The sequence below is a fragment of the Esox lucius genome, chromosome 7 (genome assembly GCF_011004845.1).
Source record: "Esox lucius isolate fEsoLuc1 chromosome 7, fEsoLuc1.pri, whole genome shotgun sequence".
Taxonomy (NCBI): Eukaryota; Metazoa; Chordata; class Actinopteri; order Esociformes; family Esocidae; genus Esox; species Esox lucius.
Window position 1 is genome coordinate 3386649 of NC_047575.1, and position 72089 is coordinate 3458737.

Here is a 72089-nt window from a genome sequence, read left to right on the forward strand (position 1 = left end):
AAGCCACCTCAGCTGACCCCTCTCGATGTGGAGGAGCAGCAGCTCTACTCTGAGCTCCTCCCGGGTGACCGAGCTTCTCACCCTATCTCTAAGGGATCGCCCAGCCACCCTGCGGAGAAAGCTCATTTCGGCCGCCTGTATCCAGGATCTTGTCCTTTCGGTCATGACCCAAAGCTCAAGACCATAGATGAGAGTAGGAACGTAGATTGACTGGTAAATCGAGAGCTTCGCCTTGCGGCTCAGCTCTTTCTTCACCTCTTTCTTCCCAGTTATCGTTGAAAAATACAAATAAGAGAAACGGTATTATTTAACCAAACTCAATTCAGCATTTAAAATACAACATCTAATTTATCTGGTGAGAGTAGACTCACTTTAACTGTATTATCCTCTCAGCTCAGCATGCAACAGATGGTTACCATGCTGTGGGCCTGTTACATTGCCGTGAGAGCCCCCTTGAGGCCTTACGGATTTAAACATTATCATCAACGCAATAAATATGTTTGATTGAAAATGTTATAGTGAACATGACAAAGCATAACAAAACAGGCTATTTCTTGAATACCTATTAAAACATGTTCAAGCATGACAGAACAAAACAGGCTATTTCGAATGCCTATTAAAACATTATATATTCCATCCAAGTGCTTTTCAAACTACATGTAATATTCAATTAACCCTTGTGCGCCCCTCAAATGTACTACCCTTTGGACACCTTCATGGACAAAAATGTACACGTGCAATAAAGTGACATAAAATATTTATACATTAATATATTTTCAGCTTTTTTTCCCATAAATCTCTTTCATAAAACAACTTGAAACCTGCTCAAAACAACTAAACATTCAATAATTTTCAGGATTTTAACCCTTTAAATGCCAGCTTTATTGTTTGAATTACCTCATTATTTAACGACAAGAAATCAGGAAACATATTTATATATTTGAAATGTTGACTGTATTCCATCACAGTCAAAATGTGTGTGTTTGTGTTTGCGCACGCCTGTGTGTGTGTGTGAGTGTGTGGTGGAATACAGTCAAAATTTCTAATATATAAATATTTTCAGCGGTGCTTGAAACCCAGATGTTTTCAAAGCCTTTACTTGCACATGTTTCACTTGCGGTGTCCCAACGATGTCGTCATAATGGGGCAGGTCGAGACAAGAATGTCTTCTCTGGCATGGGTGGTCCAGGAAATTGTTCCAATCCAACAGAGTCATACTGCTTCATTCCGTCAATAATCTACCGTATTATGTGTGCCCTATTTTGGGCCCAAATAAAACACTTTTCGAAAGGTGTTCCATAAACTGGCATTAAAGACCATTTAATCTGTCACACCAGCCTTAAACTCTTGGCCTTTGGGTTATTCATAAAATGCAACCTCCAGTATCTTAGGGTTCAGAATCAGCTTTATTCGCCAGGTATTTGTACACATACGAGGAATTTGACTCTAGATAATACAGGCTCATGATGTGTTTACTCATAAAAAATTTAAACAAAGGACAATCAACAAGAGTCATCTCCACAGTTTTGAGCGAGTTAAGCTCCAGGTTGTTCTGACCACACCAGAGGATTAGCTGTTCAACCTCCTGTCTGTAGGCAGACTTGTCACCGTCCCGGATGAGGCTGATGACCGTAGTGTCGTCTCCGAACTTCAGTAGTTTGACAGATGGGTCTTTTGAGGTGCAGTCATTGGTGTAGAGGAAGAAGAGTAGGGGGTGAGCACACACCCCTGGGGAGCGCCAGTACTGATTGTTCGGGTGCTGGATGTGGTGTTCCCCAGCCTCACCAGTTTTTGATCCACTGACAGGTGGAGGCTGGCACAGTGAGCTGGATGAGTTTGGTATGGAGGATGTCTGGGATGATGGTGTTGAACGCCGAGCTGAAGTCCACGAACAGGATCCTTGCATACGTATGTCCCTGGAGAGTCAAAATGTTGCAGGATGTAGTGCAGGCCCATGTTGACAGCATCATCCACAGACCTGTTAGCCCGGTAGACAAACTGCAGGTGGTCTAGCAAGGGGTGTGTGATGTCCTTCAGGTGGGCCAACACTAATCTTTCAAAGCATTTCATGACCACAGATGTGAGGGCGACAGGTCTGTAGTCATTCAATCCAGTGATGGAGGGTTTTTTGGGGACCCGGATAATTGTGGAGTATTTGAAGCAGGAGGGAACTTCACACAGCTCCAGAAATATGTTGAAGATCTGTGTAAAGATGGGGGCCAGTTGTTCGGCACAAACTTTCCTTTTTTTAAACATCAAACCATTGCAGCTGATATTACGCCTATTTATTACCTGGGAATTTAACTTTCCGGAACCCAAATACCCATTTGTTAAGTATCAAAAATCTCGCACCTGTTATAACACTTTTCTGTGGTGTTTATCAATCATTGTAAAACATCAAACACGCACACAACAATTCAATCATAAATTACAAAGTCACCGGATATGCATACGTCATTCTGGAACTCCCGCCCTAACACACATCATACAGGAAGTCCATACGTCAAGTCCCACCTACTGACTTGTCAAATCAATCTGTAAGCCCTGCCAGAATATACCATACATTAACTACTAATGGTGATCAAGAAGATTGTGATCTAGTAGAAACTTGGCAATATGGACACCTAAAATAAAGTAATACTGTGTAATGAATACATTTATTTTAAGTATAATTGACTTTAGTAAATTTACAGTAGCTTTGCAAATCTAGTCAATTTAATATGTTTATGAAGCTAGCATTTAATTGGATATCAGTGTATTGTTAGGCAACACCATGATGGTGTCCTTCAAAAGCATATTTACTCAGCTAATAGCAAAAGTGTTAGCCGGTAGTACAGAATATCATCCTAAAAATATGTCAGGAGAGTTTCTCTGGTGCCTGTTGACCTATGTTCAAAGGTTCAGGGAGATCCAGTATGTAACACAGTAACTTAAAGTTGAGCACTCAATAAGCCTGAGAAAACCGTGGACAGACAGAACCGTGGTCTGAATCACTTCAAAGGTTTTATGCACTGAAGAGAAGAGGTACCATTGTTGTTATTACTTGCCTGGTCCTATGGATTTGTTTGTGTTGCGTAAACAAAGCTAGGACCGGGCTACAGTAAAAACCTGTTCTCCAGTCAGCCCTGAATCAGCCACATTGTTCCCGGACTTATCGCATTATATTCACTGACTCAGCAAACTGCAGACCTCCTCTGAGCTGAGATTTGCCAACCTAAGGGTTCTTCTGATCAGCCATCTAATTAAAGATTCACCATACAGGTCCAGCCTCACTCAGCACTATGTGAGTCTGGTACGAAACCCTTCTTGTTCCACAGAGATGATCCTTTAAACTGTCTCCAGAGAGAGCAGTTTGTCTGATTCAGTTATTCGATGAGTGATCAACCACAAAACAAGAATCTGTTGCTAATCAGACAGGATCCAGAGTGAGAGAGAGAGGGAACAGAGAACGTGACATCTGCTGCCTCCTCTCCTTTTAACTAGTTCCAGTTTTAGAGTCGTTAATTGTTTTTGTGGTTGTTGAAGAAATAAATGAAGATGAGCCTTTTTTTTCCTCTGCCAAAAAATTGGGGGGGAAAGAATAGAGAAGAGAAAGGAAAAAAAACATGAATTTATAGAGTCAGTTGGTTTCAACAGGAAATACGGTGACGGTTCTGATGAAGTCGGATTTTCCTACTTCTCCTGAGTCTTCCTTCTCTTCCCATTCCATCCTGTCACCCAATCCACCCAATAGATCACAAATCTAATACCAAAGGCCTATTTTCAACAAGCTTCTTGTACTAGAAGTGCTGATCTAAGACCAGTTCTGATTTGAAAATATAATGAATATACACATATATATTGAAAACATAATGAGTATACATGTAATATACTTCTGGTTATGGAAATGATGAAGGCACAGGGTGGATGAGTTAATTCATTCTAAGACCCCATTCAGTTACTCTGATTAATTTCTTCTTTTTCTCCATGGTCAATTTAACTTTGGCTTCTGTATATAAACCTAGAACTACTACCAGAATGACCCTTTTCACAGGTACAGTAAATGTTTTGAGTTAGAAGAGTGTGGGCATGAGATGAGTATTGTACGTAAACCAAATATATTTGTGAAATGTAATACATTTCCAAACAAACATTTCGAAATTGCAACAAAAAGAAAGTAATTATTTGGTGAAGAAAAGTTGATTGCTACAGCTGGTTTGAAAGAATCTCCAGCTAGCCTATGTTTAATTACACATAGCAAATGTAGACTGTTCAGTAGAGCAAAGCACTGGAGTTATCAGTTAGCTGATAACAAATCAGAAGCATTCTTGTGAAGGCCCATCTCCATCAGACCTCTTTATCCAGGGGACTTTTGGAATAGGCCTAGGAGTGGCTATGGCAACATTGATACCATGAGATATACTGTATAGGATAGTCTTACCAGGGAATGCTTTTCTGTAAAGTTTTTCCTCTCTCTATTCTAACACCCCATTTCTAAGAAGTTGTTCACAAATCATGTGGATTTCTTCAAGATATCGCCCTGAGACAAGCTTTTTTTTCTTCTTCAAACTGTTCAAAGTTATCTATCTTCTTTGACAAGGACTGGGCAATGCTCTAAATGTCTAAGTTGTCTTGATAAAGTTGACAGTAATTTGGCTGTTTCAGAGCAATCTTTTAAAATGACCAACATTTCACATTTGGTTAGACATTATTTTGTGTGTCCATCTGTAGATTATATATATACATATACATTAACTGTGGAAAGTGACAGCATTTTTTAATTAGCATTTTTAAATGAACCAGTATCATATAACCCAAGGTTGATGCCAAAAAAACAAGAACAAAACACCTCCATTAGGTTTATAAATGTTTATTTTTTCTGTCCTTTTGATTAGCTTTTATGTAGGTCATTTGAATCAAACGTTTCTTTGCACTGACTTAATACCTTTTGCTTGATGTAATAGCCTTCCTGCTGCCTGCAACAATACATTTCTCCTGGCTATGCCAGCTTGGCACTAAGTTTTGTCTTTCTCTCTTTCTCAATTGTTTTCTTTTGTTTCTTTCTTTCTCTCTCCATTTCTCTCACTCTGTTTCTCTCTCTCCCAGTAAGAGAGAGTCTGCCTATATAGACCAGAGCAATAATGAAGTCAAACTGCCATACATGGCTTTGCTTTTGGAGGCTCCAGATGTAACATTTTCCTGCTAGCAATTTGGTTTCTTTCCCACTCCTTCTCCTTTCGAGCACTCCACAGATTTCCCTCTGTTTTGATGATAATCCAGACATTTGGCGGGTCTCACATTTCTTAAACAATGCCTGGAAAATGATGCTATAAACATATGATTAACAGACACGAGTGCAATAGAGAAAGAAACCTTTTGTATGTTGTACACATGTTTTTTTCATGTATTGAAGGCTGAAAAAGACTCCCTGAACCAAAGATCTTTTAAAGAGTTCAGGAAGAGGAAGGAACATAGGTATCTCTGAGATTAGTTTGTAAATGTTTTTATTTGGAATAAATATCTTGAAGTCAAAGACTATTCAAAAAATGCCAATGTAGACAAAAAAACAAACCACAAAAAAAGATGAAAAAAGTATTTTAAAAGTACTTATTTTACGCACAGCCGAATGGTTGCACAGTATACATAGTATACAAGACAGCCCATGCAGGGACATGACATTGCACCCTTTTGCTGTACAAAGTGCAAAAGATTACTGACAAATAAAATATTCCAAGTAATACAGGAACCATCTTTTAGATGGACAATGTGGTCCCTCTGAAGAACCAAAACAAGAAGCATATAATAGATTACAGGGGGATCCTTTAACTGTGTACAAAGAACAGCTCATCTCTTGCATCGGGCACAATGCCGGCCTTGGACAGGATGAACAAGAGAGCTCCACCAGAACACACTGTAACAGCCTCAGAAAGATCTACACAACTTGATTGTTTCGTTTATTAAATAAATTGGCTATGGCAACTGTGCCAGAGAGGTGGACATGATTTAGCAGCTGCAAAACTGGCGGAACGGTTTGAATGGGTTAAGGTTAGAGTTGGAGAATGTATTGGAGAGGTGGAATGGGTGGAGGAAACAGAGAATTAGTCTGGTAGCCAGCTGAGTCAGCACCAGTTTCTGCTTACCTGAGCTACACAACGTGGTAATGGGCAGTCAGCTAAGTGTGGGCGCAGCCTAACTTAGAGGATGATGGCATCGCTGAGAACTCTCTCTCTTGCTAACATCCTGGAGTGGTGGTGACTGTGTACAGACAACTACAGAGAAGTGGGGAGCAGGTTTCCTCTATCCTGTCCCAGTTCCCTTCCGGAGAATGACTACACCACATTTGGGGACTAAAGCCCCCACAAGGACGATTTCTGTAACCATTTCCATTACTGAAAGTTTCACTGTCTGAAGTCTTTATAAAGTAAATTTCTCCTCCCTTGTAAAGTTTGCAAGAGGAGCACTACCCCTTTTTGTCATTGCAAAAAAAGCAGGTTTTCATGTTGGGGAGCAGCAGAAGGCAATAGAAAACCAATTATTTTCATGGATCACAGAACAGGTATCCCATCATTACATTCTATGCTCACCAAGAATATTCCTAATGAGAACATGTTGACTCTAGAACAATTCTGAAATGATCGACATACTGACAGAAACAGACAGAAATTTTGTCAGGGCAATATGTTTTACCAATGCTACCGTGATCTAATGGTAATACGCTGTACAATAATATGTGCTACAATACCCGGTATACTGTATCTAGTACAAACACTGGTCTGTTTCTTATTCTCCCCACTTGGCGTAACAGGGATACAATAAGCCTTCTGGCATCATTATGAAGTATTCTCATGCAGTACAAGGGCAATATGATCTTAGTCCAGAAAGCTAATGGTATTTTCATACTGTCTGTATTCTTTACATTCCCTACAAACTGGCTTCAGTACAAGTGGGTGAGATAGATGAGTGGACAGTTGGCTGGCCAGTTAGTTATTGTTAGTTAATATTCCGCAGAACCGGAATTTTAGAACACCAGCGGGGCCACAAGATGGTGCATTGATTCCAGACACATCAGGTCAACTGGATGGATTGCTGGCATATTGACATTCTAGCATACATTCTAGAATACACTGGGATCCAAACAAACATAAATAGAAACAACACCAACTGTGTTCTGTAATACAGGACCCTCCTAAGGTGTTGTAACTAAATAATGACCTAAAGACAACAGCACATCTTCCTCCTAGTCTTTCTGTCTTACCAACAACATTGTGTCCTTCTTTTGTTGCTGGTTTTGTCTTGCAATATTTTACAAATGCACCAGTCCATTGAGGCATATTACTTAAGACAAGGAGGAGACCATGGCAGGGTTTGGTGGATGGTTAACAAGGCTTTAGCTGACAGAAGTCCAGCTCCTGTGGCTTGCGTTTCCCTGCATTGCAGTGGTCCCGTGGCAGAAGCAGCCCTGTCTGGGTGGTGCAACGTAGCGGCCGCTTCTTGAAGCCCTTCCCGCAGGTCCTGGAGCAGGGCGACCAATCCCCAATCTCCCACACCGGACAGGGATCCCCGCAAGCCCTGGTGGCCGAGGGCCTCACGGTGGGGTCACAGTCTAACCCTAGCTCCCCGTCCTGCCCCAGGCACTGCACCAGCCTCAACTGAACCCCACTACCGCACGTCACCGAGCATTCGTCCCAGCCGGTTGTGGACCACTTCCCAGGGACAGGCCTCTCCTTACTGTACGAGGACTTCTTCAGGAGGTCTCCTCCCTTCTGGTCCCCGCCAACATCCTCCGCTAGAACACTATTATGGGACCTCACCCGGTCCTCCTTCTTCTTGTCCTTGCTCTCGCGGGCCAGGTAAAAGGAGTAGCGGATGCGAGGAGGGGTCATCTGACCGACAGAGAGCACTTCGACGGTAAGGGCCTCGCGGAGCGGCTTAACAGCCGACAGGGTCTCAGCCAGCCCGGCCGTACCGCTGTACCTAAGCAAGCTGCCCTTCACGATGATGTCCCTCTCCACGGCAGACACAACATAGTTGCCGTTGAGCAAGTACTGGCCTTGGCTGTTTTTCACAGCCAGGTAATTGTCGTCGCCCACCATGCCCTTGTAGCCGCGCTGACGTATATCAACGTTCGATGCCCCAACCGGCAGCATCACCACAAAGTTGTAACCATGTCTGGGGGAAAAGTTGAATACATTCATAAATCCACAATTTTATTTACAATTTCTACTGTTCAGTTACCAAGATATGTGGTTGTTTTACCGGCCTTACTTAAGACAAATGCATTCAATTTAAGTAATTGTGAATAAGAGATGCCAAATGTCAAATTACTTATTAATATGCATTCCAAGACGGTTCAACACCAACCATTGATGGTATATACTGGTACTCACATGGGCTTGGCGAAAAGTCCTGACACCTTTTTGCAGCTCTTGTTGTCGCCCCCACAGATGCCACACTTGTCAAACTTTTTGTTGGAGCCCAGCTTGCTGTCACATCCAGCCTTGATACACTTGCCCTGGACACACACTGCGGAAGAATCTGGAGAGCACGGCGTCCCATCCACCACCTGAGTTAGAGAGTGATATGTTTCATTACTCAAACTGTTCAATGATATGTAAATAATATGTATTTCTTTACATATCCAGCACAAAATACCTAATTTGGAACTGTAAATCATAATATCAAATATCAACACTGTAATTGTTGTTACACTGTAATTTCCTGGTATAATTGTTCAAGACATGCTTTGAGTGAGTTTATCAGTATGCTCCACACTCTGTGTCAACGGGATCATGGCAATTGTGAAATTTGTGACAACCAACATGGTGTCTGTCTGTACGATCTTAAGGGGCTGTAAATAGCGTGGTTAGTGCATCTGACAAGTTACCGAAAAGTTGCTAGATCTAATCCCACAGCTATACAAAATGTCTGTTATTATCATTGCTAATGTAAGTGACCCTAGATAAGCGCACCTGCTAAAATATAAACACAACTTTCTTTCCCCCCGTAATATGACATGGTCAAAAACAGGGACCCAATTTTAGTCCTCCAAAAGCAAGGGGCCAACTCCTAGGCTGAAAAAAAGCCTACCTGGAAGTGCCAAAAACTGCAATTCATCTAGGCCACTTGAGGCTGGCTGCAAAAGGGAGCAATCGCAATAGATCTCTATAGCAAAATGCCCAAATTTACAGCAGAAATAAACATGTTTGTATTGCTTATTTCCACCTTTTTGACAACTGTGGGGGGGTGGATTTTTTTATAATATAATTTAAACGGATGAGTTAAGGCTTATAATTAGAGGGCGTGACCTAATGAGTGACAGGTGTAGTGTTGGTGCTGTCACTTGCGTCACTCCTAGCGGTGTGTCCTTTCTGCTATCCCCTCAGCTAACTCATCACTGAACTTGGGATTTCTGCTGTGTTTGTGCTTTTTTGAGATTATTTCATAGAATTATTGAATAATATGTCTTGCTGTGCACTTAAGTGTGTTAACAGACCATACAAGAATTCTGTGCTCCAGTTTTTTCGGTGAGTGAAAATCAAATATTTTATTTATGTTAGCAGGTTTCGAAGTCTGCGCTCATCATACGTGGCTTGTTACCTTAGCTCGTTAACTAGCTAATTAGCCTTCTAATGAATTAGCCCTGGGTTAGCCTTCCAGCAACGCCAAGCTGTGTTAATGATGCTAACTTAATGGGAGAATATGGTAGCCACAGTTATTAAAACGGCATGCACAGAATAATAGAGTGTAATAGAGATGTATTAGAATTTTTTATGCATGGTTCAGCAACCAGGCACCTCAGCTCCAACCACACCCCACCTCTTTGCCGATTTTTGGTTATCCGGGACATAGGCAGAGTGACATGCTGCCACGATGGCGTCTGCAATCTCTGCCAAAAATTTGCTTTAAAACATTACATTTTGTAACAGAACAATATTATTTTACTCTGTTTATTAATGGCTTCGCTAAAATCAGGTCGACAATATTAGCACTGTCTAATACTGTATAGTAGGCTAGGCTAGCGTACAACGCTAGCCTAGCCTACTACTGTATATGAATGAATGAACTATCTAAAAAATATATATTAAACTTTGTAAAACTGAAACAAGGATTGTGGTGTAGCCTATAATTGTGTGAAATGTATGATGCAAATCGGCTAGCAATTTCGCCAAACAAATATCAAGAAATATTGCAGCACTTTGTCTTTCGAATACACTTGAGAAATCCGCGATGGGACTGAGTGCGAAATAGCTTCAGTGACATCTTATAGTACAGACCGCTGTCAGTCAAAAGGATATTCAGTTTGACAGATCGTCAGATCCTCCAATCATCACGCGGAAGCCTGGAGTCCGGGCCAGCCCACTCCTCATTCACCCCAGAGATGCTGAGATAATAATGGCACATAATCGCAGCATTTATCCAATCACTGTCTACTTTCGGAGCACTGAAAAAAACTGTTCTAAGCAGCCCCATTGAAGTCAATGGACGCTTGGCTTCAACAGGGAAATGCACTGTGACGCTGCGGGATTGTCTGAGAAGAAAAACGAGTCAGCCGACCTGTATCTGATTCTGAACTAATTCGTTTTAGAGATGAACGTGTTTTAATGCATTTTTTGTCAATAAAATGTTTACGCAATAGTACATATTTGACCATTATTTTTTTGGACATTATAGAGGAAGCCGAGCTTCCCTTGCAGTCTTAAAGAAATCCCCACTGAATCAGACCCATACTATACTTCTGCGTACGTGAACAAACATACAGTCTCCGCCCAATGAACGCCTACAATTACCCATATGAGGTATCTAAATTAGCCCTTGACTATGTAATTTCAGTCGACATGAAGCAAGGTCAAACTGGTCAGAAAAAAACATACAAGAAAATTCATTTCCCATAATGTGAACTTGAAATAATATTATCTGGTATAGAATCTAAAAACACATCCTTTTTCGAAATGTATCAAGTAGCCCGACAAGAAGTTGTAAATAAAATAAAGTGGTCAAAGATCAGTCAAGGTGGATGCGAGAAAGCGATTTGGCTGGCCTCTGGGGAGATCTGATGTCCAAGATGGGGACAGACATGTCACTGTGGGAGGGTTGCAGTAAGTGATAATTTGCTGTTAGGCTAATCATAACATTTCAACTTCACATTCAAGAAACATATCAATAAAGAGATGATATCAAAGTGAATTGGTCAACCCTAGTTCAAGTCATGTGGGCCTAGCATTTAGCCATTATTTTCACTACCAGAGTGGGGTTGCGGGGCTCTGCAGTTTGAAAGCGTTCCGTATGGTTTCCAGTTAGGACTGTACCGGATTGTGGCGGTAAAGCAGAGGCTATCTTGCAAATGCAAAATCTGTTAAAAGAAATAGTATCCTAAAGAATATAGCCAAAAAAGTATATAGCATTTAAAAAGTTTTATAGAAGATCATTGACATTTGGAAAGACCAAATAGCAATGGCCCGGTTTCCCGATAGCATAGCACTTACGATGGTTTAACGATACACGTAGCCTTAAGTGGGACTTTGTTACGACAGACTTATTCCTTTTTTCCAAAACCACTACATAAGTCGCTCTTTATAAAGTGCATCGTAAGTGCCACATTATGGCCGTTTGGAATGGAATTATGCCATTAATACGTTTTGAAATATAGCCTATTGCATTTCGATAGAGCTTGCTTACTTATCAGAAGCATATAATATCACTGGCGATGTATTCAACTACTAATTAGGCAATAAGAAGAAAATGTAAAACTCGAAGAAGTAGAGAAATACAGTGGATATAAAAAGTCTACACACCCATGTGAAAATGCCAGGTTTTTGTGATGTAAAAGAATGAGACAAAGATAAATCATGTCTGAACCTTTTCCACATTTAATGTGACCTATAATGTGAACAATTCAATTTAAAAACCAACTGAAATCTTCAAAGAGGAAAAATTAAAAATAAAAACCTGTGGCTGTGTTCAGAATTAACCAATCACATTCAAACTCATGTTAAATAGAAGTCAATACACACCTGCCATCATTTAAAGTGACTCTGATTAATCACAAATAAAGTTCAGCTGTTCTAGTAAGATTTCCCTGACATTTTCTTAGTTGCGTCTCAGAGCAAAAGCCATGGTCCACAGAGAGCTTCCAAAGCATCAGAGGGATCTCATTGTTGAAAGATATCAGTCAGGAGAAGGGTACAAAATAATTTCCAAAGCATTAGATATACCATGGAACACAGTGAAGACAGTCATCATCAAGTGGAGAAATAAAGACATTACCAAGAACTGGACGTCCCTCCAAAATTGATGAAAAGACAATGAGAAGAAAACTGGTCAGGGAGGCTTTCAAGAGGCCTACAGCAACATTAAAGGAACTGCAGGAATTTCTGGCAAGTACTGGTTGTGTGCTACATGTGACAGCAATCTCCCGTATTCTTCATATGAATGGGCTATGGGGTAGGGTGGCAAGACGGAAGCCTTTTCTTACAAAGAAAACATCCAAGCCCAGCTGAAGTTTGAAAATACAAACATCAAGTCTCCCAAAAGCACTTGGGAAAATGTGTTATGGTCTGATGAAACCAACATTTAACTTTTTGGCCATAGTTCCAAAAGGCATGTTTGGCGCAAAAACAACACTGCACATCTCCCAAAGAACACCATACCCACAGTAAGGCATGGTGGTGGCAGCATCATGCTTTGGGGCTGTTTTTCTTCAGCTGGAACCAGAACCAGGGAATTATGAACAGTTCCAAATACCAGGCAATTTTGGCACAAAACCTTCAGGCGTCCGTTAGAAAGCTGAAGATGAAGTTCACCTTTCAGCACGGCAACGACCCAAAGCACACATCCAAATCCACAAAAGCATGGCTTCACCAGAAGAAAATTAACGTTTTGGAATGGCCCAGCCAGGGCCCAGACCTGAATCCAATTGAACATCTGTGGGGTGATCTGAAGAGGGCTGTGGACAAGAGATGTCCTCGCAATCTGACAGATATGGATCGCTTTTGCAAAGAAGAGTGGGCAAATATTGCCACGTCAAGATGTGTCATGCCAATAGACTCCTACCCCAAAAGACTGAGTGCTGTAATAAAATCAAAAGGTGCTTCAACAAAGTATTAGTTTAAGGGTGTGCACACTTTTGTGAGTTTTTTATTTTTATTTTTCCCCCTCAAAGATTTTAGTTTGTTTTTCAATTGAAAAGTTCTAGGTCACAGTAAAAGTTCTGACATGATTTATCTTTGTCTCATTCTTTTACATCACAAGAACCTGGAATTTTAACAGGGGTGTGTAGACTTTTTATATCCACTGTATTTATCAAATAATATAAGCAGTACGAATCGGGGTTTCAGACTCGTTAATGGTTAATTCTGAACACTTTTTCTTAATTAGCCTATTTCTTGTTTTACGTAGGTTTTTCTTTAACCTCAGTTGACACATTGCATTCAGTTACATTTACATCCAGTCACACACTTATTATCTAATTTGTTTAAATAAATGTGTCTAAATCAAACTGTTTTAATAAGTTTTATTAATTCTATTGCCTTGATATTAACTGTTTGCCATCACTCCTCTCATGTTGAGGGAGGCGCTATTTCACAGAAACTGTGGAAGTGCCTGTTAAGATCGGTTAAGATGGACTAACGAGTGGTCTGGAGCACTCGTTAATTAACGAGCAATGTTACGTGCCCCTTAAGTAAAGATTCTTTCCAGAAATGTAATGATAAAATTATGTGCATCTTACGATCATCTTAGTGCTGGGAAAACCGGGCCTATATCTTTTATTTTGAGTAGGCCTATTGGATGTTTTATTAGATTTGTGGTGAATATGTTTACCTATTTTATGTTTCTATTCAATTTAATTCTATGAGAATTTTAAATAAAAGTCATTTCTGAAATGTATTGCTAATTTTGTCAAATTACAAATTGTAAGCCAATGTGTGATAACACTGTAGCTCATTCAAAAACACAAAGAACCTCTAGGTCATAAAAGTTAGCATCTTTAAATAAATCGGCATATTGTAATTCAGGGTAAAATATGCAATGTTTAATGTGTTACTTTACGCACATGCACATGGAGCTATTGTTCGTCATGTTTTCAAACTGATATGCCCACTGAAAGGTCTACGTTTTACAACCTATTAGTCCTAACAGTTTTTGGATCAGCTGCAGGCCACAGAGTTTTGTCACTTGCTACATCTACATCTACGTCACTTGCTATGCCTACAATGTTGCAGGAAAAAGATTGTAACTGACATTCCTCTTCTCAGAGCCGCTGGCAAATGTGTGGCGAGCTGGCATTTGCCCAAGTACTTTTCAAAGTGGTGTAGCGCTGCTCCACTTGGCCCCGGAATCTGAGCGTCAGCCATGCCTCTCAACAAATTATTGCTTTGTAATGCAGGTAATCGTTAGAATCGAGTCATTGCAGATGGTTACTAGTTACTTTTTCCCTGTCGCCTGCCACCTTGTCGGGTGAAAACAAGGAGTCAGATTAAATTTTATTAGTAAAAAAACAAGGTATATCAAACTCTTAACTTGTCCCCATCACAATAGAATGATCACATCTATAACTGACAAAACTGTTATTGTTTCATATAGGTAGCTTTACATTACAATATAAACTAGGTAGCAAAGTAGTATTATTTTTAGCTCACTGATTACATGTTTGCCACAGAAAAAAGACGAGTACAGATGAAAGGATCTGCTGCTGCTAGCCAAGGCAAGGGACATTAATTCAGTCAGTTTGTTAAATTGAGACTGGTGACGTGGGGTTGTTATGCTGACATTTGTAAAACCTTTCAAAACCTAGATATCTAAAAATTCCAGTCGTCTTTATAATAATACATGTATTATTTATTATTATAAATAATAAATAAACATTAGTTATAAGTATATAAAAAATATAAATAATCTTCTCCAACCATAACAGATGGATGACGACTAATGCGCTAGGATAAATAGCTAATTCATTCTATAAACACCTCTTTGAAGTGAACTGTTGTTCAATTTATTAATTGGATATACAACATTTTATACTTATCTATAATTGTGCCTCGTCCATCTGGATATGTGTCTAATGAGTTACTCAAATGTATGTGAATTTTTACAGATATCTTTCATCAACTAAGCATATAAGTAGGCCCCTGTTCTTCAGGTGGTGTCAATAGTGTGTGAAAGTAGTGTTTGTGGACTCTGAAACCGTGTTGGGACTAGGTCTTCTGCTCAGTGTTGCTTTAAACCCTTCTATCTAAACGAGATAGGCCTCAGCCTTTATTCAAAAACATCATTGTTCCTTTTCACCTGTCTTTTTTTTACTAGGGGCTCTATGGATTTCTCTTCCATTGGGTTTTCAGACACAAAGCGAAAGGCTTTTAGAAAAGGCTTTTACCTCCATCCCCCTTTTGCTTCTTTCTTGTCACCCAGATGTGGCGCTGCTGTCAGTTTTATCTGCATAAACGTGCCTGAGCGACTGCTTGTGTTTGTGTGTGGGAGTGCGTCTGTGCATGCACGTGTGTGATTGTGAAGGCCCGGCAGGGTGCTGTCTGTGGCTTGCAGAATGTCATATTGTCTCATAACACTTGACTGTCTGCCATTGCTCTTTTTGTGTCTTTGCTACTCTGTTTCATGTTGTACTGTAACATCTGACATCCCAGTCAAAACAGTATGCTTCAGCGATGCCAGACAAAAACACACTGTAGGTGGTCTGGACATAGTGGCTAATGCTGCTGACCCAGGCTCACATGTATCACATCTTCAAATGTGCCTGCTAACCTTGATTGCAACAACAGAATAGAGTACAATAAAGTAGGAAAAACTAGAATGGATCCGAAGAGTAGAATAAACAAGAATAGGAAACATAGATTCAGTTGACCAGGAAAGTTGACTGAGAACAAATTCTCATGTACAGAAACTGTAGAGCAATCAACCAAATATTTGCAGGAAGGATTAAGGTGTGATGAGGAGTATCGCGCCTCAAACCAGCGCAGTAATGTGTATTATGTTCACTAACATAATTGGACCTTTTGCTTCGAGTGCAAAATATGAGGTAGGGGGTATTTTTCTTCTTAATTCTCTATGTAGTTGTGCAGGATGATGCAGTGTTGTTCGGTGTGTTTGACGAATAAACTTTGGAACTTGAAACTTGAACTTTAAAAGTAACCCCACCCACACAAACTGTGAGAAAGTGAAGTAGGTGTGAGGATAGATAAACAATTCTAGTTCTCTGGTTAATTCTTATGTTCTCCAATATGTTTTCTACAGGGTTAGGGTTAATGTATGCTGGATGGACAGACTAAATGAAAGGGAACGAGAACAAAAAAGCTAGGTTCATATGGGTGTTTTGTGAGAGCCGGTCCTTTGTTTCATTGTGTTGGCGAAGGTCACATGTACTTTTGTCACTATGGGAGGAGTCAAATAGCTAAGCAAATTAGAAAGTATTGGGGATTTTCTGTAACTTGAACTCCTGGCTGGATGTTTGTGTGTACCATATCTGCATTTTTACATTAGATTGGACTATCTGTTGGTTTTAATTGATGACTATGCACATAAAACTATTTGAGGAACTGTATTGCTGAACAGAAATTAATGGAATTACTTTGAAATACAGAGACAATGCATCTTTCATAATATTGACAACCTATATGCAGTACCTCAGCGTAGCCTAATAGTCTGAAGGAAAACATCATATCCATTATCAAACTATTGTATGTCTCCCTGCTTTTCGATACTATAGACAAAATGTAATGAATTATATTTCCGGAATCAACTATTTATAACAAGTCTCTCAAAATTGCACAACTGCCTATCCGGGACACATTCATTTATAGATGCACACGGGTGACAGACCCAGTGAAAGTACAAACATACATATTGATGTAAATTATGATTTATTCAGGTAAATCATTAGTAATAATACCTGGTGAGCAATTTGGATTAGCTGCTTTTTCACCTCAGGCATTCAATCTAAATATAACAGAGGAATTGAGTAAACCAGAATCTGAAAAAATTATATAGTAGAACAAACTAGAATGAAATAAAGTAAAATAGTAGTACAATGATAATCTAAATTAAAATGCATTACAGTAGGATGGCAGATGCTAACTAACCTTGGGTGCAAGGACGTAGAAGTATCCTGTGCCGTTAGCCCTGCAGATGAGCTTGCACTTGTCCTTGGGAGAGACCCCAGAGTACTTAGGAACCCAGACCACGGAAGGCGTGAGTCGGTTAGTGTTAAGGCTGAACCCGTTGTAGGCCTCACACTGCTCCTCCCGGTAGCTTTTGCCTGTGACAGAAAGAGAGGTCAAGGGTTAACGTTTAATACCAAGCACACAGGGAACTAAATATTCAATAACTGACTTCAGACTGAAATTGGTGCCAGTACTGATCATGTATGTATGGGAGCTAATATGGAAAAGCAGAAATGAGTTTTAGCAGTTGAATGTTTTGAGTTTTGCCCAAGTCAAGCAATGACCGTTCAGTCATTTAAAACTTGCTTTCAGTATTAAACAAGCAAGTTTACAGTAATGTTCAATAATATGCACTGTCCTTGTAAAACAACATATTTCTTATCTATATTTTTTTGTTTTATTTGACAGAGACTGTGGAAAAGATAGAGGAAAGAGTTTTTTGCTGAAAAATCAGTATGCCATATTTTAACCTATGCTGCGGCCATAAATGTGCACCAAAGGCAGCAGCTTAGATCGCTACACTACTCTGGATAACATTAAGAATTGTGATTTCACATGTGATTACATAAAAGTAACCATACAAAATATTTTGCAGAGGAGATTACCTTCTATAGCGACAAGGTACAGCAATGTTGCAATGGCAAGGCATAACTGAAGGGAGCACACTGAACTTATTTTGTCCTGAAGAGAATGAAGATGGTTGAGTAAAAGTAGGCCTTGGGCAGACTCTCACCTGTGTCAGGGCAGGGGTTCAGGTTACAGGAGCGGTATTTGACCCGGACACCTTGGCAGTATTTCCCCCCGTTGGAGGGCACTGGATTTTTACATTCCCTCTTGGCCAGTTGAACACCGCCACCACACGTGCGGGAACAAGAACCAAACGTACCCCATCTACCCCATCGACCGTCCACCTAAGGCAAGAAACACAGTTGGGTCGTAACAGGTTAATACATGGTTACAAGCATTGAATTACATTGTTTCATCACATGGAGAAGTATTTCAACACGAACTATTTTGGTGGCCTTTGCTCCAAAAGGTTTAAAAGAAGCTAAGCAAGCATGGCGACATGTGGCTTGAGTCAAAAGACCAGCACTGGAGCATTCACATCTGCCCTGAAATATCTCAAACCATCAGGAGAGTTCCTAGCTTAAAGTGTGTTTGACGAGTGTGCACATGTGTGTTTGCTTGCACATCTCGCAGCCTTGCCTTAGTCTTATCTACATCCGTCTTCTCCATGCAGACACCTCTCATACACATCTGTCCCTCCCCGCAGGCGGTGCCATCCGCCCAGGGGAAGTGGCGCGTCTGACACACCAGCTGGCCCCGGGTCTTCCCTGTGCACCACAGCCGGGCGCAGGGTGGCTGCATGAAGGGGCAAGGCTTGGAGCCGTCTCCGAACGCCAGCTCACACTGCCGATCCAGGCTGTAGGAGGCTCCAGGGAGGATGTCAGGCAGGGCCAGAGGCTTCAGCGGCTGGTCGAGCAGACACTCGCCTGGGGGGAGAACACAGAGACAGATACCAGACATCTAGTTAGGCATCTAGGGTTTCCTTACCAGATATCTTCTGCGTGCTGCGTGCTGTTTGACTGTAACTTTCACAATCACCTGCACCATCTATCTCAACAGCAGTGTGGTGCACACCTTGAGGTTCTATCTTTTGGCGTCCTTGCTCCTTTCTTTATTTTTGAGAGTAAAACACTGCACAGGGTGATTGATGTGTGTGTGGGTCCATGTGTATGTGTGACAGACTAAACAAGTCCATGGCCTCTCGGCCAGTCACCCGGTCATGAGCCCCATGTTGACAAGGCCGTTTGAAGATGGCCCCTTCAGAAACTGCTGACGGTTCATTACATTGAGCTGCTATAGACCGATCCTGACTGAATACACACACCCGTGCACACACTCTTCTGGCCCAGCCCAATTGAACCCATCAGTGGCTCTGACTTGCAGAAAGGATTTACAATCACACACACACATGTGCATCGAAGTAGACACCATGTTTTCACAACATTCAAATTGGTTTTATCTAATATCTGTTTTTTCCCAAATCTGTAACTCTAAACCTAACACTTACCTAAACCTCACCTAAACTTTACACTGAAACCTTAAATCTAACCCATAAGCTTGCAAAGGACCTTTTAGCAATATAGTAGGAACTGACTTCTCACCATGCTTAATGTTTTCATGTAAGGACAATTTGGTGAATTTTGGTCCTGAGAAGGGAAACAAATGAACACAATCACAAACACACACACATAAGTGCAGAGTGGAGTTATAAGAAGAAGCACAGAGGGTCTAGCTATTTCCAGGAACAGTCTAATAATAGTTAGTGTTGGATAGGCTTGTCCTGCAGAATCTGCCTTCACAAAATTACTGAAATGGGAGCAATAGACTGTCTGTTTTTTAGCACACTGCGAGACACCTCCTACTTCTCAAGACACTCCTTATTTCTTCCCCAACTTCACTGCCTTTCTGAGAAAAGGGCTTATGTATATATTCTGAATACATTCCCATGTAACTTTTCACTTACTTGACTGCCTTCCAGCTGATAGTCAGAAGAAGGAGCCAAACTTCTGAAAACACTCCTAACTTTTCAAAACACTCCATGAAAAACTCTTCACTTCTCACCTAAATGAGAGGATTTGAGGAGAAACCACTTCAAAATATTAACATATCTATGTCCAACAAAGAGACAAAAGACAGACTGCAATTCAACAACAAAGACAACATTAGAAATGTTTCTTTGTGGTTTGCAGGGTGTTGGTGTGATGGTGAACCAGTGTTGTCTGTGTCCACTTATCCTTGTCTTGAGAAAAATGTCCCAAAAAGGGCATACAATCAAAATGAAATGAACAGAGCGTTTATCTTCTGTTCTATTTTAACCTGTGTGGGAAAGATTTGTTGGGGACTATACCTAGCTGCCCAAAACGTCGCGTTGGTTCTCTGTACAATGTCCCCTCTAATTTGGGAAAGATGGACAGGATAGCAGCCCACTGATCTGGTTCCAGACCTTGTGGTTTAACCAGCTTGGCGCTCCACTTCCAAGCAACTGGATTTCAGCGGACAGACTTTTCTTCCTGTCTCTATTGTACTCACATCTTATGAGTGCCTGCAATATTATGTGTAGTTTGGCTGGTCTGTTCACATGCCCCAATTTGGAGCTATCTGATGGATCATCATTTGCCACTGAGACTGTTATGGCCGCAACAAGATCTATTCCTGGCTGAGAGGTGATTACATTCCAGCAATAAAGCTAGAAGGAAATCAACTATGAACAATGATGGGAGCAGGGTGTAAATGTTTTGACCACTAGTTGCACGCCACCTCTCCAATGGCTCTCTAAACTTTCTCAATGTTTTACTTAGTTTCATAATAAAGTGTAATTTGTCTGACTGTGTTTGGAAGCTATTTAATTGAGGTAGATTTGTAATCTAAATGATGATAACATGGAAAAATATACACACACACACATATACATACATAAACACACACACACACACACATATATATACAAACCCGTTTCCAAAAAAGTTGGGACACTGTACAATTGTGAATAAAAACAGAATGCAATGATGTGGAAGTTTCAAATTTCTATATTTTATTCAGAAAACAACATAGATGACATATCAAATGTTTAAACTGAGAAAATGTATCACTTTAAGGGAAAAATAAGCTGATTTTAACTTTCATGGCATCAACACATCTCAAAAAAGTTGGGACAAGGCCATGTTTACCACTGTGTGGCATCCCCTCTTCTTTTTATAACAGACTGCAAACGTCTGGGGACTGAGGAGACAAGTTGCTCAAGTTTTTGAATAGGAATGTTGTCCCATTCTTGTCTAATACAGGCTATCTAGTTGCTCAACTGTCTTAGGTCTTCTTTGTCGCACCTTCCTCTTTATGATGCGCCAAATGTTTTCTATGGGTGAAATATCTGGACTGCAGGCTGGCCATTTCAGTACCCGGATCCTTCTTCTATGCAGCCATGACATTGTATTTGATGCAGTATGTCAGCATTGATGTTGCCTTGCCAGATGTAGGCTGCCCATGCCACATGCACTCATGCAACCCCATACCATCAGAGATGCAGGCTTCTGAACTGAGCTTGTCCTTGGGTTGTCCTTGTCCTCTTTAGTCCGGATGACATGGCGTCCCAGTTTTCCAAAATGAACTTCACATTTTTATTTGTCTGACCACAGAACACTTTTCCACTTTGCCACAGTCCATTTTAAATTATCCTTGGCCCAGACAAAATGCCTGCGCTCCTGGATCCGGTTTAGATACGGCTTCTTTTTGACCTATAGAGTTTTAGCTGGCAACGGCGAATGGCACGGTGGATTGTGTTCATCGACAATGTTTTTTGGAAGTATTTCTGAGCCCATGTTGTGATTTCCATTACAGTATCATTCCTGTATGTGATGCAATGCCGTCTGAGGGCCCAAAGATCACGGACATCCAGTATGGTTTTTCGGCCTTGACCCTTACGCACAGAGATTGTTCCAGATTCTCTGAATCTTTGGATGATATTATGTACTGTAGATCATGATAACTTCAAACTCTTTGAAATTTTTCTCTGAGAAACTCCTTTTTGATATTGCTCCACAATTTTTTGCCGCAGCATTGGGGGAATTGGTGATCCTCTGCCAATTTTGACTTCTGAGAGACACTGCCACTCTGAGAGGCTCTTTTTAAACCCAATCATGTTGCCAATTGACATGATAAGTTGCAAATTGGTCCTCCAGCTGTTCCTTATCTGTAAATCTAACTCTTATTGCTACCTGTCCCAACTTTTTTGGAATGTGTAGCTCTCATGAAATCCAAAATGAGCCAATATTTGGCATGACTTTACAAAATGTCTCACTTTCAACATTCGATATGTTATCTATATTCTATTGTGAATTAAATATAAGTTTGAGATTTGTAAATTATTCCATTCCTTTTTTACTCACAATTTGTACAGTGTCCCAACTTCTTTGGAATCGGGTTTGTATATAACAGTATCTCACAAAAGTGAGTACACCCCTCACATTTTTGTCAATATTTGATTATCTTTTCAAGTGACAACACTGAAGAAATGACACTTTGCTACAATGTAAAATATTGAGTGTACAGCTTGTATAATAGTGTACATTTGCTGTCCCCTCAAAATAACACAACACACAGCCATTAATGTGTAAACCGCTGGCAACAAAAGTGAGTACACCCCTAAGTGAGGGATGTACTCACATACGTCTGCATTGCAAAGTATGTTTTCCCTCTCGTTGACACCCGAGGAAACCATTAGAAACTCTGGAATACAAGATGCCCTATTGACACAGAACAAAACCCCCACTGTGTGACTGTTTTGTGACAGGAACAAGAACAGACCAAACTCTGTGATTATGTGTCCACAAGCACTCTACAATGATCATGTGCTCTCCCAATGTGATCTGTGTTCCCGTTGCCAACACAACGCAAGATGTTTGCATGTCGTCAAACCAATTTGGTGACTTTTGTACAAGGTACAAGCCAAGTTCAGCTTAGTCTCACTCACACCTCCTTATCAAAGATGTTCCATCCCTGTATACTTCACTACAAGGGCTCAGGGACAAATGGGGTCAGGATACCTCACCACGTCTGCTGCCGGGGCAGTATGCCAATGTGGTAGCGTTTACTCCGCCTGTTGCCTTGTGTTTTGTATGAAGGGTTTATCCATTTTATCTATTGACAGCGTTTAAAGGAAACCTCTATTCACCAATTCCAAAACGCACTCCAGGGTCAGGTGTGCTGTACTTATGCCTGCGTGTCAGTGGTAAGAAGTCAGAGCTTGTAATGACTCACCATGCCCGCTGTCCAGGAAGTCAGTGATTATGGCTGCGCTGCACTGAGACCAGGGGCTGGTCCTGTTGATCTGGATCAGGGTGGGTGACATCATATGGTTGTCCTTGAGTTTTCCAAAAGTCTCTTCACACGCTTTCACATTGTCATGTGGCATGTTGAACACGTGGCCTATACCGGGAAGAGAGAGGACGTGAGAAGTTAATCGTCTACTGGATTTCTCCTTTTTTGGTGATAATAAAACTACTCTACAAAGAAAGGTTTCTTGTAGGATCTTCCAGTTGAAACCAAGGGAAAATCTGTAAATGTTTTGTGACAAACATTTTCAAACACTAGGGTTAGCTAACCCTAACCCCTTTTTGGTTCCTCTGAGAAACTTTTGAGGATGTTTAGGGGTAGGTTTTTGAGGGGGTAGTTTCTCCAAATAAAAATGTTGAGGAACAACAGATACTGGTCATTTACAAAAGGTTCAGATCAACAGTATCATCTTTATATGACAGTTTTCACAGTTTAACCTTTTTTTAAAAGCTGTTTGGATTAACGGTCATCTATAATATTAGATCTGCTTCTGTGACAAAAACTTAAATCTAGGTCACTTTTGAGTAACTATTACTGGAACTCAACACGGCACCTTGCAAATTTTCAGTGGACTGCAGAGTGAATGGGTTGCAAGAATTACATTTTCATTCAGTCAACTGAACATTCATTTCCACTCCTCGAGGATTGAGGTGTCTGACACAACTCACCAAGCTCATGAGCAGTGGTGAAGGCGGAGGGTAGGCCGTCATCCTCTATCACAGAGCAGCTTCTCTTTGGGTCGCACATGGTCCCTACATCAGCCATGCCCAGGGTGTCACAGGTGGAGGCACCGCAAAGGTCCTGGATAGGAGATAACACATAAAATGCACTGGTGAGACAAACCAATCTCTCCCATTACATACGCCAATGCTGATTTCAATCCTGTTCTTTGACATTTTTGGGACGTTCCCATGAACAGCGATCATACATCAACAAATCAATGTCTTACACATTTGCTTTGGCTGACCACGAAGTGTCAAATTCTCCCAGGGACATTGGTTTCTGGAAACCTCACCGGCAACACGGTCAATCTTCTACTACATGAGGTAATGTTGTAAATACCTCAGATGGTTGAATATTCTGCCAAGTAGCAAGGTTTCCAGCTGAACTACATTTCTGCCTCATACGGTTTTGAACACAATGAATGTTAGTGGCCGTTTTGGAGCCTGTATGAGTCAACTGCATCCCATAATCATAGTCCTCACTGACAACTGGGCAGTAGATGAACTGCACCATGGTGCAACGCCCTTCTGCCTAGTAATGTCTTAAAATGGAGCGATAGTACAGTACACAAAGACAGCGATTCAAGGTCAAGCCTTTTGAGCTAAGATAGAATCCACTTTATATTGCTTCAGAACATATATACAAACTAAAGTGGACATTTTCTACAAAAACACAGTGAAAACCCTGTATCCCCAACCTACTCTTAGCTTTGATCTGTTCTTTAAAAGTATATGTAAGCTGAAGCCTTAAAGTACTGTGACAAATTATTTGCAGTTCACACTGCAGTTGTTACACAATGAAAATGCAATCCAGATGTGTGTGCCTGTTTGTGTGCATGTGTACCGTCTGACTGTTAATCTGTGTCCCTGTTTGCCTATGTGTGTGTGTGTGTGTGCGTGCGCCCGTGGATGTCTGTGTGTGCAAATGTGTGTATGCGACACGGCCCGGCATGCTTATTAACTTAGAGAGGGACAGTCCAGAGAAAGAAAATTACACTGAGTTGCTATTTTTTTTTTATCTGCCAATGACCTACTTCTCACATCCGCCCTATCTGTCCATGGTGTGGACTCATTCACCCAGCTGTTTAAGAATGACAACATCCACAAACACACGCACACACTCACGACCATGACACTCACCCACCCACCGGTTTAATAACAATAACCAATAGCAATGATCCAACAGCCAAACCTGCCACTGTAAAAAAAAAAGATGTAGATTCAATGCAGAAATGTAAGGCTCAACAAAATGTCTGCTGAGAAAACCCTCAGTCGTAAAACAGGACAAGGCACGGAGCAGAGCAGGATACCCTCCCCTCCGTAAGTCATGCTGTCGGTGAAAGCTCACTGGGGCCTGGGGCTTCCATCAAAAACAAGCCGACGTTGCACAACGTTTCAACAGAACAGAGCAGGCTTGAAAAAAACAATCAGTCTGCTGGTGGCCACGGGGCCAGGGGGCGTATGCATGTTCAAGAGCAACGTGTTGTTGCACAACATTTCAAGAGAACAGTGCAGGCTAAAAAATCAATCAGTCTGCTGGTGGCCATCAGCAGGCGCCGGGGGCATGTTCAAGAGCAACATGTTGTTGCACAATGTCAGAAATGCAATAGTGAGGAAAGAATTAGGGTCTACAGCACCAGCTTGTGACGGCAAATGCATATGGGGTCTGATTCACCCGTATCACAGGCAGGGTTTTATTATATCTGGAAGGACTTAGCTAGCTATGATTTACCCTCCGTAACCCTGGTGTGCATCTATCATGGGTGTATATAGCAAACTCAGGGTAGGGTTACTCTCCAATCCATCTATCATGGGTGTATATAGCAAACTCAGGGTAGGTTTACTCTCCAATCCATCTATCATGGGTGTATATAGAAAACTCAGTGTAGGGTTACTTCCCAATCCATTTATCATGGGTGTATATAGAAAACTCAGGGTAGGGTTACTCTCCAATCCATCTTTCATGGGTGTATATAGCAAACTCAGTGTAGGGTTACTCTCCAATCCATCTTTCATGGGTGTATATAGCAAACTCAGTGTAGGGTTACTCTCCAATCCATCTTTCATGGGTGTATAAAGCAAACTCAGTGTAGGGTTACTCTCCAATCCATCTTTCATGGGTGTATATAACAAACTCAGTACAGGGTTACTCTCCAATCCATCTATCATGGGTGTATATAGCAAACTCAGTGTAGGGTTACTCTCCAATCCATCTTTCATGGGTGTATATAACAAACTCAGTACAGGGTTACTCTCCAATCCATCTATCATGGGTGTATATAGAAAACTCAGTGTAGGGTTACTCTCCAATCCATCTATCATGGGTGTATATAGAAAACTCAGGGTAGGTTTACTCTCCAATCCATCTATCATGGGTGTATATAGCAAACTCAGGGTAGGTTTACTCTCCAATCCATCTATCATGGGTGTATATAGAAAACTCAGTGTAGGGTTACTTCCCAATCCATTTATCATGGGTGTATATAGAAAACTCAGTGTAGGGTTACTCTCCAATCCATCTTTCATGGGTGTATATAGCAAACTCAGTGTAGGGTTACTCTCCAATCCATCTTTCATGGGTGTATAAAGCAAACTCAGTGTAGGGTTACTCTCCAATCCATCTTTCATGGGTGTATATAGCAAACTCAGTGTAGGGTTACTCTCCAATCCATCTTTCATGGGTGTATATAGCAAACTCAGTACAGGGTTACTCTCCAATCCATCTATCATGGGTGTATATAGAAAACTCAGTGTAGGGTTACTCTCCAATCCATCTATCATGGGTGTATATAGAAAACTCAGGGTAGGTTTACTCTCCAATCCATCTATCATGGGTGTATATAGCAAAGTCAGTGTAGGGTTACACTCCAATCCAGCGTGTTCTCCCTCTCTGTGGGGAAATATTAAACTGGTAGGTTTATGGTAAGAATCCATACTAATCTTTTTGGAAAACTTTGGTTCCTTTCTATTTTTGATACACTGCACATTCTGTGGGTGATCCAGTGCGGTCTCGTCTAGCAAAAAAGCAGTAAGGAAGGAGCCGTGGGGAGAGCTGAGGGTAATTCCGAGACTTGAGAGGTTTATATAAAACACATAAGTGTGGTACATAAAAAAGTGTAGGTAAACATTCGCACCCAGGAGTAAATCTGTGCCTCGCTTGAACCATTGTGCTGTTGATTACCAACAATTTCAAGGCCCTACGAACACGCTTGTTTTATGTAATGCCTAACCTGCGGGGGGTTTGGAATATTTAAACATATTTACAATGAGAATGACTGCACCACAGGCATGGAATCCTGCATGGACTATATGCTGTTATAGGCCGAGGTCTGGCCAAACCTTGTTATCGTCACCATGTCAAAGACTCCTCTCTCGTCTCCTCAAGCAGTACTGACCCAATTGGCAACCGGTGGCCCCAAACAGCAGACATTGATTAGGCTTTTATAACATACACACTTTTCCATGTGTGCTCTCTCCGTTGCTTGCGCTTCCTCTCCACCTCTATTTCTATCTTACGCTCTTTCTCTCCACTTGTCTTGCTTTCTCCCACACTCTCTCTCGCTCTCTCTAACTCTCCATTTTCTCTGTTTCCCCCTTCTCTCTTCGTGCCTCACTCTCTCTCTCCCTTTTGCTCACCCCTCTCTATCTCTTTCTGAGTCACAGACTACATACCTGTATCTGCCACAGCTCAGTGTTTATGTCTTTAATTAGACTATGTAACATTATAGACTACATACCTGTATCTGCCACAGCTCAGTGTTTATATCTTTAATTAGACTATGTAACATTATAGATAGAATCAAATAGGAAATGTAAAGGCAAGGTTGAGAGTGTGAAGTGTGGCAGGTTGTGGAAGTTAGAATTAATGCCAGTGAAAGACAGTAAAGAAATTAACTCAAACAAGGATCTGCTGGGTGCAAGTTGTAAAGGCCCATCGGCAGTACTGGGTCTCATAATAACTGTCTCAAAGTTAAAGGTGAGATCTGTTAATCCCTCACAGCCACTTCAATTTTCAGCAACATTAAGATGAATTTCTCTTCAGCAATTGATTGTTCCAAGTCATTATTTTTTTCTTCTAATGATTTCCAAATACAGCATGTTTCAAATTATAAACCCAAGCCCATGTATTGGATGTTTTTGTCAAAGAACTTCGTATTATCTCAGAGGTTGTAACGTAATAGTTAGTATGGTGACCCACATCACTGCAAAATCAATGGCTGAGGAGAGTAATCCAGGAAACAAGTTTAATTACATATTCATCCCACCCACTTGTCAAATTAAGTTCTATCAATATTCTCCCTTACTAGTATCATAATTGACACATCAATATGCTTCTGATCTCCTAGCAATATATACAGCTGCCAACTATAAGCTAGGCAAAATATTGTCTGGGGAAATATGATTCTTGCACATTCTGTCATAGTCACCGTGTTGACGCACATATATTTGCTATCTTATTCATGTGTAAATACTTAGTTATAACTTGGCATAAGACTGTATTAAGTTGTTTAAGGATGCCAGGGTCATGAGTTGCTGCTCAACAATCATTTTGGGGGGGATTTTGAGAGGAATGAGTACAAGCAATGATGGCCAACTGTGAAACTCATCACTACCAGTGTTCCTAAGCCTGTTTTATTAGGTGTAAATCTGAGGGACTCGATACAGTTGAGTTATTCAGAAAGCATGGATATTTCAACTGGACACCAATACAGTCAATGAAAAAGCAACCAGATGTGTAATTGTGAACATATTCCATCAATCCTCAATCCATTTTTTGAATGTTTTTTCACAATATTTGTGAACAAACCCGGAGGATGTGATGAGTGCCAGGCTGACAGGTAAAAAGAACAAGCTTGATGCATACAACTGGGAATGACTGAAAATACAAACAGAGCCAAGCTGGAAAAAAAAAGTATGCTGAGCCAAGAAGCCAGATGAGAAATGTGTGGCAGACAGAGAGGTACGCTGACTACTGTCCCTCGCGGCTGCAGCTGTGAGACTCTCCCCTCTTTTAGTGCTGATGAGGTTTCAGACTGGGGGGCGAGCAGGTGGGCCAGGGCCAGCGACTGGGCAGGGGAGGTTGCTTGTGCTATCTTCACAGTGTTTCCCTGTTCCTCTCCTTCAAGGTCATCCTGTTTTCCCCTTCTCCCCATAGGTGCTCATTTAATGGGGAGAAGCCCAGCCTTCTTCAGGGGGAGGACTGGAGATGTGGGGAAAGGCGGGAGCACTTAAAGCTGGAGTCAGGGGATCACCCCCCCACACGCCCCCCAGTAATGAGATGCTTCTGATTTGTGTATTCCATAGGGTACAGACAGATAAACCGACCTGAATTGGTTCATCAATCAAATTTCCTATTGGATGATTATAATCCATACATTCATTCGCAGAGTAAAGTGTTTTGGTCTTGTTTAGATTGGCCATGACTTCATATGCAATATGAGATGATCTGAATTGTGACATTGTTTTAATGATGCCTGCCAACTAAGGGTGGACCACTACAGCACTGGCATTTGGTTTGGCCTGGAGTATTCTATCACCAGCAACAACTGGAGGTGTATACATCTATCTCTCCTCCCTAAATGCTTGTCCATCAAGACAGTAACCCCATGGATAACCTGCTTTAATGAGAAATACATGGAATTAAGAAGTATCAGTGTCTGTCTGTCCACCGGTCTGCCTTTAATATTTCTATTCATGAATATTGTTTTGCAGGCAGATTTGCGCCCAATGTAAAAAGGATGTGATCAGTTCATGTGAGAAAAGCTTACATTTCCAATGAGCTGTAGGCTATGAGATGACATTTGACCACAGTGAGTGCTAGTTCCTAATGCTCCATATGCCCTAACCCCTATCAAAACATTAACACTTACATAAGCTTAACCCTTACACTTTACCTAACCCTGGCATTAACCCTTATCTTAAACTTTATCAATTGTAACATGAGCTCTGCCCTAATCATTGAGTCAGTCAATAGCATCATGTCTGCCTTTCGGCTAATCTGCATTCAGAACAAGATGCATGAGGTAAAAGGCTAACCTGCAATGAAACTTGGCTGACAAAAAAGTGCATGATCATATGTCTAGTCTTGGGTATGAGGGCTACACCTACTCTAATAACGGTCGGAATGTGAGGAGGAACATCAACTCTGACCTGGCCTGCAACATACAGATAAATCAAAAAGAAAACAGCAGTAAGAATGTATTCTTTCTCTAACTTTTCTCTTCAATTTCCAACAACTGCCTGTGTAATATTCCTGAGTGATTATTTCCCAGACCATTATCTCGTTGTAACGGTCGGTATGGACCAAATCCTTCAGTGTTGAAGTCGGCCAGCTGGCTGGCCACGTGGCGTTTACAGTCTTGTTGTTTAGCTATGTGACCAATGGGTGGCCGGTTTGTCCACACAGTGCTGTGGATGCACCTACCCTCTCTATTTTCTCCCTCCCTCTCCAATGCATTTTTCTGTATGCTTTTCTCTCCCTTTTCCTCCCTTCACTCCTACACTAGCTGTGCCTAGCTGATTCTTTCTCCCTCTACTCCTCCCCCACTCCCTTTGCCTGTCCCTCCCCCACCCTCCCTCCCTGACTCCCTCTCTCTTCTTCTCCCTCCCAACAGCTGGGGATTGTCTCAGAGTTCACCAGAGGTGGAGAGTGTGTTCGAGTGCAAATCAATTAACGTTTAGGGTTATGGACAACCCACTGAACCCATACATACCCAATTGTGATTTATGAACAAAAGTAAGGCAAGTCAGTGTCTATTTTATGAGACTATGTTGTTGGCTTGGCTTAGCTATGCTTAAGATTGTCTTGTCATAACTGACATGCATGCCATTGGGTTTGGATCAACGCCAAGGCTTCCTGTGCCTTCTGTTATACAAACTTTATGACACAATCACTTTAGCTATTAGATGATATTAAGCATTAGAAACTGAATTACTCTGCTTATGATGTGCATTCAATTTTGATTCTAAACTATTAAAAATATCACTGTTTGAAGAGAATGAGAATTCTGCATGCCATTTACGCAGTCCAATTATGCATGCGTGTGTTGGCCATAACTGTCTCCGCGTTTCAACGGAGATCTGAAGGCAGATAGAGAGCGGCCCGTATTGACAGAATAAAGCCCAACTTTACCTGCTTGGTGAACAGGATGGCTGTATCCCAATACTCTGGGTGCTTGTCGTTATTCTTGTTCATCTTCTTCTGCCAAGTGCAAAAGTTACGCAGCGTCATTGCTGCGTTGCCAGACACCTTGGGTCCTTTCTCGTCATCAGTTAGCACAATGAACTTAACAACCACGATGTTGATGGAGTTGAGAATACTGGGGTGTTTGTACAGTCTCGCTGCGACGGACATAAGGGTCAAGAGGTAATGTTTAAGGTCATCACCATGGAAACTAGCCATGGACTCATCCGCGACGACCAGCGTCTCCACGTATCTGGGAATGGAAGCGAATCTCTTGGATCTACCCTGAATGCCTTTCAGCACTGTTTCAGTCACATTGTGCACTTTACGAAAGTGCTTGTAATTCAATAAAGACGCAGCGACCTCAGGTCTCACACCTGTGTCCACCGCGCACCTGGAAGTCGAGTTACCGTTGTTGCCACGGCGCCGGATAACGTGCACGCTCTCGCCGCTCCTGATATTTCCTGAAGTGGTATCATTGTGGACAGGGTTGATGAAATATTCCCAGCCTCTGAAACCAAATGCGCCTTGCAAGCCCTTGCACAGGCTCAGCGCTGCGTATGAGAGCCGGTCTGAGTTGACATAACCTGAGTAAAAACAACGGCTTAGGTCGCGGCTTGCAGATGACCTGGAGGCTGCGGTGGCACGGCTGTCTGCAGAGACGGTGGGGACGAGGAAATTTGAATCTGGATGTAAATCCAGCACGAGTTCCTGATGAAAGGCGCTTATTTTAAGAACAATTCTTCCCGTAAGAATATCCTCACCGTTGTCAAATTCATTATTTTCATACTTCTGGTCATCCAGTCTAATAGGGTAGCAAAGTTCACTTTCACTCTCCATGCAATGAACGAATCTGGAGTATAGAATAACTAAAAAATAGAACAATATGACAATTGTTCTAATAAACACGACCATGATTGTATTTATAGATTAGCCTAATTCAGAGATAAGGTAATGAAGCCTATACACGTAGCTTTCGCGTTCCCTCAAATGCAGAAGCAATCTGTAATCAATGTGACTGACAATAATCCAAGGCACGCAAAGCCTATTCTATAACACTGACGCTACAGGTCCGCTCAATGCAAAATACTCCAGTATCTGATCCGTTCCCATCTTCTACCTGTCTGCTGAGTCGATTGCTGTCTTCTGTGGACTTTATGCTTTTGCGTCTTGTGTAAACAGTAAGAAATTCTAATCAGTTTTGGGGAGGCGCTCGGGCAAGCTCATTGGTTATGCGTCTCAGTTCAAGGTTTACTCTGCGACCACTTAAAATCCTGTAAAGTATTAGCATCATCACTGCACGGACAACCAGGTTTCCCTCCCACTTTCCCCTGGAGCTCCGGCTGTGCTTTGGTATGCAAGGCGTGGAGTTCAACCCGCCTAAGCACATCTGTATACAACGCAACATCCAGGGCAAAGACCTAATATGTGATATATTTTGCTTTTTTAACTGCCCAGTGCTTACTCTATGCACTGTCCATGTATATAAGTAACATGTATACAGATTATGCTTCAACACATGTGGTTTACGTATCGACCGAGGATCTACAAACTAAATATCCATGTCCGTAAATAATTGTTAATCTGTGCGTAATTATACTTGCATATACATTATATTGGTTTCTAATGAACTGAGTGGGGTGAATGAATTACGCACTGTAGTGTAATCTGATGAGACACTGCATACTATATCTGATTATAACGCAATTAAGCTCATCACCATAATGTCTTATCATCACAAATTATCAGAACAGTAGGCCTAGGGAATTGTTAGTTTATGTTCCACACGAGCTATTCGCCTACAATTTAATTTTATTCAGTACTGTACAGTGTACTGTACATTCAGTACAGTGGTGATAATGATGTTAATAATAATTATTATTTGTATTAACAATAATATACATCATGGCAATATGAATAACACATAACTTAGATCAATTTAAAAAAATCGGATGTGTAAGGTGATTTTATTTATGTTGCTCATTCATGATTGTTCGAAATTCAGTATATTTCGTGATTCACGGTTTTCAGACTTATTGCAGATCAAAAAAGCTATGCTACAGGCTGATACGTGAGCGGCATCGTGTGGCTAAGATGCATAAAATAATGTAGGTGCATCCCATTCCGGATGTCAGTGTCCCATGAAACATGTTTGAAATATTGTTCAACAACACAAGACTAATCGAATGAATCCAAAATCTAATATACAGTCAATTATTATCACCAATAATGAGTATTAAGTTAGCTATTACATCATTGTTTCACTAAAGCATTTTTGGTAACATGGGTTTAAGATCTATCACTCAAGCGTCTACGTTTACGTTGCGAAACAACACTGCCACGCTGTGGTTAAAAACGGTGGTAGGCATCTTAATGATATATGTCATTTTAGCGGATGCCATTGTGGGAGACAGAACAACATGTACATACATCGAAACATTATAAATGGCCAAAAGTCATGCAGATACAATCTTCAAGATTCACAAAAGTGTGTTAAAAATAGGAGTGTTAAAAGGAATGTTATTTATGGCCTATCTAACGAATACAAACGTATAGCTATTAGCCGACATTTACTGACTTGTACTGCTCTAACATTTTTATTTCCATTCATTATAAATAATAATCTAAATATTGTTTGGCCATAAAGTTAAAACAACATAAACAGTGGTGCACCTGTGAAGTCGGTCACTGAAAATAAAATAGCAGCACGAGCACACTATCTTATTTGGCAATATAAGGCCAAAGAAAAAAAGAAGACCAAAAACATTACCAGCGTTAGTTTGGAATCTATATAAGTGCTTCACTCAATCTCGAATTTCTAGAACTCTTGGAGAGCGCTGCCAGTTCTTGTATTTTTTTATTCTATTTTTTAACGTAGGATACTATACCGTTTGCTACCGATACAGGCGTATACAAGTAAATTAAACCAACAGTTTGCTTTTATTACTTCGACCTGAGTTGGTCCAGTAGCTGTAGCCCATCTCTCGGAGCTATTGAATAGTGGGCGTGTCAGGCAGTCTGGTCAAATTGGATCAATTTGATCTTAGTTTATGTTTTTTCCCGGTAAGCACGAGGGGGAGGAGAGAGCAGCGATGGATATTAAAAAATAAACCACTTATGTTTTAGAAGAGCAAGCTGTATAGGCCTATAAATACCACAGTCACGAGTAGTCGCCGCTTATTCAGTCTGCTATCAGGTCTCGAGCCCTGACTGCTACTAACTATATCAAGACTAATTATTACGCTTTCGTATAGATTACATCTCTTATAGCTGCATTAGCGTTTGTTCAAGTTTGACTATTAGCATACGATTCATACGAACCAATTTTATGTTGAGCCCTTACTCGAGACTATGAAATCTGTCATACGCGCTCTTTATTTCAAACAAATTATGCTATAAGAAACATCTGTTTTATTTAGTTCGTTAATCTTTCATTATTTTGATAGAAACGTTTCGTGTTATAGCAATAACATGGGTTTAGCTTTGCATATCAGTTTGTTAGCTCTGTCCTTAATCAACGTCGCGCTGTCGGAGTTTTTTCACTCAGAGGAGACCATACCCGTCAGAACCAGTGTGCGGACCAGTGGTAGCCTCTGGAGAAGGAGCGAGGAGCGCCAGACCATTAGACTGACAGCTTTCGGACAGGTCTTCACGCTTAATTTGACTACGGATGACTCGTTTATTGCTCCAAAATTAAGAATTCAACGTATAAAATCAAAGCATTTGGCTGCGCTTTTCAACGGCACCGGCTCAGGACATTTTGCCAGTGGTATTTCCGAGACAGAAGGCAATGGGGACGATTTTACGGGCTGCTTCTACTCGGGAAAAGTTGACACTGATCAGGACTCGATCGTCGCGGTGAGCTTGTGTCGTGGGATACAAGGATCGTTCATAGCGCACGGGGATGAATATATAATTCAACCAAAAGTTCTTGGCCAAGGGAAAACAGAGAGAACCCTCTCGCAGGTGCATGTTATAAAAAGAAAAGTTGACGCACGAGAGACTTCCGAGACATTGTCAGTTTTTGATCAGCTGAAAGATGAGAGCCAGCTTGCCACAGATGATGGCTATGTATCTCTTATGGAGGATACGGACAGAGCTACTGGGCGGAAGCGTCGTTTTGTCTCCTCTCCAAGATATATCGAGACGCTGGTTGTTGCCGACGCTTCAATGACACATTTCTATGGGGACGAAATAAAGGTGAGGGCATGAACTGTCAAAAATGTAAAACCAAACAATGAATACATCTTTATCTAAAGTTAAAAATCACTAAACGAACGAGTCAGTGTTTTGCATTGGCTGCAATGTGAAGGGACACATGTTCTAATGTCCCTAATTGGGGGGATGGAGGAGTCATGGATCCCCCAACATCACAAACATTGTGGACCCCTCAATACCCCCCTGGAAAGAGTGAAAATCCTGGGATCCATTCACCCTGACCCCCAATATACAATACAAACATATACCATTGATGTCATGTATCTCTGTCCCCTGATCATCTGAGATGGAGATTTTTTTGGTCTTAAATGTGATTGTATATATCGGACCAAGTTCTTGTACATCTGAAGTGGTCTATTGTCTGCCTCTCATACCCCCATCTGAAAAGTAAATAAAAATGTTGGGGCACATGCTGATGTGTTTGAGTTTTACCCATTTAAAACTCAAACACATCAGCATGTGTGCCAACATTTTTATTTACTTTTCAGATGGGGGTATGAGAGGCAGACAATAGACCACTTGTTTGTTAATAATAATATTTAGTAGATGCAATGAGTGGTTGTCATCTTTGTAGATAAGACATTGCACAAACGTTCTGCCTTCAGGAAACCACTGGTAAACTGTGGGTTGCATTGGTTATATCATGGCTTCCCAGTGACACATGACATCCTTCTCCTATTTTCATAAATGTTTGCCTTTTTTAAAAAGTGAACTGTTGAGTTGCTAAACCTTTGTTGTTCCCTCTCTCTCTCTGTTCCCCCTCTCTCTCTCTCTCTCTCTGTCCCCCGTTCCCTCTCTCTCTCTCTTCTCTCTCTCTCTCTCTGTCCCCCGTTCCCTCTCCCTCTCTTCTCTCTCTGTTCTCTCTCTCTGTTCCCGCTCTCTCTCTGATCATTCTCTCTCTCACTCTGTTCCCGCTCTATCTCTCACCTTCTCTCTCTGATCCCTCTCCAGCACTACCTGCTGACTCTGATGGCAGTGGCAGCAGGGGTCTACCGCCACCCCAGTCTGAAGAACTCAGTGAGTCTTGTCGTGGTAAAGATGCTGGTGGTGGAGGATGAAGATGTGGGGCCCCAGGTGTCCAGCAACGGAGGAATGGCACTAAGGAACTTCTGCAACTGGCAACAGCACTTCAACCCCTCCAGCCAGAGGCACCTGGAACACTATGATACCGCGATCTTACTCACCAGACAGGTGAGAGCTTAGAATACGGGTTGAACTTGGCAATCCACTGTACTTCTTTGAGGATATTTCCATCGTTGTGATTATATAGTGTCAACAGCCCCCCTCAAAGTCAAGTTCCTCTCTGCTATAACTTAATTATAACAACTAGCCAAGTGAGTACATCTCGCCACCGGCATACATTTCAACTAGTTCTATTGTTTTTTTCTTTTTAAGACTGAGCTCATGCTCTTGCCATGCCATCAGGTTTTTTATGTGCTCCGGGCTGTTATCATGTTGCCACAACAACACATCAGTATTGACCCAGTCACATTGTCCTTTAACCAGTTATTAAGACTTTGAGAACAATTTACACAAAAGCAATTGACAATTGACTTGTTTCTTTGAGTAAGTAACCAACTAAGCCAATTACGCTTGACTTTCTCTCGATTTACAAGTATTCAGTATGTGTATACTTTCAGAACATGAATGTACTATTTTCTTATTAAAAAAAAAGTAAAACATTTTGACATAGTGATCTGGTTGCAAAGAGCTTGGGCTTTTGCCAGGGCCCAAGACTCGATTTGTTCAGCCTGCACTACCGTACTCATAGTAAAATGCCTGGCATGCTATTGTAATTTTACGCAGCCACACTCACACACATCTGTAAGTCTGATTGAAGCTACAAAACTGTCAGTGTTCAACCTTAACATGATGGGGCTAGTAGCCTTTGTCATGGTTGGATAGCACAGGGCATCTGCTCTTTGGTACGCATTTCTTCTGGCATGGGGGCTGTTGTAGAGGACAGGTAGGAGTTAAGTGGGCAGAGCATTCATAAAGTTTAGGCAAGGCAATTGTTTTGTTAAAAGATAATGTTACTATAAATATTAAAGGATTAGAGTAGCATAAAATGTACATGGGATGACAAAACAACAGAACACATGAACAGGAATTGCATTTACATGTCTGTCAAGTGGTCCAAGTAGCTGCCTCAGGTACAAACAGATCGCTGTTGCATGTCTTAGATCCAGGCCTACTACTATTTAAGCACACTCTCATTTGTCATTCACACTTTCAGCGCTCTATAAAGCAAAAAATAGATAGGTAAAAAAATATATGCCTCTATTAAGCATCACCTGTGTCCAGTTCTTCCAAAAACACTTAGCTCCATTAAACCATTAAAGGTTCCTCTAAGAAACCCTAAACTAACCTAAGGTGCTAATATGAACCAAGTACCAGCAATGGTACAGTTGACCAGACAGATGAGAGAATTTTGATTACCTTTCCACACTATCCAGTCGACCAAACTGGACATACTATAATCCTTTTCTTTTCACATGGTCCTCATCAGCATGATTCCTGCAACTACTGAAAGAGGTTGTGTAACCAGGCCAAGCACAGTACAGCCTGGTTTGGCCTGGCTCTGTTTGGCTGCATTTAAGGTCTTCATAATGTTCAACCGGTGAAAGACAGACAGACTGACTGACAGACAGCTAGACAGATAGGCAGATGGTCTGATGGTCAGATAGTCTGTAAGGGGGACAGAAAATAGAATTCCAATGGCCTTGTAAATACCGAATCCCCCCCTTCACTGTGTGCTTTGGATACCACACAGTTAAATTTCCTCTCTCTCCAAGTCTGCTGGCTGCCATTTATTTGCTTCATTTTACGATGGAAACACTGACAAATATGTTTTGCTGGCAAGAGCTTTACTTTTAGAGGGAAAAAACCCTCTGTCTGGAACAAACGTAGCGATGTCTGGATATCAGTGTCTGAAATGTGTCCCCCCTCTTACCTCCTACTCTTTCCCTAATAGCCCCTTTACCCTTTCCTTTCCTATTTCTCCTATACATTTCTCATATTTCAGTGTTTACACCATCTGCCTCTCGTTTTGTGCAAATTTGCTTGTCCTGGTAGTGATATTTGGAGCTTAAATGCTTAAACATCCAATTTATTGAATGTCTTGTATAAAGCAATAAAAATGTAAATAACACATTTTTATATTATAATGGGTCATAGATTTTTTTTATCACTGGTTGGACTGCCTTGACAACGCATGATTTCTAAGTAATACAATAATGATTAACCATATCACATTCAGCAAAAACTCAAACTTCCCCCACTGTCTCTATCACGGAATCATAAAGGCCTCAAAATTCACATAGTATGTCTTTAAAAATGTCTCGTTGTTTCAACGATATACAATTTGTATTAAGTAATTAAGCTATCATATTAGTTGAGATAGAATGGGGAAAAGTAGCCCTTATACTGAATGAATAATTAAAAAAAAAAGCACAATATCAATAAAAGTATAAAAATAGAAATATAAAATTTTTTGGCGGACCGCGTAAGCCGAGCCAGCCTGGAAGAGTGAGACCGAACGACCGTTTGTTAAATAGCGTAGTCGTTAGAGACGCGGGCTCCGGAACAACAGTTCTCGCGTTCGCCTTATCTAAACGCATTATGCCTGAGGTTCAGGAATGAAACAACTTTGCTGGCTACAACTTCACTTAGCTATGTAATAGGAAGCCTAAAATAAAACGGTTCTGCCGGATATTAGGATTTGTTCAGGATAGGCAAACGCTTCACGATTCTCTCATGTTTTCACTTGACAAAAAAGTCAGTTATCTTTAGTGATGGCCATTCGAGGCTCCATTACCGTTCTTCTAGCAGCAGGATATTATGCTCGAATTTTCTTTTTCAAAATAAAAGCCATCTTTGAACTATATAAGTTAATATAGTTAACAATCTTGTTTGTACATTTTATGTTTAATGTCCATTCCAATGTTCTTCTTGTCTGTTCTTTTTCACAGACTAGATTAACTATATTGCCTTATACATTTCAATTATGGCTTTTATTGTGATAAAGAAAATCTGAGTGTAGCCAGCATTATATCCTACTGCTAAAACAACGCAAATGAAGCCTTGAATGGTCATCACTAGTTATCGTCACCTATATTGATAGATAAGCTGTTAAAATGGCCAGTGGCAAAAGCCATAAAGTTCATAAATGCTGTTTGTGGTGGAGGTAAAATTAATAAGAAACGTTACTCAGTTTAACACAATATAATGGCGTCTAGCAACATATTACTTGCTAATAAGGTTTTAAAACGCCCAGTGGCAAAAGTCATACAGTTCATAGAAACTATTTGTGGTGGAGGAAAACTTAATAAGAAATTTACTCAGTTTAACGCTAGTTAATGGTGTCTAACAAAATATTCAAACTTGGCATGATATTAATGTGTGAAAATAATATTATGAAAAGAGGCTATACTAATGCTTGGCATACGTACAGTTTGGTGATGTAGTGGTTAACGACTACGCCTTTCACGTGGGCCACCCTGGTTCGAATCTTGAGAGGGCATCCACGATTAATGCATTTTATTGCAGGCCGGCTGACCTAGGCTTGCCTGGTTTCTTGTTTCCAAAATCAACTTATCCTGTCTTTACTGTTGTGATATAAGCCTTTCTTCTCTCCTCTTACCGTCCTTCCCCACACCTTGCAGGACATATGTGGTCAGAAGAACTGTAACACCCTGGGGGTGGCTGACATCGGCACAATGTGTGATCCAAAGAGAAGCTGCTCTGTCATAGAGGATAACGGTCTGCAGGCCGCCTTCACTGTGACGCACGAGCTAGGTATGTTAGTTAGCGATGGAAACAGGAGCTTGGAATGTGACAGGAACACGCCATGGAACTATTTGTATTCTGGTGTGTCTCCTTTCTCACAAGGTATGTGACTTCAGGGTAAGGGCTAAGTGGATGGAGGTCTTGTTTTTCCTATTGTTTTCGTTCAGCTTTGCAAAATCAGAATGTGGTTACCTGAAACCAAGAAACTACCCCACCAGCTTAAATTAAAATACAGATGGAAAGGTGCTTGGTGTTCGGAATGTCAGCTGTTTGTAGCATTATTTTCTTTCTATCCTCAGGTCATGTACTCAGCATGCCTCATGACGACTCGAGTAACTGCATCAGGTGGTTTGGACGCCTGGATGGGCACCACATGATGGCATCGGTGTTTGTTAGCCTCAACAAGACCATGCCGTGGTCACCTTGTAGTGCCCGCTACGTCACAGAGTTTTTCGACAATGGACATGGTAGGAGAACTTTAATTGAAATTGTCCTCCCTGTGATTCCGTCTCTTTCATGTTCTCGTATCTGTTCTCAAATCCTTCCTTAGAGTATAGATGTACAGATGAAGATTTGACGGCTGTATTAAGGATTCTTCAGTACACTACTTCACTGTATTACACACAAACACCTGAGAGTTCTAAGAGACTGCATCCCAGAAATGATGCTGCCATGGGGCCTCGCTAAAAAAGCACTGCTCTAAACTATTTTCTCTCTTAGAGAGCAAATCGAAAGCAAGGGATTTGCTTTGCAAAACATCCACATTTTGATGTGGTTGATTTATCTTCTGTCGATATTTCAGTCTTCTCTCGCGCTCGTCCTCTCTTTCTTCGTCTGACTCATCTTCTGGTGAGTCACACATTCCAGCTTTAAAAACATTTTTCCTCACAGAGAAGAGAAAAAGAGCGTAGGCCAGCACACTGTCTTTATCTGTCTTGCCATAGGTATACAGTGAACAGCTGTTGCAGAATTCTCCTCTGTTAGGAACTATACCCCTAATAAAATCACAAAAGATCATGGGACATACTAGACCAGGCCAGAGAGGCAGGAACTCTTCACTCTGACATTTGCATTAATGCTAAGATTACAACTGTTATGGTAAAATAATTATATGAAGAAAATGTGCTTTCAATGTTTAAATGTTAAATATTCAGTAGCATAATGTTAGTTTCGATGTTAATCCCTAATGCTAATAGGACTGAAAACTGAAATATAACCTGGATATTATGATAATTCTTGGCAACACCACCTTTAGAGGCGAAGGATGTAAACATTTTCCTTAAGACATCTTTCAGGGAAATATGTTTGGCCATTTTACTGTGCTGTGAAAATAGAAGCCTCAACGAAAAAAATTTGCACACACCTGTTTTAGGTTTGCAGAAAAAAGCAACATTTCACATGCTTCAGGCGAGCTGGCACCCAGTTGCAGTTGTTGTGTCCTGGTGATTGATAGAAAAGGAGCATGTGTTCCCACCTTTGTCAGAGCTTTAGGCCCCCTCAGGCCTCTTAACACCTTCAGTGCTCCATATACAAGTCTCCCAAATGTCAGTGAATGACTGGCACGTCCATTACATCCCATTTTCTCATACTGTAACGCTTGCACCAGTTGATGTGTCTGTGCTTGTTTGTTTATACTGCCAGGCCATTTCTAAATTCAAACGTCTTGTCAACTGACTCACCACTTGGTGATAACAAACCATGTTCGCCACCCACTGGAGCTTCTCGGTCAAGACCTAGGGCTAGGGAAGGGACGACCAGCGGGGCATTCCTTTCCTCATCGCACTTTAGCGACTCCTTGTGTTGGGCATGGAATCATGTACATACCTTTGATTCTCCCAAGTCTCTTTTGAGTTGCAATAACAACGTCTTATTGGACTGCATGTTACAGAGGGGAAAGGACTAACTATCAGCTGCATATAGAGTCAACTGTACACTGCAACTCAAGAGGTATTGGACCCATTCATGTAATTGCGCAAATTTCACAAATACAGTTATATTTTGTACTCAAACATAAAAGGGAGCTGTGTACTTATCTTTAAACACAATAATTTCTCAACTAAAAGTATTGGCTGAGCCAGGTGGAGATTGTAAAAGTACTTCACCTTTTAAAACACAACGCAAAATATTTTATTGATTTTTTCTGTAAAATATAGGTTTCAAATGTATTGGCACCCTTAAGGAATATTTCAAATAAAACCATAGTACCGTCTGTTATGGATTTCTATACTTTTTAGGTCTCCAGGAACTCTATTGATGCCTTTCAACTGTTCCTGTTTCCCTGGGGTATAAATATGAAGTTGCACACATGAAAATCCCTTGGTCACCCATCACCATGGGTAAACCCAAAGAGCTTTCAACTGAAGCAAGAAGAGATGGGTGTGGATAGTGATGGGCAGAATGACGATGACAATTTCTGAAACATTGTGACAATCAAAATATTTGTGTTAAGGCTTTATGAAACGCTCAAAACATGAACTTCATTGTGACATCTTCTGATTAGAAATACAAATCTTTGTTTATACAGATGTATTGGAATGTGTGCGCATTGAAAGTGTTAATTTACCACATCCCCATTTTGCTTTTTATTTAACAATTCTTCCGTTATAATACATTGGATGATAAAGGCGTGTGAATGAAATGTGTCATAGGAAGCAATAAATGAAACAAATGATTTCTATTGAAAACTTTTTGTAAATTTCAGGGTTTGATCTTGTGTAATTTTACTTTGAAGTTGGCAACACTACATGCTAAACCACCGCTAACGTTAGGATGGTTAAACACATTTGGACCTCAACTGCTAAATAAAGTGTCTAGTAGAGGTTGGTGTTTGAGAGCACCGTCTTGAGAGCACCGTCAAAAATTGCACAGTTAATCAAAAATATTTCTCTCCAAGTGGTTCTCTCCATATGTTTAACCTTTTTGGCCTTTTTAAAATGTGCTGAAATGTAAATTATTGATTATATTATTTGTATTCTTTTGCTAAACGTCATGAAGGGCGACAATATTTCTTGAGTTGATTGTAGGTCCGTTCTGCTGATGTGAAATTGTATCTTTTTTTAAATCAATTGGATGCCTGTTCTTGCCTGTTTTTGTCCTTTCTACCAGGTGACTGCCTGCTGGATCCTCCAGAGCAGACTCTCCCTTTCCTCGTTGAACCACCCGGCGTCTTGTTCAACCTGGACCGTCAGTGCCAACAAGTCTTTGGGGAGGAATTCACCCTGTGCCCGGACACTCCAGAAGACCAAACATGCAGCCAGCTGTGGTGCCGGGAGGAGGGCCAGACCCACTGTACCACCCGGAATGGCAGCCTGCCCTGGGCTGATGGCACTCCCTGTGGGGCCGGAGCTGGAGTCAACACCACATGTCAAGACGGTGTCTGTGCATTAGTGACCAATCAGCAGAAAAAACAGGTATGCTATCCAATGTCTCTGTCTGCTTTTCTTTAACTCATTTTTCTTTTCATCCATTCATCCCAGTTAACTTTATCATCCACCCTTCTGAACAGGGATTGGATGATTCTGCCTGAGACACCGGTCTGATTTTGTGATTTATTGTGGATCTTACATGCCTGAGATTAAACGTCTGTGAAAATGTGCTTAAAATAATGAACCAGTCTCTTATTCAGACGCCCAAATCTGAGGGTCCGGCCATATTATATTTAGTGCAGGCCTTTAAAACAGTAAGGGAGAATATTTGGTGCAGACCTTTTAAACAGTAAGGGAGTATATTTGGTGTGAGCCTAAAAACAGCCAGGCCTATTCCATTCCGAGGGTTTATCTCGTGATCACAGACACTGGCTGTTAGAGGAGTTGTTGCAGCCAACTCGTAAAAACCCCAGAGAAATGAAATGCAGTGTCTAAGCAGCACATGCCAGGAGCTGTGAGTATGTGAAGCTGAGACACACAAACAGGAGGCAGTTACATGTGTGGCAGACTGCAGGCCAGGCCACGACATGCCACAGGAAGTTGCCAAACTAAAAACACGTTATCAAGACTGGCATGTACTAACTGTTTCAAATGGCCTGGGTACATCATTACTGAGCATATGAATTTAGTTTTTACAGTGTGAATCATTTTAAATTACAGTGCGCTCTAGCATGGGTTACTGTAAATCCTGACTGTTGAAGGGTCCTAAACACAATTTCATTGATAGATCAGATCAATCACCAGTATGTCATAAAGCCCTTTTAAAGCAAGTGCTTAAAAAAAGACTGCATAAAACCCCACAGAGCAAGCAACCAAGATTTTGTTGTACAGTGGCTATGAAAACCTCTCTATAATCCCAAGGACCAAACATGAAATCTGGAGAGAAGCCAGGCTCTGGGGGTGGCCCTCTTATGGCTGAGCCAGGTGGTGATTGTAAAAGTACTTCACCTTTTAAAACAAGACATTTAGATGTTCAGATGACCAGCGGGTCTACAAAACCTACTCCTCAGCAGTAATTGTCAGTCGACTTTTCATAACCAAGTATGAAAATGTATCACAGTGGTTATGGAGAGTGAAAAAACACAGATCCTCTGGAGAAAATGTAAATGTCAGTTGGCTTTTCATAGGCGAGATTTATGAGCCTGAGACAGAAATAGCGGTGACCAGGTGGGCTGTGGGCAGCAAGAGCAGGAATAGTCCATTAGAATTTAGATAAGCAACATGACCAGGTGGACTTTGGAAAGAGCCTGCAAAAATTAAATCCTGTCCATGATCCAACAGAACTGCAGATAAGACAAGATAAATTATACCAGACAGGACTGAGACAAGGGTGGTCGGAGGACACTGTGGCCCAGTACAAAGATAACCCTGGACAGGGACAACCAGCCAGGAAATAGCCCGACCCACCGAGCATTGTTCACAGAGAACCAATGGGACATCAATAGACAAACGTCTAACTGCCCTGAGAATAGGCTCAGTATAGCCAACAGAGTTCTCCCCCAGTGTACAAGCCAAAGGGAGCGAAATACTGAACAGAAAAATCGAACCATTTGTCAATCTACTGCAGTGCCTTTCTTTTCACTGAGATTTACTCTGGGCCAGACTACACCTAATAACAGGATGAAGAGATACAATACATTTTCAAACTTGAAGGTTGAATCTCAGTCTCTCACAGGATCATTCCACAAAAATGTAGCTATATACACATATGCCCTGCAAATGTGGACAAATAAATTGACACTACTCAAACATTTATTTCAATTTTTTGAAATAATTTCTGACATAACTAAATTCATCATCACCCTAGGTTATGGATTATATAAAGTCAAGGGTTAAGTCAAGGGCCTTTTCCTAAAAAAAACGGAATGCTATTTCATTTATGTTGGGAATCTTTGTCGTTCCAGAAGACACACAACGTTGAATAGAGACCCAGGGTTTGGACATTGGGTTGAAATATGGACTGTAAAACACCATAAAATATGGGACAACCAAAAGACCAGAGGTTAAGAACTTCAGATTTAGGGTTTGAGCATTTCTTCAAGGTTCCCCTTGCTTCTCAGTAGGCAATCACTATGGTTTTGTAGTGGATGCAAGCTTTAACTGGAAGCCAGTAGTGAAATAAATAGCTACATGGGAGTTACATGAAAGAACTTGAGATGGTTGAACTCCAAACAGGCCACGTCATTCTGGAGAAGTTTCATGGTTGCAGTTGTCCAGACATGAGTGTGTCCAAACAAGTGCCTGTATTAGTACCGTTCTGTGGTAAGGTTATACTTACAAATGTTGTAAGACATAACCTGCAGGAACAGGTCAATGCCTTGATGTTTGTGGAGAAAGAGTTGCCCAGGGTCACACCTAGGTTCTTTGCACTTTGAGATGGGGGCACCATGGACAGGCCTTCCACCAAAGGGAGAGCAGTTTTTTCTTGTTGAGCTTGAGTTTAAGGGAAAAGTCTGAAATTTAACAACAAGAATCTCACGCCAGCTAGCAACCGGAAACAGGAAGACTGATTCATGGTTCTGTCTGGTTTTATTTTGTAGGAGCCTGTGGATGGAGGCTGGAGTGTTTGGGGCCCCTGGGGGTCATGCTCTAGGTCATGCGGAGGAGGGGTGGAGTTCTCCCAGAGAGAATGTACTGATCCTGAACCACAGAATGGGGGGTCATATTGCCTGGGGCAGAGAATCAAGTACCAGTCCTGTAACACACAAGCATGCCAAGATGATCACAGTAAGTTGGTAACCTCAACATTCACTTAATAAAATCAATAACGATCCAACTGTGAATTTGTAATTCCCCACTAATGATGCAGTGCTCGCCCTTGGGTGGGACAATCATTGTAATTTTGTAAATGGGGCCTTATTTGACAGTCATGTGTAAGTCCTAGGATTTGCGTGTGCATTAATGATTGAGATTTATTTAACTGTTGGACACAACACATATGCATGTTTCCATTGATAGATCAGAAACATACTACATTTCTGCACACTTGAATTAGCTTAATGGCTTTGCCCAATGACCTAAATAAGGTATATAAATTCAGTGGATATTACACAAAGCAAGCAGGAAACCAGTCACAAAAAAAAACAAGAAATGCATTTTTCACATGAAATAGACATAATAATATCTGAGTTAGAAGCAAGCAAGTTCATTTATATAGCCCAATTCATAGATAGAAGCAATTCAATGTGCTTTACAAAGAAAAAGAAAAATAGATAATGAATACAAATACTAGTATAAAAACAATAAAATATCATAATAAGAAAACCGAATAAGAAAATAGAAATTGAATAAAAACAAAATAAAAACATAACTGTTACATTCTGTAGTTGGAAGCTATAACATCTTTAAGGCTAACAGTGTGGCTACGTTTCAAGCACTTAGTCATAGGCGCATGAAAAGAGAAGTGTTTTTAACCTGGATTTAAAAATGAATATGTTTGGGACAAGTCTAAGATCTTCTGGTGGTTTGTTCCAGATGTGTGCCGCATAACTGCTAAACGCAGCTTCGTCATGTTTAGTTTGGACTCTGGGCTTTACTAGCTGACCTGAGTTCATGGATCTAAGAGCCCTGCTCGGTTTATATTCTTCAAACATATTAGAAATGTATTCGGGGCATAAACCAATCAGTGATTTATACACTTAAAGCGCCACTTTAAAATCTATTCTGTAACTGACTGGAAGCCAGCGCAACGATTTAAGAACCGGAGTGATGTGCTCTATTCTCTTGGTTAACATTCTAGCAGCAGCATTCTGAATGAGCTGCAGCTGTTTCACAGTCTTTCTGGGGAGTCCATTAACGAGGCCATTACAGTAGTCAACTTTACATGAGAAAATAACATGGATGAGCTTCTCTTGGTCTTTTTGGGACACCAAGCCCTTGATTCTGGCTGTATTTTTAAGATGATAGAATGCTGTTTTGATGACCGCTTTGTTATGACTGTTGAGCGTGAGATCTGTGATTACGTACTTGGTCCCTGGTTATTAGGGCCTAAGAATCCAGCTGTTTACTAATACTAGGTCTCATATTTTTGTTGCCAAACACAAAAACCTTGGTTTTATCTTGGTTTAATTGTAAACAATTTTGGTTCATCCAGGTATTTATGTTCTCTATTCAGTGACGGTGAGTCTATTAAGCTGATGTCATACGGTTCGAAAGTCATATATATTTGAGTATCATCTGCATAGCTACAGTAGTTAATGTTGTTTTTCTGTAGAATATCCCAGAGGAGGCATATAGAGATTGAACAGAAGTGTTCCGAGAACTGATCCCTGAGGAACTCTGCATGTCATAGTCACCATATCAGATTCATGATTGCCAATGGTGACAAAGTAACTCTGGCCATTTAATAAGATCTGAATCAATTAAAGACGGTCCTGGAGAGTCCTACACAATTTTCCAGCTTGTCTAGAAGTGTTCTATGATCTATATTGTCAAATGCTGCACTGAGATCTAATAGAACCAGAACTGTTATTTTATCCAAATCAGTATTCAGCTGTATATTATTTAAAACTTTTATCAGAGCCATTTCAGTACTGTGGTGAGGTCAGAAGCCAGACTGAAATTTGTCTAAGAGACCGTTTGAGTTCACAGATTTGCTGATTTGATTGTAGACAACCTTCTCAATGATCTGGGCTATAAAAGGGAGATTTGATACTGGGCTATAAAAGGGAGATTTGATACAGGTCTATAGTTATATGCATCCAGTGTTGTCTTTTTTAATAGAGGCTTAATGGCAGCTGTCTTTAGAGACATTGGAAAAATGCCTGATTGCAGAGAGACATTATCTATTTGCTGTAGGTCCATTGTGATAGAGATTAAAATAGTAAAAAAAAAAAACAGATGGCAGTGTGTGGAGACAACATGTGGAAGCTTTAAGATGTCAAACTGCTTCTTCTAGGGATTTTTGATCAATCGTATTATATTGTGACATAATAACCAAGTTATGTCTTGGTGGTCGTAGTGATGGTACAGTGTCATTGTTTGACTGTTTATTACTGATGGTCCGTCTAATTCTTTATTTTTTTTCACTAAAGAAACACGCATATTTATTACATTTTACAATGGACATGAGTTCTGATGCTATCTGCTTTAGGGGGTTTGTAAGCTTGTCGAACCATGGCAAATAGAGAGTGGGTATTGTTGATATTCTTGTTGATCATTCCTGATAGATGTTGCTTTCTGACCCTATGTAACTCATAGTTGAAGCTACAAAGGCTTTGTTTCTAGATGTCATAGGGGATCTGAAGTAAACATTTTCTCCACTTACGTTCCCCTTTCCTACATTCTCTTTTCAGTTCGGTATATAGTGACAGTACAGTGTAATTGTTTGACTGTGTATTTCAGATGGTCCATGTAATACTTTTTTTTGGTTCAAAAAGGAACACGGAAATTCATTACAAAACAGAAAAACAATTTCCTTTTTGGAAATGTATCAACCAGCCTGAAAAGCAGAAATAGATATTAATGAATAACGAGTTATAGCTACTTTTAAAGGAATGAGACTATCTGACATTGTGCATGGAACATTCCTGTAGCTAAAAAGCCAATAACGACATTGGTGGGCACTGGAATGAAATGGATACAATTTGTTGGCCACTCCAGCTCTGGCAGGGGTGGAACTTAGCTTTACCTCCCATGGGTACAAACCTTAGCTGCAGAGGCCATTGGGTCCCTCTGGCCATAGAATGTATTTTCCACTTAATTTTTGGAATGTAAAAAAGTCTACAGCCCCCAAGGAGCCCCCACACATCTTGGAACGAGTTCAGCTTTCATGATCTCCAGCAATGGAATCAATAGTTCCCATTCGTTGCAACAAAAGCTTTTCGTTTGGGTTGGTATTAGATTGCACAATCTACAGCTACAACACCATCCTCCGGACATTGGGGGTTTAAGGCCGGGTGTCTCTGTAAAGCACTTTGTGACAACTACTGTTGTAAAAAGGGCTTTATAAATAGATTTGATTGATTGATTGACATTCTGGGCAAGGGTTGGGGATTAACTGGTTCACCATTTCCCCCCATCGTCAGCTGGTGTTGTAGGCTCTAGCTCAGTCAATGCATCCTCTGTGTATTCTCATTCGAACAAGTAAGGTTTAATCCCCCTTGTTTTCCTGGATGTATTTATGTATTTTCCTTTGTCTCTCAAGCAAGTTATCTTTGACTGTCCTTTGGTGAATCAACGACGAAATAGGTAACTTGCTTCCTAGTTAGCAAATCCTAACTTTTGTTTACTGTGACATATACATATCCTCTTCCCGAAAGAACGCACGGATTGATGCAATTGTGAACAAAACTGACCGGTAAACACAGGAAGAACATGTTTATTTAAAATGACAAATATATTGTGAAATTTGCAGAATACAGCATTGTATTTCGAGGAATACAACATGTTCTTTAAGTTAAACAAGACCACTAGTCTTAGTTTGGATTGTGTTGGAGTAGTTTTCCACTTCTAATGCAGCTTTGCTGTAGTGGGACCAACAGTTTCTATTCATTAATTTGGGAGATGCTAAGAATGCTAATTACAGCCGGAGCAGAGCTGAATAATGGATGGTTGGAAAAAATGTCCATTTTGGACTATGTTTTGGTAAGTTCATTTTTAGATCAATATGATTTTCCCTTTAAGTTGTGCATACGCATGGGTTGACATCTGTGTGGAGGATCAAAGACATCTCGGTAGTCCAAGATAATGGCCCTCATTTATCATTCTTGCGTAGAAACGGGCGTATATGTTGGCGTAAGATTTTGCTTACACTCCTCTCACCGCCTGATTTATGAAGCTGTGTGTACCTTTAAAATCCAGGTGTACGCAATACCTGCCCTTGATAAATGCCGTGGCTGAAAACAACCGTCATTAGAATAACACGCCCCTATATATTCAAGTCTCCGCTTTCCCCACGCCCTCATTTTACGCCATGGACACACAGAAGACGGCAAAAAAGAGAAACTTCTCTCACGTGGAGATTGAGACGATCACCAGGGAGGTAGAAAGAAAGAAAATGGTTTTATTTGGCAGTTTAAAAAGAGGAATAAAAGATGATGATATGGTGTGGAGTACCATTCATTAACATTAATAATTGCATGACAATTTGTAATATTTGTCTTATTATTTTATGATATTTATTATTAATGACGTTTATTGTTATTTAGAAGAAGAATGTCGTTATTATTATTATTTCTATTATTATTATTATTATTATTTAAAAGAAGAAGAATGTGATTTTTATTATTTTGTCAGTCTGAATTATATTTTGGTCATTAAAAGCCTTTTATTACTGAACCCAGTCCGTGCGCAACTGCCGGGCCTAACCCTGAAACGTCATGTAAAGCGCACAGGCTTGTATCTGAAGGAATACATATAAATCAAATGCTTTGGTAAAGTCACACAAATTAAACATTGAAGTCCATGTTGCACAAAAATAAACACTGAAGTTTGTAATTATGTTGTTGTTTTTTTTACAGTGGGTCATAATATATCATATCTTTTAGTTTGTCAGTGCGTTAGGATTTTTAAAACGTGCGTACACCACCTCCTGAGCTGGCGTAGGATTTGAGAGTGCCGTACGCCAACGTCCATATTGATAAATCTCAAAGTCACCGTGGTTTTGGGTGTACGCCAGGTGTACGATGGAAATTTGGTGTACGCACTTTTGATAAATGAGGGCCAATTGAGTTTAAATAATAGCTCTCCAAAGATGTAGCCTTTGGCCAACTGATGCAGTTTTATGAATGGATCTCTAAAGGTGAGGCTCATTTAAATGTAGTGGTTTCTGAGATATCGGCGAACTTTGAGTATACTAGTGTACAAGGTAAGCTGGCAAGTAGGGAATGTATAACAACATATCATCTACCCCTTCATCCCTGTACCAGGTTTCAGAGATGAGCAGTGTGCGAAATACAACAGTGACCGATACCTGGACATCTTTGGAAACATTAAGCAATGGATTCCTAAGTACACAGGTGTCTCACCAAGGGACAGGTGTAAACTGTTTTGCAGAGCAAGAGGCAGCAATGAATTCAAAGTCTTCGAGGCCAAGGTAGCTTATTAAGTTAATATTATTTATTTCATATTTTGACTGATGGGTTCGATAAATGCCGAAGTATTCTTGTATCACAGTGCTCCAGGTAAGAGCATAGGCTAATACTTTGGATATTTCTCTTATTGTTTCAGGTTGTTGATGGCACAACCTGTGGCCCAGACACCACTTCCATCTGTGTCCAAGGACAGTGCATCAAAGCTGGCTGTGACCAGGTAATCGAGTCCAATGTTAAGCTGGACAAATGTGGCGTGTGCGGTGGTGATGGAACAACCTGCAGGAAGATCACTGGTTCCATGAATAAAGCCATGTAAGTTATTTTTGTCTTTGTCATTTTACTAGATAAATATGCAAACAAACATTCTTATATACAGAAAGAACCTGGGAGCGATTAGGGTTAAAATGTCATAGTCAAGGACAGAACGTCTTTTTTTTTTCTTAAGGGATTTACAACCAATGTCTTTTCGAATACCAGCCCAATGGTCTTGACCACTAGGCTACTCAGAGTGTATATTCAGGATGTATTTAACTCTCTGAAATCATAAATAGAATTGACTGACACATATCTTTTCAAGATTATTCTAATGACATGGCTCTTTATAGAAAAACATTGACATGATACTCTTAACTCAACACAGATTTGGCTACAATGACATTGTGACAATTCCGGCTGGGGCCACCAACATTGATATCAAGCAAAAGAGTCACCGTGGAATCAAACACGACGGCAACTACCTGGCTCTGAAGACAGAAGGAGGTTCTTACATCCTGAATGGGAATTTTTCAGTGACCACGTCAGAGCAGGACATCCCAGTCCCTGGTGCCGTTCTTCGGTACAGCGGTTCCTCCACCACTCTTGAGAGACTCATGAGCTACCAGAAGCTCCGTCAGGCTTTAACTGTCCAGCTCCTTTCCACAGCTGGAGACACTTCTCCCCCCAGAATCAAATACACTTTCTTCCTCCCCAGGGATGTCCCCTTCACCAAACCTGGAGCTGAAGGTAGAGCTTCGCTACACGCGATTCTGCCAATAGGCAGTGCAGAGTGGGCTTTGGGGGAGTGGTCTGAGTGCTCAAAGAGCTGCGGCTCAGGCTGGTCGAGACGCAACGTGGAGTGTCTGGACGGGACGGGATCTCTGTCGTTCTTCTGCGATGAAGACCTTCGTCCAATAGACATCCGGCCATGCGGGGACCTGCCTTGCCCTATTTGGCAGATGGGTCACTGGTTGGCTTGCTCAAGGACTTGTGGTGTGGGGGTGCGCCATCAAAGCGTGCTGTGTGTCGACTACACCGGGAAGATGGTGGATTTGGAGAAATGCAACCCCGCCAAGAGACCAGAGGTGGTTACTTCAGAGTGCAGCTACCAGGACTGTTGAGAATATGCTGATAAAGCTGTGGACAAATGGCAGTTGAGGGCAGTGGTAGGGTCCTAGTCCAAGGAAAGTAGTGTAGCGAGCTAGTTAGTTAGTGAACTAACAGATACACAATCCTTTCCAAATGACCACGACAATGTTTCAGAGTCAAGCAGGGAAGTTAGATTAATCAAGATTAGTCTTGTACGGTACACATGAAACATATGTACTTTTTTATACTATAACATGAAAAGCTGTTGGGTACTAGTAAATGTGTTACTTGGTTTGTCAATCAAATATGTTTCACATTTTGAAAACAGCTGAACTTAGGACATGTATTAGCAGTTTACCTTAAAACATGACCAGAATGCATCATTAATTCATATTCCCTGCAACGTAAGAGGCAACAACCTTAGTATGAGGTGCCAGATATGTCTTATCACTTTGTGTAGCATTAAGCAATGCTAATGAACCTAGTCTTCTTTTTAATTTAAAGGCTTTCCCAAAAGTAATTTGAAAGTCAAAGTTAGCTCTAAAATAACCTTTGCCTTGCTGGCAGTATCATGCTTCTTTGCATCAATGCAGTGGCCATTTATTTTGCAATCTCCATGACATGTGCTCTACATACTTGTGCACTCACATGATTTACTACACCATAAAATCTATATTTACAAAATTGTTCTCACACCTAATAATGGCAGTGTTTTAAATGGCATTAAATAATGTTGTTTTTCTACAAAAACCTGAGAAGTCAGGGAAAATCTATATTTTTCCTGGGGTATCAGGTTTTGGTAATGTGATACAGAAAATTGTGTTGTATCAAAGTAAAACTTCTGATGATGCAACAACACCAATCAAGAGTGGTTAGACTCAGTTGTAGAAATAACTTCCAATTTGATAGATTTACTTAATTATTTCATTAATGTATATTTTCTGAATAATGTCATAACTTCAAAACCACTATTGAAGGTTAGTTATCCAATGTAGATCTACCTCAAAGAATGTAAAAATCTAAAAAAATCTTTTAACCTAAAGATTCTGTCTGCATCTAGCAAAACACACTTTTTATCAAAGGCACATTTTACCGTTGCAAAAGTACTGCTGAAAATCTGCTGGAATGGTTTAATACCTCTATTAATCATTTTTGTCAAACAATGCATCGAAACATCGTAGGTTAGTTAGCTGAAGGTCGATAGATTTGGTAGAGTTCAGTGGAATTTTCATTAAAACAATGGAAATGCAATTAAGAAACAAATGCTGTGAGGAAAAGATGTAGGCAAAGATCCTACATTTCCTAATTTCCCTCCAAAAACCATCAGTTGTATGTTGCATTTAAGATTATCTTAACTCCCACCATGACTTCTCTGTGCTAGCTGCTACCAACTCATTCTAACAAAAATAAGAAAAACTGAAATGGTACAACTTCTAAATATTATGTAGTAAAATTCACCAAAATGTACTGTATATTCAATTAATTGTTGCAATGTACAAACTATTTATATTTCACAAATACCAACTTTCTTACACCAGATTTCTTGACTGTGCGGCAATGATGAAGTTATAGCATCCTATCTTCGATTTTACCTCTTTACCACGTATTGTCTGCCGAACACAAATTGCATACATTTCTGAGGTAGAAAATTATTTAGAATGCCAATCCCAAGCACAGTCAAAGTTGTCCTTACTAATGCAATTGAATGTATTGTAGGGAGTAAATAAAAAAATATTTAATATGAATAAAGAAATTAAACCTTAACCCTTATCATAATCACACAAATCATCTGAAAGCTCCATTGCATCCAGTCTGTAGTTCTGGAACAGTGGAGCATCAAAATGTTGCCTTAAAACAACCTCAAATCATCACAGCTAGTCAATAAAGTATGCACATTTAAGACAAATCCACATAACCCATTCAATGCGCTTGACTGCCTGTAGCTACAAACTCTAGTAGTTCTTCCGTCCTACCGAAAGCTACAATTAGGTAGTTGTAATGGTTTAGTGGCATTTTCTCAAAAGCAAATACAACAATGAGATTCTATTTATTACTATGTTTTGTATTTGTGATTATTCTTGGCCATGGTAATTGCTGTAGATACATTTTTTATGTTTTATGTTTTTTCTCATCAACTAGTTAAAAGGAAAACAATGGAATATCTCTATCAAATGTAAAAGAGACTGTATATGTATATTATGTTACATTTGAATGTTTCATGTTCCACCCCAGACAATATGGCAGTATAAAGTTTTTTAGTGGAGGATAAACCTAGTTTACTCACCTTTTTGCACCACAAAAAAAGTATAAGGGAGAGTTTCCTTTATCACAGAGACTGTTGATCAGAATAAACACTTTTTTTTTTACCACAATACCGGTAATAACACTAGCTGAAGCATGTTCATTTTGAGCCCATCGGAAGCATGCATAGCACCTACTGTCATGATGTACATGTACTGTATGAATCAAAGCTCTTTGTTATTTATGTAGAAAATGTAAGTCTAAAAGTCTAAACTATACAATTCAGAAACAGAAAGTGGTATTGGTCACCATGTCTTCTGTTAGGTAGAAATAGAGGTTATTGTATCTTTGACCTACTAGGTAATTTCCACTTTCTCAACAATGAAGATTAGTTTAAAAGCAACAACTGAATGAGTTTAACAGTCATTTTAGTTAATAGCTATATCAAAATGTTTAATTGACTAAATATTTGCCAGTTGAATTCCTGTTTTAACAGTCTTGCCTTATTTAACTGAAAATGAATTGGGTGATGGAGATAACGAGGGAGCGATCTCTCCAACCATTATGTGTTGTTAGTTAAGAACACCTTTGTTTTCAGATGTTCACTCGATAGGTATGTCATAATATAGCATTCCAGGATGTATTTAAAGGAGAAAAGATGTAAATCTGATATCAAAGCATTCTATCCCTTCAATGAAGGTCTCTACGATGCTATTGTTGTAGCTTCCTTACAAAGCTATTTATTTTTTAATACTTTCAGACTAATTATTACAGTTTAACTTTTATGCTGCTGCTGTCCGTTTCTCTGAATTGTAAGAAATTAGACTGATTCATGAAATAACAATAAAGATGTCTCTTGACTAAAACATAGAATTTGGGTCTGTATAGTGCAAGCTGTTCTTCAACAGGAGGGTTTTCTTGTCATGCAAGTTCCAAGTGACCAAAAGTGTAGCCTTGAAAGTACTGTACACTATATGGGCAAAAAGCGCAGAACAAATTTAAGACACCACTGCACGTCTTTCCTTTGAAAAGGAAAGTTTTGAGTAAGGAACAGAAGCGTTTAATTTGCAGTGGTCTCTTAATGTTAACCCATCTGTTCCTCACTCAAAATGTTCCTTTTCTACTTTTTTGGAAAGGAAAGAAAAATGTGCAGTGATCTCTTAATTTTTTCCAGAGCTGTATGTGGACAACTCTACTAATTATGGAGTTCAGTCACGCCCATTGCTTTCAGCCACACCCATTGCTCACAGGTGCCTAAAATTCAGCACATAACCATAAAATCTCCATAGACAAACACTGGCAGTACAATGGGTCATACAGAAGAGCTCAATGACTTAAACGTGGCACTGTCAAAGGATACCTGTTGGGTCCTGTCTGGGGTTACTTTCAGGTAGGGCCACAGTGTCATTGGACCCCCTGTCTCAGCCAAGGTTTTACTGCTAAATTGTGCAGGGAGGGTGCTGGGGAAGGAGGTTCAGTTCTCCTTTGTAAATCTAAGGATTGCTCTCTAAATTTTCCTTGTGCCCTGCTCCGTTTTAACTTACGAGGACTTGAGCCCTTGGACCAAACCTCCAATGTTCTCCTGGTTGTGTTGCAGATAGAGTAGCTGATGATACGTGACAATTTCGGCTGCCCTGCCGCCCCGATTGTCCTTGTCCATCTGGTCATGCAGCTGACTCTGATTATGTTTTCCAAAATCTGGACACAGCCCACATGCATTTATTCATTATTACAATTTGTACTCTTAAAATGTTCACCCAGCACAGCCAGAAGAGGACTGGCCACCCCCCAGAGCCTGGTTCCTTTCTAGATTTCTTCCTAGGTTTTCAGGGAGTTTTTCCTAACTACTGTGCATAGTAACCCTGTTCTTGCTTGCTCTTTAGGATTTCAGACTCTGTTTTGTAAAAGCGCTTTGTCACAACTGCTGATGAAAAAAGTTAAAAAAAAATAAAATAATTCTGACTGATTGATTGATTGACACTTTTGCTATAAGCGAGTTTTTGCAGATACAACATAACTACAGTACGTGTATGGGAATCTGAGGGAGTCTGTCTGTTGGTGGCTGACTTTCAGTAACTAGTTGAAACAAAAAATATGTTAAAGATTCTTTTTTTTTTTTTACTTCTACCGCACAATACAATAAGACATCTTCATTTTCGCTGCACTGAAATACAGGTCACACCTTAGCTAGCGGATAGCTGACGTTCGCTAGCTAGTTACAGTAACACATCAACCAGTGTTTGCAGCTGTTTGAATTTGAGTCAATGAAAGAAGCTTGCAATGCAATGTGTGTAGTGTTCCTGGCAAGGTGACTGTTCATGTCAATCGTATGAACGGCACTCAATGCACGTAACTAACATGGGGTTAATCCAGTCAATTTGTTTTTATGTTGGTAGAGTTCACACACACAATAGCTCAATTGTAGAGGTAGAGGTTTACTAACATAATTTAAATAAAACATTTGATGTATAACTAGTAAGCAGCGTGGTGTTTATGGGAAGCTGCGGATGAAATGTATTGTGACGTCATAATCAAATTCTGGAACTCTGAGTACTGAAATCACGCACAAAAATGCCCCCGCTGTGGGGCCATTAAGGGATATTTGAAACTCACAACGCACAACCTTGAGGCGGATGGGGTACAACAGCAGAAGACCCCACCGGGTACCACTCATCTACAAATAGGAAAAAGAGGCTACAATTTGCACGAGCTCACCAAAATTGGACAGTTGAAGACTGGAAGAATGTTGCCTGGTCTGATGAGTCTCGATTTCTATTGAGACATTCAGATGGTAGAGTCAGAATTTGGCGTAAACAGAATGAGAACATGGATCCATCATGCCTTGTTACCACTGTGCAGGCTGCTGGTGGTGGTGTAATGGTGTGGGGGATGTTTTCTTGCCACACTTTAGGCACCTTAGTGCCAATTGGGCATCGTTTAAATGCCACGGCCTACCTGAGCATTGTTTCTGACCATGTCCATCCCTTTATGACCACCATGTACCCACATGACAATGAGTTCACTGTACTGAAATGGCCCCCACAGTCACTAGATCTCAACCCAATAGAGCATCTTTGGGATGTGGTGGAACGGGAGCATCGCGCCCTGGATGCGCATCCCACAAATCTCCATCAACTGCAAGATGCTATCCTATCAATATGGGCCAACATTTCTAAACAATGCTTTCAGCACCTTGTTGAATCAATGCCATGTAGAATTAAGGCAGTTCTGAAGGCGAAAGGGGGTCAAACACAGTATCAGTATGGTGTTCCTAATAATCCTTTAGGTGAGTGTATATACTGTATAATATCTTGCACATATATAGTATATTGGACCAAATATGTTTCCAAGCCACGGATAAGTAGCCAATAATTGCAGCTGAAAACCACTGAAAACTGAACCCCATACACATTTACGTTAAATGTTATAATAATAAACATTTATATGCTGTTAGTTGAAATATGAAATCCACTGACTGTTAAATATATCTGTGTAATGTATAATAACAGTTACATTAATATGTCAGCTGACTTTATTTGCTCAACATTTGTTTCTCAATGCAAAGCAGATGAATTACAGAATACTGTGGGTCTGGAAAATTAGCAGAGGTTGGAACAAAATTATTATGTTCCAATTGTTCTGTTTCCAACTGTTCAAAAACATATTCATTATGTTTCCGGTGCCTTGACCAAAAAAATCAAGTTCTAAACGGGTTTAAATATAATTACTCTGTTCCGGAACACTAGAGATCAATTTTGTTATTAGTTTCAGTTCTGTTGCTTTCTGTAGTCATTCTTTTTAGGTTCTGTATCTTGAACGGATTCCAACCCCTGCTTAGTAGAAAACATTTCCCTATCCAGTTTATTACTTTTGAAAATTGGACAAGCAAAGGTATTTTTCTACTGAAAAAGATCACATTGAACCACTTCTGAAGTAAGACATTTACAGATGACTGTCTGCAATGATTTTTATCTAACCAAAGTTCACAGCATGGTAAGTAAAAACAGAGTAGTCATTTTGGTTTCATAGTATTGCGTAATTATGTTTCAACTCTTTATAAGTGCCTGTAAGAGTGCTCCTTACAATCCAAATTCCATGAGTCACTGAGAATTACATGTTTTTAAAGAAAAAAATGTATCCGGTAACTCAAGTTATATATTAATTTGATTCTTCATATATTCTAAGGAATACAAATGCCCACAAATGCCCACTTCCAACATTTTCCCAAAATGGGACATATATATTATATATACTTTGTACATTTTTGCTGTTCACAGTTCCTTCACACTTAGCCAGGACTTACAAAATAGACTAAACATGCTCCAAAGAGAACATCCAGGCTTGGATACACTGCTAGAGTATGCTGACACTTCCACACCATCCAGCACTACAAGGAAAATCATCCATGTGCAAAATTCAGCCAGAAACATAGCTAAACATTCCTTGGCAACGAAAACATCCAAAATGATCTCATTATCACACGGAGTCCTGTTTTACACGTAAGCATCTTGTTCACACTTGGACACGAGTTCCACTCAGCTGCAAGCTTGAACTATTTTCATGTTAATTCCCAATGAGGAATGCGTCTAACATATTTTCAGACTTGATTGCATTTCTGATTTTCTTCAATACTTCCCTCCCATGTCTTACAGAATTTGTTTATCTGTAATACATTAGCCACTCTTTTTTACATTAATGAGCTAAGCCAGCCTAGGATAAGCACAGCTTACAGGTGACATATTAAATAAACAAAATGCAAAATCATTCTTTTGGCACAACAGTATCAAAATGGTATAGGCAAAGACAAATGAAAGGAAAACCTGAAAATAATAGTGGGGGGACATAATGAATGCAGATACTTCCATACAGGTGTACAGCATTATACAATTAAGCTATTAACATCCTATCATGCTTTGTGGCATGTATAAAAATGCTGAGCAGGCCCAGTTGACCTTCATTTTGGATCAAGACGGCAAGAGGAAAGGATCTAAGTGACTATGAAAGAGGCCTCATTACTGGGTCTCTTCCAGGACGACAATGCCCAGATCCGCAGTTCATGATTTGATGTGTATGAAAACAATGTTAATCGTATGCTATGGTCTTCGCAGTAACCAGATCTCAAACCAATTGAACACCTACGGGAGATTTCAGACAAACGTGTTAGACAGTGAACTAACACCCACCACCATCATCAAATGACGGAATACCTTTGGAGGAATGATGTTCCATCCCTCCTGTAGAGTTCCAAAGATTATAGAATCTATGCCAAGGTGCATTGAAGATGTTCTAAACATTTGATATGTTGTCTTTGTACTATTTTCAATTAAATATAGAGATAAATGATTTGCATACATAATTATCGCATTCTGTTTTCATTTGCATTTTACGCAGCATCCCAACCTTTTTGGAAACGGGGTTGTAATAAACACATTCCAAATAAAGGACACAAACAAAAACATATGATACATGCTCATTATTTATTTAACAAAGCGGTTTATTTAACTAATGTGAGTCCCCTGTGGCACATCCATTAGCAGCAATACCTTGAAGAAATCAGGACTCTCCGCAATGGTCAGGTTAGCATGGTAGAGGAGAAATCCCACCGGGCAGGCCGGAGAACGCTGAGCAGGTCGGGTCTCTGCGTCTTAGAGACAGGACCTTCATCCCCCTGAGTCGGCACCGCAGGACGACCCCATGCCCACTGACCAAGGGAGCCACCCAACCAGATCTAAGGTTTGGTTGGTCAGCTGCGCCATTCATGACCATAGCTCCCCGGTTACCTGCCGGCTCTGACTCCAGTGTTGGCACACCACAGCCATGTTGGACACAGAGACCACCATCACACTGGTCCACCATACAGCAATGCCCAGTTGGAGGATGACAGGCTGAAGCACTGCTGGGGTCAGGTCATAGTCCCACACTGGGAATAGGCTGTTGGCCACTTATTTCCTGGTCTGCCATAGCCTCTGGTACGACAGAATGGAATGGCAGTGAGAAGATGTGGACCTGCTGGGCGTCCCACCAACCTGGAACTTGCCATCACTCACCCTTTGGCTGGTGACCTAGCAGCTCAGAATAACGCAGAGAGAGTGAAGGACTGGTGCTACTGGCCTGGTATAGAATCGGAGATCTGGGCATTATTTCGGCATTGCACGATTTGCTAGAATACAGCTCCCCAGAGGCTGGATCTGGCCCTGCTCACTTCCCATTATTGAGATGCCTTTAGACCAAGATGGGATGGACACCGTGGGGGTGCTTCTGAAGTCAGCCAAAGGATATACCTCCCAGAATCCAGAATCAGTCCCCCTCTGTCAAGCTACCTCCAAGACCATCGATAAGAAGATGTTCATGTTGTGCAGCCGTGCCAGTATCCCTAAAGACCTAATCACCGACCAGGGCATGCACTTCAAGTCCAGGCTCCTCCAGGTGCAACATCAGTGCATGTCCGTCAACCATCCTCAGACCAACGGGGTGGTTTAACACTTCAATTGGACGCTGAAGAGAATGCTGTGCCTGATGATAGCGGAGGACCTAACGATCCCATGTGCTGTTTGCTGTGCGCAAAATCCCCCAGGCTTCCACCAAGTTCTCCTCATTTGAGCTGCTGTACGGACGGCTACCCCGGGGACTGCTCAATATCCCTAAAGGGGCCTGGAAGTAGCAGCCCTCGCCGCACCACTCTGTCATCGAGCATGTACGGGACATGAGCAACAATGCATCAAAACCCAGCACCATCAGCAGAGGTCCTACAACTGATCCACCAGATCCTAAAAACCGAATATCAAGCATTTTTAGGTTTGCTGTTGACTAATTAGCATAGCTAGTAGAGACAGGAAACCCAAGTGGTTATTCATCCGCGACATACCAGCTGACATGAGGATAGCTCCTATCACAATATCAGATTTCATACTAACAATTAAATTGTCATGTTACTCACTCAGTTCTGATGTGCGCTGGTTTCACTAGCCACCCCTGCCTCCACCTTTGCTTCTTTGTTTACATTTGTGGGAGGATAGGTACTGCATGCCTTCTTCATTGCCTTTGGAGATTACTATTAATTATATTATGGTGCTGATATAATTATTAGTAGTATTGTATACACAATCATGTGATGGTAGTGAGTTATTCCAGAGGAGCAAAACACCAACACTTCACCAATGTATTGATATGGATGTTCTCCAATAAACAGTTAAACTAATATGTGGTGTTTTCTTTCTGAATTAAGCTTGTTTTCAAATAATAATTTCAAATAATAATTTATTATAATAACTTCTGCTAAATTGTAGTGATTCTGTGAGAATTTTTTGTCCATGTAGTTTTCACTACACCAACATAAAATCCTGTCCATTTCTGCCTGGAGGTGCCCCTCTAAGTGGCTTGCTGTGAGCATAATTACTGTGTTAAACAAGTACTTAAGGAACATCATCTCAGGGTCTTAGCTCCTACAGTCATCAGTGTACAGAGTAAATAACACAGTCAAGATTACAGAGCCTTGTGGCGACCCTATAGTGAAGGTTCTTGAATAGCTGCAGTGACCATCTATCTGTTAGGAAGGAGACGATACAGAATGTGGATTGACCAATTTCTTGAGGGGGGACTGTATTAAAGCACTACAGAAAATACCCTGCCATAAAATACACAAATACTCTTCAAAAGTCAGCTTGTAGATGGCGCTGATGGCATTTCAATACGTCACTTGCTCAGAGACCTAGAAGTAGTTGTTTCCCTTTCCCCGTAAGTGCCACAGCTTTTGTAGGGAGATGGTTGCAAACCTTTTTCTATTTCGGGAAGAAACAGCCCTTCAAAGCTCTTCATTAATAATTACATATTTTCAGTGTTAGGGTGATTAATCGGGAGAATCAGGACCATTCCCACTGGACCACTGATTGTTGGGCCGGTGGCAAGGAATATTATTATCACTGTGGATTGAGGAGCATATCAACAACTACTCTGATCCCCGATGCAAGTGGCAGGGCATCCCAAATTTGTTCCATTACGTAAGTAACAGTTAGCATCTTTATATTTTTTAGAGCTTAAGTTCAGCACATGATAGAAAGTCCTTCAGCATAGTGGAGCAAATTTAATCAGAGTTAAGTGAGGATGATGCTAGTGGTAGTGATGATGATTGGCTGCCAGAAATAGAAGGATTACCAAATGCTAGCAGCAGTGATAGTGGAGCTGAGGATGTTGAGGGAGATGAGGATGTTGAGGGAGATGAAGATGTTGAGGGAGTTGAGGGTGCACCACCTGACAGAGCTCAAGGACAGATAAAAAGTCTGGAAAACCAAAGACTACCAGCTTGAGGGGGACTTGCTTACTTTTAGTGGAAAGTGAATGTTGAAACAGTAGATTTCTTTATGCATCTATTTCCTGAAGGTCTGATGAATGAAATAGTGCACAATACAAACCTGTATGCACTCCAAAAATGAAAATCTGGTTTTGTCAAAAGTCGAATTAATATGGCCAGTGAACAGATGTGAGCAGATTCTGTATATTGACTTTGTTGATAATTACTCACAGGAGCCAGGAAATGCTGATAAGCTCTTCAAAATCAGACCAGTGTTAGATGCACTTAAGAAAACCTTCCATTCAGCAGTCGATCCTGAAGAATTTCAATCGATTGATGAGCAGATCATTCCCTTCAAGAGCCACCAGTCTGTCAAGCTGGGGTGTGAAAATGTGGGTGAAAGCAGGGACCTCAGGGTACATATACAGATTTGAAGTGTATCAGGGTTTAGCTGGGCGTGGTCAGGTCAGTCAATTGGGAATGGCTGCAAACGTAGTCATGTGCCTCTGTGATGACATACAGCCAAAAAATCATGAGGTGTTCTTTGACAATTTCTTTTCCACCATTCCACTCATTCAGGCATTGCAACAACAAGGCATCTATGACACGGGCACATGCAGAATCAACAGGCTCCAGGGAGCACAACTGAAACTGAAGAGTGAAAAGCAACTCAAAAAAGAAGGTAGAGGAGCTTGCTCTATTGTCAGCGATACTGAAAACATCTCTGTCACACGTTGGTTAGATAGTTCAGTGATCCACATGGCCTTTTCCTGCGTTGGCCAGTCCCCATCAGATTTGGCATCCAAAGGCCATTTTCCGTGAAGCTGTACAATCAGCATATGGGAACAGTAGATCTCATGGATCAATGTGTCGCAATGTATCCCCACAGACGCAAAAACAAACGGTTGTACATCCAAGTGTTCTTCCACATGTTGGATGTGACCACTGTGAATGCCTGGCACCTGTACAGAATGGATTGGGAAAGAAGGACCTTCTGCATTTCAAGGCACATGTAGCTCGTGCACTAATAAATGCAGGTTCCATCCAGACACACAAAAAAGGAAGACCCAGTTCCACCCCACGCCCTTTGAAATGCAGAGCAGTGTCCAAGTACCACCGTTTGTTTTTGCTCAGGCCGATTCCAGGCAGTCATTCAATTTGAATGACTGCCTGGAATCGGCACCTGATTGGGCCGAATAAACCAGTTCCGGTTAAGAGTCGAAATGTTGACATTTTGACGAGGATGATATTTATCGATAAGTAAATCTAATTTTCAAAACAAAAAAAAGATGTACTACTGATTAACTCACATGGCGGCAATAATGGCTAGTTATTTCTAAATTAATATATAAATTACAAATAAAAATGTGCTATGCTACGACAGGCAAACATGCACTGCTGTCCAAAATAATAATTAGCAAATGTAAACATAATCATAACTAAACTTAACAAATTGCCATTATTATTACTACTGGTTCTAGTTTTACGATTTACTGCAGTTCTGTGTGTAGTTTGTCCAGGTGCTGTTGCCGTACCCCAGCAGAAGCCCTTGGTCGACTGCTGTAAGCCCGGTTTTCACGCAAATTTGGCAACTTTTCAAACAATGTCGCAGGTGAAAATTACTTGGTCTCGGGTGGCGGGTTTATGGACTTTCGGCCAGACCATTTCGGTCTTTATATGCTATATTGTGTGTATCTATGCTGTTATCACAGTCATGCCTCATTCACATTACGCCTAGTTCACATTGAAACATATGTAATTATGGCGTACATTGTTTGAACGCAATCTTGCTCTCGCAACACAAGAAAATGGAGGAGAGTCTCGTGGTTGCGGTGTCAGCATTTCCATGAATATTTGATTGTACTGCTGACTTATTGTGACCAAGTAGCACAAAGCAATGCTTGGTTACGGATTGCAACATAATTAAAATATAAAATAAACACGTATGCAATAACCTTATTTTAAAAAGGAACATTACATCATTAATATTTAAAGATATTTAATAATGACCTAATTTATTGTGACAACTGCGCCCTCTGCTGCCTCACCTCCCCCTGCAGCAGACAGGCTCCAGTGTTCGACGTCACCGACCTTCTGACACACACTCCCAATACGTTTTAGTAGCAGTGATGGGAGCTATACGATTGCACGCTATTTTCCTACAGAGAAGCAAACAAAAATATAGCACAACAATTCTTTTTTTCAGATACTCAGAGAGTTCTTTGCCATGAGGTGCATGTTGAACTTCCAGGGACCAGTATGTGGAAGTGTGAGAGCGATGACACCAAATTTAACACACCTGCTCCCCATTCACACCTGAGACCTGTAACACTAACGAGTCACATGACACCGGGGAGGGAAAATGGCTATTTGGGCCCAATCAGGAAATTTTCACTTAGGGGTGTACTCACTTATGTTGCCAGCGGTTTAGACGTTAATGGCTATGTGTTGTGTTATTTTGAGGGGAAAGCAAATTTACACTGGTATACAAACTGTACACTAACTACTTTACATTGTAGCAAAGGGTCATTTCTTCAGTGTTGTCACATGAAAAGATATAACCACCTATTTACAAAAATGTGAGGGGTGTACTCACTTTTGTGAGATACTGTACATCAGGCATATGAATTGAGTAGAGATGTATAAAATGTAAAAACATTTATTAAAATACATTTCTATTACAATTTTAACCATTGTAATAATCTGACGTTCCTTCATACAAATGTGTTATTCCCAAACCTTAATACACAGCTTACCTGCTGTTATGACGCTAATTCGCGTGGGATCCGTGAGATCCGTGAGAGGCCAAGAAAAAGTTAAAATTTTATAACTTCATGCAAATCACCTGGGCCTATCCCTGGGGACTGACCAATCACGGGATTTTGTGTAGGTGGTTGTGAAATGCTCTCTGTGCAATTAAAAGAATAATCAGAACTGATTTTGCTGTCTTTTTTAAAAGATGGATGAAAAAACTAAAAAAGTTTAGTAGCAGTGATGGGAGCTATACGATTGCACGCTATTTTCCTACAGAGACGCAAACAAAATAATTCTGGGCGATGCTAGTGTTGGCTATCTGAAATTTCATGAATAGTGTGAATGTACCGTAATAATGGCAGGTTATGTTTTACGCAAGTAAAACTTATTTGGGTGCAGATGTTCACGATTGCAAACGTGCGTTCGCGTGCCTGGGGTTTCTGCATCGTTTTGACAATGTTGGTGGTTGTAGAGCAAAACATCGGACCCACTGGAGATTTAGTGTACGTGTGAAAAGCTACGGATATCTTGATTTTTATATACAATAATGTCAATACTCTTTGAGAAATGGCCATTTATTGCCAAAAGGTCTTCTATTGGTTATAGGCTATTCCTATTTTCTAATGCCTCTTAATATGAAAGTAATCAGATTACGTTACTGATTACAAATGTGCACAGGTAACATGATTACATTTAAAAAGTAACCTACCCAACCCTGTACGCAGGCTATCTTTCTGTCGATTCTGATAGTTTTGACATCAACAGATGATAGATGTATACAGTAGCAGAAGAGGTGAGTCAATGTTTATTGATATAATAATCATTGCCATTCAGATCAGAAATGGTTAGTTATCCATTCCTGAACATCATGGCAAGAAACACAACTTGTTTATTGATAGTATTTATTTCATGTTCACTCTGGTGCATTCAGAGTAAAGAGAGGAAGAGAGAGAGCATGAGTATGATAACAGGGCAGGGAGAGCAGGTGACATGGAGGTGAGTGAGAAAAGGAGCAAATATTGATGACCAATCTGATATCGCCATGTTGGTGTTGTTCCGACAACGTCATACTTAATGTTGGCAGAACTGAGGTTAGGCTTAGGCACAGGCCCCACTGAGGTTAGGTTTAGGCACAAAGCCCCACTGAGGTTAGGTTTAGGCACAGGGACCACTAAGGTTAAGTTTAGGCACAGGTGTCTCTGAGGTAAGGGTTAGGTCAAAGAGTGGGGAGCAGGGGAATATTCTGTCATTGGACTGGGGTAACCAACTAACTACAGGTCAGTTGCAATGATGGTCCTGGAGCAACATTAATTATGATGTTGCAGAAAAAACACCAACACGGTGATATCAGATTGTGTGAATATTGATGGTTAAGAGTCTTATAAATATTTAAAAATAAAGAATTATGTTTTGCTTGGGGGGACCCAAAATCTATAGCCTACCGGCTGAAAGGGTTTTCTCATCTGCGGGCCTGAGAATCAACAGACTACGTAAGCCTAATTGTCTACTCCCCAAGATCAATTAAGAATAAATTATCTTAATTTTGTTAATTGATTTTATATAATTTATTCCTTCCAAGGATATTTTTATTCACTGGAACGCATTGGTAGGTTTGTTTGATTTAATGCAGACTGTAACGTAACTCTGTTAGTCTATATATTAAGTGTAGTTTCATTTGGAAAGTATAGTTTTAATGTAAGGCAAAGACGTAAGCTAATGTAAGGCAATTCATACATATCTCTGCGCCAATTCATGGGAGAGAACTTGCGTTTCTACAAAGTTTATAGTTCTTTTGCAATTTTAAATAATGGAAATCACTAATGACTTGATAGTCCTATGCATTATGGCCCGGTTTCCCAAAGCACTAAGTTGATCGTAAGACACAAATAAGTGCCTCGTTATTTTATCATTGCGTTTCCCAAAAGCATTGTTACTTAAGTGGCACATAACATTGCTCGTTAATTAACGAGTGCTTCTGGATCACTTGTTAGTCCATCATAACAGGCATTTTATTGTTTTTATGAAATAGTGCCTCCCTCAACATGCGAGGAGTGATTGCAAACAGTTAATATTAAAGCAATAGAAACAAGAAACCGGGCAAGCCTAGTTCAGCCAGCCGGCAAATAAAGTGTTGCCATCTCGATATTCAAACCCGGGTTGCCCACGTGAAAGTTGCCCTGTGTTGTTATACACTACACCACAGAGCTGTACATTTGCTGGGTGTCAGTGTAGCCTCTTGTCTCTATCCTGAACAAATCCTCTTTTGCCACTGGCCGTTTTAATAGTTAATTGGCCATTCGGGAATGACATTGATACAGTTTAACTGACTAACGTTTCTTACTAGGTTGACCTCCACCACAAATAGCGGCTATGTATGGCGTTTGCCACAGGTCCTTTTAACAGCGTATTAGCCAGTAACAAGCTTTACCGGTATCTACTAACTTACTTGAATAGTCATAAGAATTGAGCAATTGCTACGGAGTCTGCCAAAGCTATTTAATTTCATGGCATAAGAACGTATCTTTTTCTTACATGGCAAAACAACATAATTTTTTCTTTCATTCCTGAATTACTTTTATACTATAACTATCAAAAAAGGCAACAATAACTAACTTTTTTCATCAAGTGAAATAAAATGAGTAAATGTCGTTGCTCTCAATAGATTCGAAGTTAAGTCTTCGACGTGAGAGGTGCTGTCTTTAACCACTACGCCACAGCATTACGCATTTCACCAGTTGTTAAACACCACTGAGCATTGTGTCAAACTGACTAACGTTTCTTATTAAGTTTACCTCCACCACAAATAGCGTCTATGAACTATTAGCTTTTGCCACTGGCCGTTGAACAGCTTATTAGCCAGTAACAGGCTTACTAGTATCTACTAACTTCCTAGGAATAATCATAAGAACTGAGCAATGTCTAGCGAGACTGAAGATGAACTTTTCCAATGCCAGAAACTGTCACGCAATATAACCATATACAATTTCAGTAAGGCTAACGTAACTACTAAAATCCATCAGAAACAGTTATAATATAACTGTAAATTTGCCGCAAAGTTGTCGACTATACAGAACAATTCATGATACGTACTTGGCTTTGCCTGCGAGGAGATAAGAACTTGGGACCTAAAGTTTGCAGGTCCGGTTCTTAACCACTAAGCTATTTAACAAGGTATAAACAGTCAGTCATTCATTCACTGCCCCGTTCAGGTCACACGTCTTCAGAAACCAGCTCACTCCCTGATTCAGAAACCTCCACGCAACCTGAACACAGCACGGTATCCTGTTCACGTGCCCGTTCACATCACCCCTTACCTGGAACCAGTGCACCTCCAGACAGTGATGGCCATTCGAGGCTTCATTACAGTTCTTCTAGCAGCAGGATATTATGCTAGCAGTGCTAACTTTTTCTTAAAAAAAAAAAAGCTATCATTGGAATATATGAGGTAATATAGTTAAAAATCTAGTCTGTAAATTTCACTTTTTCACGGACTAGATTATCTATATTGCCTGATACATTTCAATGATGGCTTTTATTCTAATAAAGAAAATCGGAGTGCTGCCAGCATAATATCCTGCTGCTAAAATAACGCTAACGAAGCCTCAACTTTCCATTCCACCTGAACGCAGCACACTTCCTGCCTCACAATCATCTGAATATTCATCACCTGTGTCACTGTTCCTTTGTTTTCTCCCACTATTTAGTTCATTCACCCCTAGCCTTCCAATTGTGAGGTATTGTTTGTATGATTCGCCACAAAACTAAGCCTTTTGTTCCTAGCTATTTCTTAGCAAGTATACTTATATCAGTTCTTCCATGTATGACCTATTTAGCCTTTCCTAGACCATGTTTATCGCTCATTCCTTGTCTGCTATTTTTTTCATTCGTAGTTCCTTGCTGTTTTGACCTTTTGCCTGCCCATGTTTTTGAGACCTGCACAGCCCTTGTGTATTTCAGACTGTATTTTTGCCATTCCGTGTTTGACCCAAGCCTGTACCACTGACTACTCTTCAGCCTCTTCCTCCTATAAATAAAAGCGGTTCACATCGCAACTGGAACCGCTACACCTGCCTCAGTCTGGTATCATTACAATGTACCTGATGAATAACAGCCGTATAAAAGCATTTGGATAATTGATGATGTATGGATATTTAAAATGTCCTAGGACAATCATTTTGATGTTAGCTACCTATTGTAGCTAGCTAACGTCATGGAACATGTTTTAGAGTTGAGAGACAACCAGATACCTTGAGATCAAACAATGCTACAAAATTAAGCCATAGCCTGATATCTTTACATCTGGAAAGTATTGTCCATTTTATTATCAATAAATCCAACAAAAATAAAATTTTCTTAGAACAGGAGTCACTGGTAAGATCTGTTTTCACGCTCAAAAATAAAAAGGAAAAAACCTGTTCAGTGCAACATTTGCACCAATTTACGCACACAGAATAAAAAGGAAATGACCAAACAGAAAGGTTATTGGGAGGTGGGTCTGCAGGGGTTCAGCTGGATGTTTCTCATTTTACCTCAGTTAACAACATTTGTTATGCTAGTTAGCCAGTTTTACAGGCATGGGTGAAAATCTATTCTGTTGTCCAGGCTAGAGTTGGTAGTCATGAAAATCTGGTACAGTATTATATATGGTTAAGTTATGATTTGGGATGGTTTGTTGTTTAGCTAGCTGTGTACATATCTTAAAGTATATGTTGTTGATCATGACCAATTAATGTATCCAGTTTAAAAAGCATGATCTACACCCACTGTCCAGCAAGTCCAGTTGACCAGTGTAAACAATTTCAACTCGTGGTAATTTTTATGGATTGTCTGCACAAAATGATGTGTCTAGATGCGTTTACTATGCCACCTATTGTCATGTGTACAGTGGGGAGAACAAGTATTTGATACACTGCCGATTTTGCAGGTTTTCCCACTTACAAAGCATGTAGAAGTCTGTAATTTTTATCATAGGTACTCTTCAACTGTGAGTGACAGAATCTAAAACAAATATCCAGAAAATCACATTTTATTGCAAGACAAGTATTTGATACATCAGAAAAGCAGAACTTAATATTTGGTACAGAAACCTTTGCAATTACAGAGATCATACGTTTCCAGTAGTTCTTGACCAGGTTTGCATACACTGCAGCAGGGATTTTGGCCCACTCCTCCTTACAGACCTTTTCCAGATCCTTCATGTTTCGGGGCTGTCGCTGGGCAATACGGACATTCAGCTCCTTCCAAAGATTTTCTATTGGGTTCAGGTCTGGAGACTGTCTAGGCCAGTCCAGGACCTTGAGATGCTTCTTAGAGAGCCACTCCTTAGTTGCCCTGGCTGTGTGTTTCGGGTCGTTGTCATGCTGGAAGAGCCAGCCACGACCCATCTTCAATGCATTTACTGAGGGAAGGAGGTTGTTGGCCAAGATCTCGTGATACATGGCCCCATCCATTCTCCCCTCAATAAGGTGCAGTCGTCCTGTCCCCTTTGCAGAAAAGCATCCCCAAAGATGATGTTTCCACCTCTGTGTTTCACGGTTGGGATGGTGTTCTTGGGGTTGTACTCATCTTTCTTCTACCTCCAAACAAGGCGAGTGGAGTTTATACCAAAAAGATCAATTTTTGTCTCATCAGACTACATGACCTTCTCCCATTCCTCCTCTGGATCATCCAGATGGTCATTGGCAAACTTCAGTTGGGCCTGGACATGCGCTGGCTTGAGCAGGGGGACCTTGCGTGCGCTGCAGGATTTTAATCCATGACGGCGTAGTGTCTTACCAATGGTCCCAGCACTCTTCAGGTCATTGATGACTTCCTGCTGTGTAGTTCTGGGCTGATCATTGATGCTGTGTAGTCATCTTCCTCATGATCATTGATTCCCCACGTGGAGAGATCATGCATGGCGCCCCAGACCGAGGGAGATTAACTGTCATCTTGAACTTCTTCCATTTTCTAATAATTGCGCCAACAATTGTTGCCTTCTCACCAAGCTGCTTGCCTATTGTCTTGTAGCCCATCCCAGCCTTGTGCAGGTCTACAATTTATCCCTGATGTC

General features: G+C 40.6%; 2 protein-coding genes across 3 annotated transcripts; one reads left to right on the forward strand and one right to left on the reverse strand.

The window, feature by feature from the left end:
• Nucleotides 1-5466: 5466 nt before the first annotated feature.
• On the reverse strand, nucleotides 5467-32108 carry LOC105007747 (A disintegrin and metalloproteinase with thrombospondin motifs 15). Of its 2 annotated transcripts, none has more exons than XM_010866782.3 (8): nucleotides 30897-32108; nucleotides 23711-23843; nucleotides 22968-23135; nucleotides 18354-18640; nucleotides 17881-18058; nucleotides 17067-17242; nucleotides 8367-8542; nucleotides 5467-8148 (listed from the first exon to the last, which is right to left on the reverse strand). In XM_010866782.3, the coding sequence occupies exons 1-8, from the start codon at nucleotides 31860-31862 to the stop codon at nucleotides 7356-7358; spliced, it is 2877 nt and encodes a 958-aa protein (XP_010865084.1). In that variant the 5' UTR covers nucleotides 31863-32108; the 3' UTR covers nucleotides 5467-7355. The 2 variants fall into 2 exon arrangements, with proteins under 2 accessions (XP_010865084.1, XP_019903923.1); XM_020048364.2 differs by lacking the exon at nucleotides 30897-32108 and adding an exon at nucleotides 23992-24232.
• Nucleotides 32109-34061: 1953 nt separating this feature from the next.
• On the forward strand, nucleotides 34062-56048 carry LOC105007746 (A disintegrin and metalloproteinase with thrombospondin motifs 8). Its single transcript, XM_010866781.4, has 9 exons — nucleotides 34062-35147; nucleotides 36117-36356; nucleotides 39830-39962; nucleotides 40253-40420; nucleotides 43059-43363; nucleotides 45919-46105; nucleotides 51247-51413; nucleotides 51548-51723; nucleotides 52052-56048. The coding sequence occupies exons 1-9, from the start codon at nucleotides 34419-34421 to the stop codon at nucleotides 52785-52787; spliced, it is 2841 nt and encodes a 946-aa protein (XP_010865083.2). The 5' UTR covers nucleotides 34062-34418; the 3' UTR covers nucleotides 52788-56048.
• The last annotated feature ends 16041 nt before the right edge of the window (nucleotides 56049-72089 follow it).

Bases quoted from the DNA above. Each gene is read 5' to 3' on its own strand.
- LOC105007747 (XM_010866782.3), bottom strand. From the start codon at position 31,862: ATGGTCGTGTTTATTAGAACAATTGTCATATTGTTCTATTTTTTAGTT. The intron at 23,844-30,896 runs GTAAAGTTGGGC...TCTCCTATCCAG, and splicing joins CCATCCTGTTCACCAAGCAG to GACCTTTGCGGTGCCTCCAC. The intron at 23,136-23,710 runs GTGAGTTGTGTC...TTCCCGGTATAG, and splicing joins CACCACTGCTCATGAGCTTG to GCCACGTGTTCAACATGCCA.
- LOC105007746 (XM_010866781.4), top strand. From the start codon at position 34,419: ATGGGTTTAGCTTTGCATATCAGTTTGTTAGCTCTGTCCTTAATCAAC. The intron at 35,148-36,116 runs GTGAGGGCATGA...ATCCCTCTCCAG, and splicing joins TCTATGGGGACGAAATAAAG to CACTACCTGCTGACTCTGAT. The intron at 36,357-39,829 runs GTGAGAGCTTAG...CACACCTTGCAG, and splicing joins CGATCTTACTCACCAGACAG to GACATATGTGGTCAGAAGAA.